The sequence below is a fragment of the Zophobas morio genome, unplaced genomic scaffold (genome assembly GCF_036711695.1).
Source record: "Zophobas morio isolate AGI-343-1 ecotype UQ-CSIRO unplaced genomic scaffold, CSIRO_AGI_Zmor_V1 ptg000046l, whole genome shotgun sequence".
Lineage (NCBI taxonomy): Eukaryota > Metazoa > Arthropoda > Insecta > Coleoptera > Tenebrionidae > Zophobas > Zophobas morio.
Window position 1 is genome coordinate 6,115,469 of NW_026972151.1, and position 72,089 is coordinate 6,187,557.

At 34.5% G+C, this 72,089-nt stretch overlaps 4 protein-coding genes across 4 annotated transcripts; all 4 read right to left on the minus strand.

Annotated features, from left to right (window-relative positions):
- Positions 1-2,805: 2,805 nt before the first annotated feature.
- On the minus strand, positions 2,806-5,952 carry LOC135142309 (arylsulfatase B-like). The gene is made up of 9 exons (XM_064073995.1): positions 5,842-5,952; positions 5,377-5,453; positions 5,255-5,330; positions 4,798-5,199; positions 4,496-4,751; positions 4,151-4,444; positions 3,944-4,105; positions 3,182-3,897; positions 2,806-3,123 (listed from the first exon to the last, which is right to left on the minus strand). The coding sequence occupies exons 1-8, from the start codon at positions 5,842-5,844 to the stop codon at positions 3,440-3,442; spliced, it is 1,728 nt and encodes a 575-aa protein (XP_063930065.1). The 5' UTR covers positions 5,845-5,952; the 3' UTR covers positions 2,806-3,123; positions 3,182-3,439.
- A 7,459-nt stretch (positions 5,953-13,411) lies between these two features.
- On the minus strand, positions 13,412-15,776 carry LOC135142304 (arylsulfatase B-like). Its single transcript, XM_064073991.1, has 8 exons — positions 15,442-15,776; positions 15,322-15,394; positions 14,872-15,273; positions 14,560-14,815; positions 14,352-14,509; positions 14,169-14,304; positions 13,964-14,125; positions 13,412-13,918 (listed from the first exon to the last, which is right to left on the minus strand). The coding sequence occupies exons 1-8, from the start codon at positions 15,471-15,473 to the stop codon at positions 13,452-13,454; spliced, it is 1,686 nt and encodes a 561-aa protein (XP_063930061.1). The 5' UTR covers positions 15,474-15,776; the 3' UTR covers positions 13,412-13,451.
- Positions 15,777-21,708: 5,932 nt separating this feature from the next.
- Positions 21,709-23,847, minus strand: LOC135142021 (arylsulfatase B-like). Its single transcript, XM_064073657.1, has 7 exons — positions 23,693-23,847; positions 23,253-23,645; positions 22,946-23,201; positions 22,741-22,898; positions 22,558-22,693; positions 22,339-22,500; positions 21,709-22,288 (listed from the first exon to the last, which is right to left on the minus strand). The coding sequence occupies exons 1-7, from the start codon at positions 23,810-23,812 to the stop codon at positions 21,807-21,809; spliced, it is 1,707 nt and encodes a 568-aa protein (XP_063929727.1). The 5' UTR covers positions 23,813-23,847; the 3' UTR covers positions 21,709-21,806.
- Positions 23,848-26,616: 2,769 nt separating this feature from the next.
- LOC135142005 (apolipoprotein D-like) lies at positions 26,617-27,707 on the minus strand. Its single transcript, XM_064073634.1, has 4 exons — positions 27,528-27,707; positions 27,276-27,475; positions 27,046-27,220; positions 26,617-26,993 (listed from the first exon to the last, which is right to left on the minus strand). Exons 1-4 carry the CDS (start codon positions 27,645-27,647, stop codon positions 26,706-26,708), a joined length of 783 nt encoding a protein of 260 aa, XP_063929704.1. The 5' UTR covers positions 27,648-27,707; the 3' UTR covers positions 26,617-26,705.
- Between the last annotated feature and the right edge of the window lie 44,382 nt (positions 27,708-72,089).

Here is a 72,089-nt window from a genome sequence, read left to right on the forward strand (position 1 = left end):
TTTTTAAAAAAGGAAGAAACTAGCGATCATTAAGAATTTTTCACACTCCCTAAGAAAGAACTCCAAGGGTCCAAACATTCTTTGACATTCCTTAAAAAAGGATACTCAGAGCTCCCTAGGGTCTTTCACATGCCTATAAAAAACCACCAGGGACATTATTTCACCTTTCCAAAGAAGACACTAAGGATCCCCAAAATTCGTATTCTTAAAGAAAAATAAATGCACTAGAGGTCTCCAATATTCTTTCATATTCTTAAAAAAAAAAAACACTAAGAATCTCTAATACTCATTCACACTCCTAAAACCACTATGTGCCCCAAGGTTCTTTAACATTCCTACAAAAAATAGAATGGACCTACAACATTCTTTCTTAAAAAGACAACATACTCCCAAGAATGTTTCTTATTTTTAAAAAACGAAAGACTCTAGAAACCCTCAAGATTCTTTCACACTTTTAAAATAGACACTAAGTGCTCTCAAGATTGTTTCGTATTCTTTAAAAACGAAGGACACTAGGAATCCTCAAGATTCTTGAAAAAAAGACACCAAAAGCTTCCAAAATTTTTCGCTTTCTTAAAGTGACACTTGGAGTTTCCATGTCTGCAGGATTCTTTTGCTAGGGATCCCCAAGATTTTTTCCTATTCTTGAAAAGAGACCAAAAGTCCCTAAAATTCTTTCCCATTTTTAAAAAGAGATACAATGGGCCCCCAAGATTCTTTCACACTCCTAAAAAAGGTACTAGTGACCCTAACATTCTTTCCTGTTTCTAAAAAATACACTAAACGCTCCTAAGAATGTTTCGTTTTCTTAAAAAACGTAAGATACTAAGTACCCCCAAGATTTTTTCATATTCTGAAAAAAATACATCGAAAGCCTCCAAAAAGACAAACAACAGGGACCCCTAACATTCTTTCTTATTCCTGAAAAAAAAAAAAAAACACTAAATGCTCCCAAGATTCTTCTTATTCGTATTCTTAAAAAAACGAAGAACACTAGGATCTCTCAAGATTATTTCATATTCTTGAAAAAAAAACACCAAAAGTCTTCAAAATTTTTCACTTTCTTAAAAAGACACTAGAGATTTTTTATGTTCTTGGAAGGAGACCAAAAGTCCCTAAAATTCTTTCACATTGTTAAAAAAGATATTAGGGATCCTCAACATTCTTTCTTGTTAAAAAAAAAACACGCTAAGGGCTCTCAAGATTGTTTCGTATTCTTTAAAAACGAAGGACACTAGGAACCCTCAACATTCTTGAAAAAAAGACACCAGAAGCCTCCAAAATTTTTCACTTTCTTAAAGTGACACTTTCACGTTACTAAAAAAGCTACTAGAGATTTCCAAGATTTTTTCATATTCTTGAAAAGAGTCCAAAAGTCCCAAAAATTCTTTTAAATTCTTACAAAGAAATTCCATGGGCCCTCAAGATTTTTTTATATTCCAAAAAAGACACTAGAAACCCCCAACATTCTTTCTTGTTTCTAAGAAAACAGACTAAGCGCCCCTAAGTTGTTTCGTTCTCTTAAAAAACGTAAAACATTAGGTATCCCCAAGGTTCTTTCATATTCTAGAAAAAAAACACTAAAAGCCTTCAACATTCTATCACATTCCCGAAAAGGTCACTAAGGACTCCTAACATTCTTTCTTATTTCCGATAAAAGACTCAAGTGGCCTACCAAGATTGTTTACGTATTCTTAAAAAACGAAAGACACTAGAGACCCCCAAGGTTCTTCCACATTCTTGGAAAAAAGACACTGAAATCCTCCCAAATTCTTTCACAACTTAAAAAGACACCAATGACCCCCAAGATTGTCTCGTATTTTTAAAAAACGAAGGGCACTAGAAAGCCTCAAGATTCTTTTATATTTCTAAAAAAAAGACACCAAAAGCCTCAAAAATCACTTTCTTAAAAAGACACTAGATGTCTCCACATCTGCAGGATCTTTCACGTTACATAAATGGCTGGTTAGAAAAATAAATTTTTACCTCAAAAAGTGTTATTTTAAATAATACAATTTATCTATCGGAGAATTTTTGAAGAAAACGTGTATGAACGGAATTCTGAATTTTTTTGTCGGACTGTCTCAATATGTCGTATATTAAACAATTAATCAGGAATAGAAATTAATACTACTAATATGTTGGCTTTTATTTTCAACGTTGCCGCAACTGAACCCACAAATCATTAAAAACTTTTAATTAAACCCCTTTTTTTCCTTCCTTCTTAATAACGATACCCATGTAATATAAACCGCACTAGTGTAGTAATGATTGTCAACTGTAGATGGTAATGAGACTACATATTTTCCTCTTGGACCAAACCAATAAATTCGCCTACTTTTTACTGCAAATACAAACAAAATAAATTCTAGTATTAAGTGAAAGCTCGAAATTGAAAAACATGTTAATGCAGATTGGGGACGCCGATAGAAGATTTTAAACTGGTTATGTTTATTTCATGGAAATTTAAAAATCGAAAAACCGTCTTCGACAGGTACTAACGAAGCAATGAATGGACGTCGAAAGCTATCTCTAAACAAATTATTTGCAAAAGTGTATGTAAATATGTCGAGTGACGTCTTTACTAAACGTTAAACGAGTTCAAGAACATGCAACTGATTCAATTTCTTCGCGTCAGTTCCCTAATGATGTTGACAAACAATGAATTTAAATTTTATAGTTTGCGTAAGGTCATGACTTTGTAGTTTAAAAAAAATTATTTGTCATCAAGAAACAGAAACAAGCTCTTTTTCTATTATTATAATTAGTTGTCTTGAATTTAATAAAATGTAATAATAAACATATTTCAAAAAAACTCTACATGTCAAAAATCAGATATAACACCATAAACAATAACGACTGTCCCCGATTTTTTTACATTTTCTTCCCATCACGTTTGTCGTCAGTGTCATCACCCAAAAATGTCTTCATGACATCGAACAAGAGGTTGCTTTTAGATATAATTTTTTCGTTGCATACGAGACAATTTTTATTTTTTTTCCCACAATTTTCGCACAGTGTGTGGCCATTTTTGCACATCAAAGTCTTCCCAGTCATCGCTCCACAACACACAAAACATCTCAACTTGTGCACCATTACTTTTTTCTTTAAATTTTCCATATTCTAATAACAACAATAATATATAATTTTATTGTTTAAATAATTTTATTAGTTTACTTACATCTCGTGTACAGTAAGCAACAACACAAACAGAACTTTTTATTAGATTGATAAAAACCACCTGCTTGTGATAATTGATGATATGATAATGTTTTCCTACCTGATACAAAAATAAGACAAGTTTAATGACCTATAGATGTCGTTCTTGTAGCAAAAGTGGATAAACGATGCAGTTTATATTATAAATAATTGAAAACGTGGTCTTTCAACAAACAAGTGTCATATATTTGTACACAAATACTTTATTTAATTTTTACTTTTATTTTTGTAGCTTAGGTGTTTTGAAACACAAGTCATCGTCTAGCCACGTACACCACGTATTATTATAAAAAATGGGATTAGAAGCCTCATCAAACACTTCTTCCGGTTGTGGTACCATTACTTTTTTAAAATCATCAAGTCTTCCTCTTAATTTTCCTTCTATCTCTTTTTCTGTTTCAATAATGTTGGTAATTTCGCACGGGTCTTCATCCAAATTAAATAGGCACCCTTTCCTACAATCCATTGGGTACGTTTCGTTGTCATTTCTACACCAAGACAAATCAGTTTGGGCCCTCAGTTCCTTAACTTTGTCGTTGGTTAAAGGTGCAGCAACTATGCCACGAATTGCCTCATAAGTACTACTTTCCAAAATTGTATTAACAGAGAATGGTGGTACTTCAGGTCCTCGTCCACTATCTCCGTAATGGTGGTCGTAAAAACCCGAATTGTAAGTACCTGTGTGTAAAACTGAGTACTCAATTAAGTAATACCAAAGTAGTACCTTGAAGAAATTTGTAGCGGCCGTTAGTCGTTATAATAGCAGACGCATTTTCAACTTCGTTTATATTCAAAAGTACTTCAGTACGATTGGTTGATAAGTTCTTGGAGAGAGTGTCCCATTGGTTAATGCCATCTATAGTACCAAGCGTTTCAGGATCTCCACCTAGAAAAGTCATTAGAAGAGAAAACTAATTATTAGGTTACGAACCAGCGGCTGCAAAAAAAGTGGGCAGCAAATCCGTCAAATGTATCAATTCTTTATTGACATAGCCACTTTTTTCAAACAGGGGGCTAAATATGGCCGCTGCCGCCCTCACGCCACCTTCAAATTCAGTCAATTTTAACCCTCGTAGAGGCCAGTTGGATCCGGAATTTTCGTAAACACCCACAGTTTGGGCACCATTGTCAGACAGGAACAGGATAATGGAGTTTTGTAACATATTCTTGTCGGATAACTTTTCGACAACTTTGCCTACAGACTCATCCATCAAGTTTACCACATCTGTTATATTCATACATTATTCCCAAAGTACCCAACGATTAGTAGCGTCACCTGCATAGAGTCTTCGCCTCGGATCTTTGATATATTCATATTTAATATCACTCAAGGTACTATTAGGCACCCCCAACTCAGTTCCATCGGTCCCAGTATGTGGTGCCAAATGCGCCAAAAACAAAAACAACGGTTCGTCCCCATCATGCCCATCTATCACCTCTATAGCCTTCTCAGTAAACAACTCAGTCGCATATTTTCCTTGGGCCGACCACACGGGTTGGAACCCATCATGCACATCCAACCCTTTCGCATTCTGTAAAAGTACCATTATGATAAAAGCCACCAAAGGACGCACTTACCGTTTCATTTGTCAATTCATATATAGCCGTGTAGTCAAAATAACCCACAAACCCATGCCAGTACCCAAAATGGGTATCAAACCCTCTTCTCAAAGGGGTGCTCTTCTTGTAAGCAGCCCCTAGATGCCATTTACCCACTAGATGTGTTTTGTAGCCTAGTTTTTTCAAATGTTCGGGCATTATTGTCACGTCTTCGGGTAGAGATCGGTTTTGGCCGGCTCGGATTGGAGAACCGTGAATGCCGTACCTTAGGGGGTAGTTTCCGGTGAGGAGGGCTGCTCTTGAAGGGGTGCAAGCATACTGGGTGTAGAATTTGTCTAAGATGATGCCGTTGTATGCTAGGGCGTCTATGTTAGGGGTTGGGATTTGGTTGGAGCCGTGGAAACCTACGTCGTTGCGGCCCTGAAGTATTGTTACAGTTATTGTCACTATAAATTTAAGGATAGGTTTGTGGTACCAAGTCGTCCGCCATAATGATGATAATGTGAGGTTTCTTTCTCGTGATGGGGGCATCCTCTGGTACTAATACAAAACTGAAATTTTGTTAGTGATAAGGGATGGTACTGTAAGGGTACTTACTATAGGATGATTCCTAGAAGTACTGCCGCGATGGTGATGGTAGCCATAATCCAATAACGTCTTTTGAGAGCTGGCATCTTTTTTAGTTTTAATGTAAGAGATCAAAAACAATGAATGAATTTTTAGATATGGTTTTATGATATGCTATATTATACATGCTAATAAAAGATTAGACGGATTTACAGACTTAGGTCTATTGTGTGTAACTGGGTCAGTGACATTCATTATTTTAATTATTTTAATTTTCTAATATAATAAAAAACACTCAAAACATTTTTGATATTAAACAATTAATTGAAGTGTGTTTTTGTTAAAACATCGCAAAGAAAATACTTGGCGAGCGAAGTTTTAAACACCGTTTTAGTCCACCGAAACTAAAAAACATATACAACTTAATTTGGGCTAATTTAAATGTATCTCTACGTATTTGGTCGGTCGTATAAAAAGCAGTTTCGTTTTATTTACCATTAAATTTTATACGTCAATTTGGTCACTGGCACTAAACGAACGCAACAATTTTTAAAAAAGGAAAAAAAAGCTCGCAAGTGTGGCACCTTCACAAGAACATGTACGGTTCTTTTGCTGTCAGTATTCAGACTGTGGTGTCGCTGAAAAAAACATAAGAATAACTTGCGAAACTTGTTTTAATATTATCTACACATAGGATTAGAAAAAATCAATCAGGGACGGTGTACCTACTGTACTACTTTCTACTTTAAGCTATGACTTCTTCAGTTTTTATTGCACAGATCGTTAAAAAGTTGGAGTTCTTATATGTGTTTATTATAGGACTCACAAAATGACGTTTTTGTTTTATAAATTATTTTTATTTCACTTTATTTCCTGCAAAAACACTATAGGTTAAAATTTTGTTTCCTTTTTTTGTTGTCTATTATTACTCCATTTTATTTTTTCTTAATTAATTATAACTAAACTAAAAATTTATTTTGAGTTTACACTTTCACTTAATTTTTATATTATTACTTAAATTTCCACTTAATAATTCATTTGTTGTGTTTTGTTTACGTATTTATTTCACATCATAAAATTTGTTTGTCAAAACTTGAGCACTTGTTATTATCATTATTTTCCACATACTTTAAATCATTTGGTTTTGACTTTTTATTAACTTAACTCATCGCTAGTTTGCATGCTTTCGTTCTTTTTTGGTTTTACATTTTTTTTACTATTTTTCTTCTGTTCTGTGTCTTTTTAGTCTAGTTAGTTAATTTAAAATCCCCCCACTTCTACACTCTTTCGTTTAAAATAAAACAATAAACGTAAAAGAATTTGCTTTATTCATTAGAAAAATTTAGTGCAGCTGTTGCAAATATAAGATTACGCTGTAATTTTGATGGTATTGCATAAATTATATACAGTTATAATAAAGTAATGAAAAAAATTCTAAAAAAGCGCAGTATTTGTTTTTGAAAAAAATGCAAAACGGGATAAAATGTCCTTCAGCACTAGGTATTAGCAACCTGAAGCTGAAGTATTTATTCGAAAGAATGTCACGTAGAAATTAGTTTGATTTGAATGAGTTTGTCTTCTCAAAACAGGGGACTAAAATGATTAATTAGACCACAGTCGAACAAAATGTTCTAAATATTATCATTATCGAACTCTTAAGATGTGAGCATAGGGAAACAAATGAAGGCCTTTTCTTAGAATCGAATTAAAGATACCAACAGACAAACCAAGTTGTTGTGACAAATGACGGAATAGAAGTACCTGCGATTTTTCCAATTACTTCTATCGCTGCTTCAATAAGTTCTAAAGTTCGCTTCTTTGGACGGCCACTTCCAGGTTTTCGTGCCACAAATCCATTTTCTTCAAAAATTTTTAGACAGACGTTTAAAGTTTTTCGAAACTGCGTATCCTCTACGGTAAAGTCAGATAACTCTTTTTGAACCTCTAGCATACATAATCAACTTGAATATTACTAAACTCAACCTACTTTTATATCATTTCGATAGTAAGACGTTATTACGAATATGTACTTTGTTTTTTCAGAAAAAGCTATTCTTAGTAAAAATACCGTAAACAGAAAAACTCACACATTAGTTGTGAAAAAAACTGATTTTTAACACGCAAACAAAGCAAAAGATGAAATAACAATAAACCGCGAAAAATTGATACATACGTTGAGGCGAAGCAAATTTTCGCTGGCCAGAAACCGGGACGCGTACCGCCGACGCGGTCGAAAAAGGGGATTCTTTCTTGGACTTCGGAGGCGTAGCTGTTTCCCGTTTTTGAATCGCCGCCCCCAAGCGAAAAACTGTACCGTTCTAGGGTCGCCACCAGGAGGAAGAAGAAGGAACTCGCCGTCCAGGAAGGAACGACGTTCCGTAATTATTTAAGAATTAGCCGTAAGATCTATTTTAGCCGTGTAGCTGGTAGCAGGGAATAAACCCGATTTATTGTTTAAAATATTCTTCCGTTTTATTGTATTCTTTTGTTTCCCCCGGAGAGGGAGGTGGTGCTCGAGCGACCGCCGCTCCCGACCGAAGGCGCCACTCTCGGTAGCGAGTAAGCCTAGGTCGGCCAGATGTATTTCTATTTAAGCGGCAGTAGTTGGCACAAGGCATGGCACCGAGGTACGCCATCTCCACGCGTTATCGCCGAAATTCCGCACCGTCACCGTCCGTCCCACCGGAATTTCGTCGCAAAGTCGAAGGAACGCTGTGAAGTCAAATGTCAAATACAATTCAATTTTGAAACATTTTTTGTAATCCAGGCTCAAGTGGAATTGGTATTATGGGTTGTCTATTTTAAAAACACAAATGGGTCATCTTAGCTGAATAACCCTGTATGTATCTCTTACATCTTTCCTCCAAAAACATTCTAAAATTTGTTTTCTCTTTCTTCATGACCGCATTTGACTCGGTATTATATATTCGTCACATTTCTTTGGTTTCTAAGATTTCGCCGTTCGTTACCTCAAAATGTTTCCTAATATATGTTGGACAAGTGGTCAGTTCTTTGTCTTGTTCCTTCTATTTGCCTAATGCCGCTCCATAATATCGAAACACTTTCTCACAACTCTTTTCAACTATATTTCAGTTCATTTCTGGATTCCATTTTCTTAAACAACATCCCCGCGCTATTTCCTGTTCCAGGGTCACCACCCCCAGGATCAGGAGGAACCCGTCCCGAAGGAACTCACCGTCCAGGAGGAAACTACCGTGCTGTCTTATTATTTCTGTTTAATTTGTAAAATCGATTTGTAATTATTTAAGATTATTCTAGTAATAAGATTATTTTAGCCGTGTAGCTGGTGGCGGGGAAAAAAAACCAGACCACCTGGAGATCCGTGTCTCCGCCTTTAATGCCACCCGGTGCTCCGTCGCCAGAGAACGAGCTGGCGTCCGAGCACCGCCGCTCCCGACCGGAGGCGCCACTCCCAGTGGCGTGAAGGTGTCCGCATAAGCCTAGGTCGGCCAGACGTGCTACTTTTTTAGCGGCACTAGTCGGCCCAAGGCTTGGCACCGAGGCACGCCACCCTCACGCGATATCGGAGAAATTCTGGATAGTTACCGGACGCCGTCCATTGACTGGAGTTTCGTCGCACTTTGAAAATAAATGTTGTGAAAACTATACTGTTCAAGTAGTTCCACATAAAAAATACTGTCTGTTAGGTAGAGATTTTTAAAGAATATTTAAATTTAAGCTAGCAAATGAAGGCAGTAGCATTGTAGCATCACTACACATTTCCTCAGATAAGCACTGTTTAAATAATCTTGTAAATGAATTCCCTGGCATTTTTGAGAACAGGTGGTTACAAAAGTCATGTTGCTGCACTCACAATAACGCTTGGTTGTAGAACTCCCATCTTCTTTGTGGCGGCACAATAATAGCTGGGTAAGCGAAGTAAAGATAAGCCGCTCTGTAGTCTAGTGGCAAGCGGGAGAGGTGTGGTTCGATTCCCACCAGGGCAGAAACATTTCTATTCGCTTATCCAAATTCTTCAAACCACGCACCCTCCCATTCTCCTTAAAGACAAAAGTACCAAAACGAATGTTGGGAACAGACATAACAGCCCTTCCTTATTTACTGAAACTTGGAAACCGAAGCTATGCGGAGACCCAAACAGACCACACGCAAAACAGATACCTAAAAGAGGAAGATGGAGTATGGGCAAGAGATTACAGGCAGCCAAGCAAAAAAACTTAGCAAGAGCCACAATAACAAAACTTAGGGCGAAGGAATTATTTCTGCACACTGCCAAATAATACCATATGGAAGCACCATATCGATCAACTAAGGGCCAGAGCTCAACAGGGTGTTCAACAAACCGCTGATATCAACATAAAAATGCGTAAACCGGGAGAAAAACAAATATCCCGCAATTCAGAACTGTGACGAAGAACCGCCCAGAACCTCTTCAGCAACTCCCATTTCTCCTATTCCAAACCCGAAACCTGAACTAAGAAAGTTAGATAATATAAAGCCAGGTAACATAAACTACCGTGTATTATATTTTACTTCTTTTTAACATACGTAGCCTTCTTTTCACAACAAGAAACTTAAAACATATTCAAAATGGTAATTTTCTACAGGGAAGTACGGATTTTGCAATTAAGCTCCGTCTCCCGGCTCACGACCAATAAAAAAAATCATCACAATTGGGATAGGGTGGGTGGGCGGGGCTTATATTTTGCTTCTTTTTTAACATACTTAGCCTTCATTTCATAACAAGAAACTTAAAACATGTCGAAAATAATACACAATAGTTAAAGATCTTTTTAGTTTCTTGTAAGGAAAAGAAGACTACGTATATTAACAAAAAATGGACAAAATATACGCCCCGCCCACCCACCCTTTCTCAAACGCGATGATTTTTTTTATTCATAGTGAGTTGAAGTGGCAGAGCTTTATTGCAAAATCCTCGTCTCTCTAGTAGAAATTATCATGTGAAATATGTGTTTAAAAGGGTAAAATTTTGTGCAGAAATATGGATTTTGCAATTACACTTTGCTTCTAGGTCTGACAATGAATGAAAAATTCACCAAAATTGAGGTCGGAGCGAGTGTAGGTGTTTAACTATGTTTTTTTTTTATTCAGTACAGAAGTATATGTATGTAGTTTTCTGTTAACAATACGATTACTTAAAAACGTATTTAAGATGGTAATTAGTTGTAGGAAAGTAAAAATTTTGCAATTGAGCTCTGCCCCCCGATTGACATAGGGCGGGCGGGCGGGGCTAATATTTAGCCCTTTTTTCTTAGTATACGCAGTTTTATTTTCACAACAAGAAACTTAAAACATATTCAAAAAGGGTACATTTCTATGGGGAAATATGGATTTTGCAATTATGCTCCGCCTCTAGTTCCGACAACCAATAAAAAATTCACGCAATGACATTTAATATTTGGCTCTCTTCTTTACTCAAAACATGGTTTCTTTTTTAAAAAACACGATTACTTAAAAACATGTTTCATATAGCAATTTTCTGTAGAAAAATATAGATTTTGCAGTTAAGCTCCGTCTCCCGGTTCACGACGAATAAAAAAATCATCACAATCGAGATAGGGTGGGTCGGCGGGGCTTATATTTTGCTTATCTTTAACATACGTAGTTTTCTTTTCACAACAATAAACTTAAAACCTGCCCCTGTGAATTTTTGTAATACGGATTTTGTAATTACGCTTCACTTCTCGATGTAACAACGAATGAGAAATTCATCACAATTGAGATCGGGCCTTTTTTTAATATAGTTTGCTTTGAACAACACCATAGTTAAATATGTTTTAGTTTCTTGTAAGGAAAGAAGACCACGTATATTAAGGAAACATGGAGAAAAATATAAGTCCCGCCCACCCACCCTATCTCAAATATGATGATTTTTTTAATTATCGTAAGTCGAGGGGCGGTGCATAGTTGTAAAATCCTCTCTCGCTACAAGAAATTCCCACGTGAAATGTGTTTTTCAAAGGCCAAAATTTTCTACACAAATATGAATTTTGCAATTAAACTCCGTCCCTCGGTCTGATTACGAATGAAAAATTCGTCAGAATTGAGATCGGGGTGGGTGGGTGGGGTTTAATCTTTGTTGTTGTTTCAGAAACCCTACAAAGATTTAATGAAACTGGAAATGTTAAGAAAAGTCCAAAAACTGCTACAAAATAATGAAAATACCCTTAATGTTAGTAGAAAATCAATTCAAACAATAACACTGGTCAACAGCTAAGCTCTAACTTTTATTATAGCAGCCAATTATTATTTAATTAACAATTTTAAATGATATTATAAACGGCTAAACCCAAACTTAGCTCTCATTTAAAAGTAATCTTCAATATTATCCTTTGAAAAATACAAAAATCGTACTATTAAGTAATAGGAAACTTTCTATAAGGTGTATTTTTTTGTGATCAAATTGCTACAAACTTCTTGGGAAACAATAAGAAAACTACGTTTAGTAAGTAGAAAACATGTTATCATCATATAAAAAATTTAAAATTAACATATTCTTAAAAGTGCATTTTATGTATTCGCATCTTGATTTTTTCCCCAAAAATTATGACGACGTGAGTGACGGACATAGAGAACGTTTCCATCTGGGCATTTTGTGGATACAAAAAGGTTACCAAGATCGATGGAACCCCTAAATGCTCGCAAAATACTGCGGGACCATCAAGCGAGAGATCTCCAATGAAATCCATAGTAGGCAACCGAAAAAACGTCGGTCTTAGCTGTTTCTTTTGTTTTTTTCTTTTTTTAATCTACAATCGTTGTTTTTTTCTTAATTATGGTTGTTCTTTTGTTAATACATCACTTTTTGCCGTTAAAGATACAAAAATTAAACTGTTTTACCTGCTTTTTTGTTTTTAACATCAAATATGCATTTTTATTTTTAATTGAGCTAAGTTGTAAGGTTTATGCCCTTTGTTACAAACACAGAGACAAATTAAACGAAAACATTACAATTATGTCAAAGTTAGAGAGAAAAAATTGAATTTTGTTGACCAGTGTAATGAAACAGGAAAAGTTTCACTCATACATAGTCCATTTGGTACAAGAGCTAAACGAAGATGATTTTGATGGTTGAGTCGAATTTACGGAAATTATTATGAACAGAATACAAGACGGAAATTTTATCAACAGGATTTTGTTTTCTAACGAATCTACTTTTTGTTTAAATGGTCATGAGAACAGACACAACTGCAAGTACTAGCCTGGCACAAATCCATACCGTACCATGTAATTGGTCTTTTTTTTATTAATGGGAATTTAATTTCTGACAGATATTTAAGGCTGTTGCTGGAACGTATAGTGCCTAAACTCAGAGAATTGTTTCCCAATTACCCAAACCCGGAGTTACCAGCAGAAACTCTTCGATTTCAACAAGACGGTGCTCCACCACATTTTGGACATCAAGTGCGACAGTATTTAAAATAAATTTTTCCTGGTAGATGGATAGGCCGAACGGATACTATTGAGAAAAATTTTAAATGTAAAAATTATCATGTGGAAAATTTTAAACTAAGGGCGGAGGTATTGTAATGAAAGGTATTGCTGTGCTGCGCGTGAAAAGAGATTTAGTTAAGCGATGAATCACCGCTGCAGGGCGCTTTTTACCTCCAACCTTCATGTAACTACGACTATCTGTATAGAAAAACACAAAAGTGATAATGATAATCATCTGTAGTTTTTTTCACGGAATCGTAACAGTTTTGCATTTAAACAAATAGCTTTGCCTGAATGAATTTCAGACCAGCAAATTTTTTAATTTTAGATTGAAGAAATGTTTCTTCTTCGGAAGTCATGCAATAGAGTGTCCACCGAGAAAAATGATAAAAATCCGGTGTGAAATTACGAGTCGCGATCCGGTTCGAAGGACCAAATGTTCAAGAAGCATCGAGAGAAAGATACTGACCTATGGGTAGTTCTGTTGATTATGCTAAACACTGAGAGAAATAAGGGTCACGCACGTGTACAACGACGATTACGAGAAACATTTACTTTTTTCTTTTCCGGTAGAGAGCGTACCAGGTCGTACTTAAATTAAATGTTTCAAAGTTACTGAAAAACTTAATTTACACAAACTAGAAAATAATTTTATTGTACAAAATTCGCTAATATATACGTTCTATATTGGTAGTCTTAAAACACCAATCATCGTCAAGCCACGTACACCATGTGTTATTATAAAAAATCGGGTCAGAACTCAAATCGAAGTCTTTATTCCTTTGTGGAACTAATACTAATCTGTACTTCTCCAATTTTCGTTTTAACTCTTCTCGTATTTCCACTTCTTTCTCCAGAATATTCGTAGTTTCACATGGATCATCAATCAGATCAAACAAACACCCATCTGTACACTTAAAATCAAATGTTTTGTTAAAATCCCTGCACCAGGATAAGTCAGTCTGGGATCGAAGCTCATCAATTTTTTCTCGTGTCATAGTACCATCAACAACACTTGTGATAGCCTGATTGGTAACACTTTTCAGAACGTTTTCATGATTGTAAGGTGGCGTTCCTGGTGTCTGATGGTCACTACTCCCGAAGTACTTATCAAAATAATCATGTCCAAAAGTACCTAAGTCTCACTTTAACCAAACGTACTGTACATTATCATACTCACCTTGAATCAACTTGTGCCGCCCGTTGTTCCCGATAATAGTAGAAGAATTTTTAACCTCGTCTATATTTATCAAGATTTCGGTACGACTAGACGTTAGATTCTCGGTTAGTACCTTCCACTGGTCGATACCATCTATCATACCTAAGTCCTTCAGGTTGCCACCTATCAAAAATCATTAGTGTTCCTTCTCGTGAAAAATACTCACCAGCTGCTGAATAAAAAGTCGGCAACCAGTCCGTCAAATGGAAGAACTGTGTGTTAACATAACCCCGCTTTTTGAACAAAGGGCTAAAAATAGCAGCCGCTGTTCTCACGCCGCCTTCAAAATCGACAAATTTTGTCTAAAATTGTTGATTATGTCTTGCAAAACCAGTTAAAAGTGTTATACTCCTCTTAGAGGCCAGTTGGAGGCCGAATTCTGGTACAGTCCAACGGGTTGTCCACCGTTATCAGAGAAAAATAGTACGATGGAGTTTTGTAGCATGTTTTTCTGGTTTAATTTCTGGACGATGCGACCGGTGGATTCGTCCATTAAATTAACCATGTCTGTTTGTGGGAAAATAGTACCATTGATGGTGGTATAATGTAGTACTAACCTGCATACCGTCTGCGTCTCGGATCGTTGATGTAAGAGTACTTGAGGTTGGTTAAGGTCGCATTAGGTACTTCTAGTTCTAGACCGTCCTTACCAGCATGAGGTGCCAGGTGTGACAAAATCAGAAATAAAGGTACCTCTACATTGTGATTATCGATGATTTCAAGCGCCCTCTCTGTAAATAAATTGGTTGCGTATTTACCCTGACCGGACCACACTGGTTTTAAATTGTCATGTAGATCTAAACCTCTAGTTAACTAAAACAATACCTAAAAATTAACCAGTTTAGCTAAATTTCTCCTCACCCACTTACGGTGTGATTATGTTCCCGTCTAAAAGACAGATAGTTAAAGTACCCTATCAATCCATGCCAGTACCCAAAATGGGAGTCAAAGCCTCTACCCGTGGGTGTATTGTTTCTAGTCGCTGCCCCCAAGTGCCATTTACCCACAAGATGTGTTTTATAACCTAATTTTTTCATTTGTTCGGGCATGGTAGGCATATCGTGTGGCAATGCCCGGTTTTCTCCAGCTTTCAGTGGGTATCCTTGCATTCCTGATCTTATAGGGTAATTCCCAGTCAGGAAGGCCGTCCGTGAAGGAGTGCAAGAATTCTGGGTGTAGAATCTATTCAAAATTATACCATTGTAAGCTAAAGCGTCTAAATTAGGCGTCGGAATTTGATTAGAACCTTGAAAGCCGACATCGTAGTGACCCTATGAGTTATCAATTAATATTGATAAAAATAGTGATAGAGGACTTACCATATCGTCGGCCATGATCACGATGATGTGGGGTTTGTTGGCATAAACTAGATTTTGGGAATGCAGGATGCAACTACAATGTTTTATTAATTATTTGAAGTGATAAAAATGGAAGCTTACTAGAAAAAAATGGCGATAGTTTTTATTTTCATTTTGCAGCAGGAGTGACCCTAGTTTATTAGAATGAAGTCGACAACTAGTTCACGTGCAGTCACGTATGTTTACCATAATCATCTTACTTATCTAAGTATGGGTCAATTATTAACGTCGAGGTTATTAATATTTATGTATTTATAAACTAGTATTTCAGGTTTTTGTTTATTTACACATTTTTACACTGGTCTGTGAATTATTTTAACTGAGGAATCACATGCAGAAACAAGTATTTGCACCTCTAAAACGGACTCTACACATCCCAAAAAACACAAAATTAACAAAAAGAAACCGTTATACAGATTTTTGAAAGGTTGTCTACGATTGTTGAAACAAAATTGACTCAATTTGAATTTTAGTGCGATATTTAGGTTTAAAATTCAACCTGATAAGTTTGACATTGGAAATGAAATTATACAATGTTGTGTTTCAAAAACAGTAAATTTAGTTTAATTTTTATAAAATAAAATACTCATACACTAGTAGGTTATAAATCCGTCTTGATTTTCTGTTCTGAATCAATGCAAATATTTGAAAATCACAAATTTAATAAAAACAAAGCAAAATTAAAGTAACTGGATGCAATTACACACATTATTACGGGCGCGTGGCGGCAAATTTAAATTATGGCAGTCAACAAGAGCACAAAATTTTAATAAAAAACTATACAGCGGCAGCGGCACTACAGTGCTATAAGAGTGGGGCGCTCGAACTATGTCAGTTTCATTCTAGAGCACAACAACAATACCCATAGGGGGCGTTGTAACACGAGCTGAGTTTGGGCCTCCTGGTCGTGGCTATTCTTCTACCCACGACGGTGATTCTATCTATCGCAAGCACTGTCTCAAAGCACTTCTCCATTTTGGACAAGCCGACAACGTTGCGTCATCTCGACCGCTTCTGACTTCTATTCTAGCCTGCATCCTTTGTGCATTTGGCGCCATTAAGCCCGCAAGCTCGACTAGGAACCCCGCCCTCCACTTCTGCTACGAATTTCTTATTATTTACCTCAATTCCATTTTAAATGTTTAATTTATGACTCTGATATTAAACTGCAACTGAATAAGTGTCAAAGTTTCAAAAAGTGCAATAAACAACATTTAAATTCGCCATACACTCTCCTGAAATTTTTAAACAGCAAAGACTTCTTATCTGAGATTAAGATTGGACATCAGATAATTTATATGATGGAAACATTCATTAACAAAGTATTTACAAAACAAAAACTTAGAAAAGATTTATAAATTATAAAAACAAAAGATCTGGCGTGAAGTAAAACTTGTGCAGACAAAAAAAATATGTGAGGTTAGTAACTGCAGAGCATGAAAATTTATGTTCAATTTAAATTATACAACAAAGAAAATTACTGAAGTTAAAATTGTGAGATAGAGAAAAATTGTATAAAGTGAAAAATTGCAAAGCTAACAAAATTAAGTCAGTATTTTATGTCCATTCGAGTTATTGTTTAATTTTTAAAAGTGAAGTTATTCAGCTGCATAAGTTCAATAAGATTTTACAGTTCAAACATGTGTTCGGCTTAAAAATACCCTTTCAACATGAATAAATGCCGCTGCCAGAATAAAGAATTCCAATGGTGCTAAATTATGCCACACTTTATTAACGATTCCAAGAAAGACTTTACATTATGTTAAAAGTGACTGGTTACTTAAAACAATTAACTTTGAGAGTTTATATCGTGGATTGTTTACCCCAACAAAACACATGATAAATTAACACAAAATGCATCAGCCGTTGCGAGGAAAGCTCCTCAGTGATGTAATTATCCAACGTTGCGAGAAATAAAATGTCTCGGTGATATAATTTGCAACGTTGCGAGGAAAATGCGTCTCGGTTATGTGATGATGATAACGATGATAATAACGATGATAATTGATAACTTTCTAAGAAGAGAAATCTTTAATCCCCCTGCCAGTCCACGATATTATATTATCGCAGTGGGGCAACGTTAGGTTAATTTAACTGCGACACTTAAGTATTAGCATCGTTATTCGTAATTAGACAAACAAAATCAAAGAGCCCTGACTCAGTGAATTTCATGAAATCTCCTAGCAAGTGTTTATCTAAACAAATCTAATGTCTGTTAAATTGTGTTAGAACCAGTTAACGATTAAAATCCTAACATGAACTGTAAATTTACAAACACTAAAACAAATTTACCGCACATGTTAGCGTCGCAAAAGTTAGCTGCGTGTGTTTGGGAAAAATGTGGCGTCGTCGTCGTTACGATTAATTGTCGTTAAACAAAGACTTCCTCTCTTTTATTAACTACCAAGCCAACTAAACTTAACCTACTCACCGCGTCTTTTCACCAGGCTTTTCGCACAGAGACCCAAACCAACAGTGCCAGGGTCGCGACCCCCTTCCTCTACCAAGCAAAGCCAACTTGTCGCTACCAAGCCTCTAACCAAAACTTCAAGTAGAACTACACACTACCCAAAAGCGCTAACGTGCACATGGTTGCCTATGTTTAACGTTTGTTTTGGATTGAGGTTTTTTTTCAAATTCAAATTATTCAAATGTGGTTTTGCGCCGCTGTTAATTTTTCCAGTGCCAAATTTTAATTCAAATTTGGTCACCACAAAAGTTTTATTTTTTATTTAAACTGATTTCCATCTTTAGGAGATTTATATAGAAGACTGACATTTATTGCTTCGTGAATTATACAATACGAAGAAGACAATAATTTTTTGAAAAACTGACGAAATCGTTCTCATAATAATGGCGTGCCTACTTAACACAAACAATTTGCACTGCTGGTCAGACACTAATCCATATTGCGTACGTAAGACGAGGACGAGGAACCAAACTATTTGGGGTATAAATGTATGATGTAGTATTATAAAAAAAAAAAAAAATAAAAAAAGTTAATTAATAGGACCATATGTATTTTTTCGAAAATACACTCACTGGCGCACTTTCTTCAGGAAGAATTAACGCTGTTGTTGGAAAATGTACCTCTAGAGACCAAAACAAACATGTGGTTGCAGCAAGATGGAGCACCACCTCACATTACTATGCGTCGTATTTGCAGTGTACTAAGTTAAGCTTCCCCCTTCAAGCTAAACACAATGGCGTTTACAAAATTTCAGTATCTCTATCCGTTCTGAAGATATTAGGTCGCGGAGTTTTAACTGGGCAAATTTTGTGTATTTGTGGTTTATGAATCCGCCTTGATGTTTTAGTTTTGCGTTCAGATTTTCGCAAATTTAAAAAGATGGCAACGGATCAGTCGTATCGACCACTTTATTTTTCCTTACACTGTAACTGATATTATCTATTTTTTTTTTTAGATAAAAGACTGGATTCCTTTAATTGCACTTCAGGGGCGAGGAAAGACGTGTCTAATAAATAACATAATAAGAGTATAAAGACCATTGTTTTATTATATGATGTGGATAATTACAGTACCTAGTGAGACGTTCCATTTACAGATAGTAGAATAGGTTTTAGTTATTATTAGCAAAACTAATGACCTTAATTCAGGAAAAATCGCAATTAATTTATGATATTTAAAAGCAAGAAGCAAGCAAGCAGCGAAACAAGACTCTCTACGTAGGTAAAGTGAAGCTTAGAAAATATTTTTATAAACTTTGAGATAGGCAACACACAATTCACGTCGTTTGACGTTCGATATAAAAAGAATCGCTATACATGGCACCGTCTTTAGTTGAAAGAAAACCTGTATTCCGAATCAGAGCCTAGTGATATTAAAAATTGTACATTGTCTAGATAGGTACCGATTTCTTTAGTATATTTTCCTCTTCACACTTGAAAGTTGGCCAGATGTTAAGATGATTATAAAATCTGGATAGATTTCATCCCGTAATCCTTCAAAAGCTAGTTCAAATGTTCCTTTTCTTCATTCCAGTTTAACGCAAATAAAAACATGAAAAACTGCAACGAAACCCTAATTCCTGGATATCTAAGGACAACATAATCAATCAGCTACATCCCAGTATGTTAGACATGCTGACGCCACTTTTGGCCTTCAATTTGCTTTGTGATTTAGTTGTCGTTTGCAGTAATTTAGATACAACTTTACCATATGAAAGCAAGAAAAAGATCCCTAGATTATTCTGCGATGACTGATGACTGTGCATAAACTTTTATCCTAGTAAAGATATTTGCATTTCTGGCACTGGTATTTTGGTTTCTCGGAGTGATAGACATATTGGCGTTTTTAGAAATCAATTGAATTAGAACGTTTCTAACTTGACGATAATTCACAATTCCAGTTTTAATCGATTTCTTTCTATTTTATTGGCGTTGAAATTTGTATTGATTTGGACCGTTTCCAACAAAAAATCGGGCTTAGAATGCATCGGAGTTTCTAGTTCTTAGAAACCCGGCTTGATTGTTGGACAGAAAACAGTTTTTTACATTTAGAATAGGTATTCAGTTTTTTCTAGTATAATTTCTTTGTTTATACCTCTTTGTTTTCCCCCAACCTTTATCCAAATGTGTCTTAACTTTCGCGCTGAAAAAATTTAACAACGGCGCGACATCACGTCTGAATAATTTGAATAAAAAAAATCAATCTAAAACAATCGTTACACATAGGTAACCATGTGCACGTTAGCGCTTGTTAGGTAGTTGGTAGTCCTGCTGGGGATTTTAGTTTGCGGGTTGGTAGGGAAAGAAGATGTCTGCTTGGTAGAGAAGTGAAAGCGTCACTTTTGGTGTGTTTGTTGTGAGTGTAACCACGTGATGAGTTAGCTTGGTTAGTTAGTTGATTTGGTAGTTAATAAGAAGGAGAAACCATTTGTTTAACGATAATTAATAGTAACGACGACGACGACACACACACGACTAATCGGAAAAAAGTGATCGAGGCTAGTACGTGTAAATTTGATTCATTGTTTGTAAATTCACAGTTCTTGTTAGGAGTTTAATCGTTAACTGGTGCTAATACAATTTAACAGACATTAGATTTATTTATATAAATCACTTACTAGGAGATTTCATGAAATTCACTTCGTCAGGATTGAGTCTTTTGTTTAACAAAGTTACGAATAACGTTTCTGGATGCATATACTTAAGTGTTACATTATAACACTTCTTAATTCTTCGCACAAGATTGCTATAGTTTATTTACGGTAGTTAAATTAAACTAACGTTGCCCCAGTGTGGAAAAAGACCGTAGAAATACCGTCAAAACATCGTGGACTGACGGGGGGATTACATATTTCTCTCCTTAGACAGTTATCATCGTTATTATCATCGTTATCATCATCACATCACCGAGACGCATGTTCCTCGCAACGTTGGATAATTGCACCACCGAGACGCATTTTCCTAGCAACACAGGACGCATTTGTGTTTATTTATCATGTGTTTTGTTGGGGATAAGCACTCCACGTTATAAACCCTCAAAACAAATTGTTTTAAGTAACCAATCACTTGAATCATGGCATAATGTAACATCATATAAATCCCTTGTTTGAATCGTTGCAATTTTCACCTCAAACAATATTTCTCTATCTCACAATTTTTATGAATCGTTGCAATTTTCACCTCAAACAATATTTTTCTCTCTCATAATTTTTAACTTCAGTAATTCTCTTTGTTGTATAATTTAAATTGAACGTAAACTTTCATGCTCTGCAGTTTCTAACCTCACGTAATATTTTATCCGCACAACTTTATTTCACACCAGATTTTTTGTTTTTATAAATCTTTGCTGGTTTCTTATTTAATATTTTGTTGATGAAGGTTTCCATGATATAAATGAACTGATGTCCAATCTCAAATAAGAATTATTTGTTGTTTACAATTTCACAAGATTGTATGGCAAATTTAAATGGTGTTTATTGACCTTTTTGAAACTTATTTGAGTCATAGAAATTGAACATTTAAACGGAATTGAGGTTAGATAACACAATAACACTTGGCGGCAGCGGAGGGCGCGGTTCCTTTTTGAGCTATCAGGTTTAGAATAGCCGGGGCCCAACTGCGAGTTTGCGACCGTAACGGCCTGCTCGTCGATAGAATAGAATCACCGTCGCAGTGATTTGTGATTTTCAAGTATATGCATTGATTCAGAACGTTTAATTTGATTTCATTTAAATTTTATCCAAAGATGAATACGTTTTTTTTTGGAGCTGAGAAGCGATTGCGATTCGGCATTGAGCAGCCTGAGGGTAAGCCACGAGTCACTCTCGCTCGCAGCTTTTTTTTTTGTCCATGGAGGAATGAATAATTTTGTGTACTAGGTACATAAATTTTGTGTTTATTTAGCGGTACTAAATAGACTTTACTAAAAACCGTACAGTATTCTATCGCCCCATCTTTTATTTACTGAAACAACTAATTCAAATATTTACATTATTTGGTGTCAAATTCGTGTTATTAGGAGTCTTCACACACCACGAATCGTCCAACCAAGTACACCAAGTATTACCAAAACGCTGAGGATTCGAATCCGGATCAACAGTCAGATTCCCCTGAGGCACCAAAAACACCGAAAACTCCTCAATTCTTCTCAAAAGCAGCCGCCCCAAATCTGGCTGTTCGTCTATAATATTCGTAGTCTCACACGGATCCTTTTCCAAATCGAACAAACAAGCATTCGAACAATTCAAAAATGGAGTATAGTTGGCGTTTCTGCACCAAGCCAAGTCCACCTGAGCTCTGGTGTACATAATCTGTTTTTCGCTTATTGGAGCGTTGGTGATTTGTTGTATAGCTTGGTTGGTATCACAGTGGATAACTCTAGTGATGTTGTATGGTGGTACTTCGGTACCTCGGCCACTTTCACCGAAGTAGGAGTCTTTGGTACCACCCAGGAAAGCACCTACAACGTAAAGTGAGTACGAATAGGTTTACTCAAGGTTTGTGAAGTACCTGTAAGTACTTTGTAGCGTCCGTTGTGTGTTATAATCGATGTAGTGTTTTCTACTTCATCGATGTTGACTAGGATTTCGGAACGTGGTGAAGGGGCGTCTTGTGATAGTGTGTTCCATTGGTTAACACCGTCAATGTGACCTAAATCTCTGACATTGCCACCTGTTCACATGGAGAAAAATTATAATTTGTTGAGGTGTTAATTGGTAGTATAAGTACCTGCAGCTGCATACAACGTAGGTAACCAATCACTAACATGTATAAATTTACTGTTAACGTAGCGCCTCTTCTTCAATAAAGGGCTAAAAATAACCCCAGTGCCTCTAATAGCACCCTCAAAGTTAGTCAGTTTTATCTGAAACGAACGGTTAGTACTGAAGGTACTGATTTTATTGAATGTACCCCTCGTAGTGGCCAGTTTGAGCCAGAATTCGCATAGGGACCAACAGTAGGAGCCCCATTATCAGAGAAAAAGAGTACTATGGAGTTTTTCAGCATGTTACGATGTAGCAACCTTTGTACAATTTGTCCAACTGAATCATCTAGTAGGTTTACGACATCTACAAAAATAATTACATTTAAAGAAACTGGTTGGAAAAAGTAGTACCAGCAAAGAGTCTTCGACGGGGATTTTGAATATAGCTATATTTTAAATCAGTTAGAGTCCTATTTGGTACTCCTAACTCAACTCCGTCCCTCCCGGCATGTGCTGCTAGATGCGTGACCATCAAAAACAAAGGATTTCTACTATCGTGTTTATCAATCACTTCTAAGGCTTTCCTAGTGAAAAGATTAGTAGCGTACTGCCCAATGTCTCTCCAAACCGTTTCAAAACCATCATGTAAGTCAAAACCTTCAACCTTCTGTGAAAACATCAACCATTAGAACCATTACATGGTGCAACTAATACTCACCGTATTGTTAAAATCGGTGAAATAATCGAAGTATCCCAGAAACCCATTCCAGTACCCAAAGTGCGTATCGAACCCTCTTTCAGTAGGAGTTCTGCTCCTGTAGTTGGAACCTAAGTGCCATTTACCTACAATATGTGTTTTGTAGCCTATTTTTTTCAAAAACTGGGGCATTGTGGGCATGTCTACAGGCAGCGATCTGTTGGTTCCTGCAACGATGGGTACTCCTTGCATTCCGGATCGGATTGGGTAGTTCCCGGTTAGGAATGCTGCTCTTGATGGTGTACATGAATTTTGGACGTAGTACCGATCCAAAACTATCCCGTTGTAGCCAAGAGCGTCTATATTAGGTGTCGGGATTTGGTTGGAACCATGCAGACTGAAGTCGTTGTGACCCTAGGGTTCTTGATAGACAAAAGGTACGCTGGGTTAATAGATCTTACCACGTCGTCGCCTATGATTACGATTATGTTGGGTTTGCTGCGTCTTTTTCGACAAGAAGGGGTTGTTTTTTGGATTTGCATTAACAATAAACACAAGGTTGCTAGTAACAGACTTTTCATTTTGGTGTGCTATTCATGAATGGTAACACATATTGGTTGATGGGGGTATGGTGGCGTTTATCAAAATGTTATCTGTTTTAAGTAAAAAATGTGTGGAGATAGCGGTGAAATACCTAAGTTACAGAAATTTATCAATTTTGTGTTGTTATTATAATAATTTATGAACAATGGGTGGTGTAAATCAAAGAAATGGATGTTGTTTTCGTGTTATGTAAAATCGTTTTTTTTGAATTTTTATTGCCACTGTTTTATGACTAAAGTATTAAAAAAAACTAATAAATACCACGAAATAATGACAAATGACTCTATTTATAAACAAACATAACAAGTAATAACTGTACTTAATCTAAAGAAAAAAAAAAATAGATAAAAATAAAGAAGTATTTTTTAGAATGTCAACGAGTGACAGATGACTCTGCATGTTCTTGTTTTTTTCAAGTTATCGCAAGCATGGTAAATTTTTAATCAAAATACGTTTGTTTATCCTCTCAAAAAAATGGTGACGTAAGTAGGATAATTCTAATAAATAATGTAGGCAAATTAGCCTTGGGTTGGTAGTTTTAGGGAATTGTATAAGACACAGTAGAAGGAATTCTGAAACGGCGCACGCTTCGTGTTTTATGTTAAAACGGGTGTAATTAGTGTAAGATTAGTTTATTAACGATTTTCTAAGCTTATATATATATATATGTTATATGTATCTAGATTTCTGGATGTTTTTACTTAAGTTATTATATGTACATACTTATACACATTTCATAAACTTTTCACTCGAAATTTGAAATCTTTCATTTATGGTATTTAAGCTAGTCTTAAACATTGATCCATTTTGAAAGAAAGGGCCTTGAAAATTATTAGCCGTTAAATTAATATCATTGTGAACTCGAAAACAGCAGGGCTTAAATCTTTTCCTACAAGGTTAATAACTGTTTAGAGCTTGAATCTGAGTATTTGGTTTTGAAGTACACTAAGTGCCAAGGAATTAATTTACGATAATTCTAGAAATATTCTTTTTGGAAAGGTTCACAGATGTTTTAACTTGAATAAGAACATTTTTAAAGAAGAGAGTTAGTTGATTTGCATCACAGGATAAAAATGCCTCTAGCAGGCCGTGCAATTTGTTTTTAAAATTATGATGTTGGTATTGTAAAATTTAACCCTCTATTTATCAGTATTAGACGATCACATGGTATTTAAGAGGGTTCCAGCAAAAATTTTATTTGGAAACAAAGTCAGAAAGAACATGAATGTCGAAATTTCGACAAGGTTAAAAAAAAATCCCTATTGAGTTAAAATAGTGTACAACTACATAGTTGACCATCAAAAAATAATTTAAAAAAATGGAGACATTTATTGGTATTTTAATACTTTCAAAACTTACAAAAGGAATCTAGAATAATTTTATTTGAAAATAATTAACAACAATGACAATACAAAAAAAATAATTGCGTATGTAAGTGGTTTTGAGGTTAAATAATCTTTTTGGAGGTACAGAGCGATAAAAGTTTTTCCAAAAAAAAACCTTATTAATTTATACCGAGTGACTATTAAAGTTTTTATGATAACAAGTCCCCAGCTGTCATCTTCTCAACACGTTTGTTAGCCGTGCTCAAGTCAAAATTGACAACTGTGAACTGACATAACAGTATTGTTGCCAATAATTCAAACTTGCCAACACAAAAATTTGCTTCAATCATTACTAGTCACCCGGTATTACATTTGAAGCTTCTTATTCTACAAACACTACTGAACATGACTACCACCGACTAGATCTTTTCCTCATTGACTGCTGAAGTTTTTCATAAATTTTCCAGAAATAAAAACCTAAATCAGTGATATATTTCGCACAATTTTCTGTTTTCTTTTGTTTGTTTTTTTTTTTAATTAATCCATTTTAAGCCCTTTTACTCCCCGAATGTAAGCTCCTAGGTTTTTATTGCAATGGAGTCCATCTTGCAAATAGTCACTTTAATGTTTTCTCGACGTTTCCTGACCCTTAAATTATGAAAAAATTGGTCCCCCGTTTCTGTCTGTCCTCTGTCTGTCGTGTGTGCCGATTTTTATTAGACAAGTGTTCTCACCGATTAATTATAGTCAAATTTAACTAATCTAACCAAAATTTTTCTAATCATCCCCACCAAAAATTTTATGACGTCTTTTCAATATTTTGGTTGGTAAATGCCATTGAAATTTAATAAAACAACAAACTTACTAATGTAGTTATGGTTTATGAATCCGCCTTGAGTCAAGCATCCAAATTTTCTCAAAAAAATCCAAATTCGAATAATTGATAAGCGCGAAACACGCGTAGGTCGTCTATTCCGATCTACTCATAAGCTTCTTCTTTTCTTACACTGTAACTGGTATTATTTCTTTGTTTTCTTTTTTAGTTTTATTTACTCGATTCTTTGTGCTTCTGTTTTCTTCTTTTTAATGGCGCTAGTTGCGTCTGTTAAATCCTTTAATTTTATTTTTTGTTTCCAATTGTCTTTCATTTGTTATGTTATTCATTGTTCTGTAATCATTTTTTCTAAATATTATGAAAAAAACTAGAAATTAAAAGAAATATTTCAGAAAAACAAAAAAAAACATTTCGATCAGTAAAAATAAACATTCCCAAATCTACATAAGCATCTGATGAAATTTATGAGACAAAAAACCCAAATATATAGTTTGATACAATCAAAACAAACACAATTTCGATTTCGCAGAAAACAATAAACAAGTTCTTCGTATTTATTTGCATTTTAGAATTCCCCAGCCTATTAAAATTATTGAAAAAACAAAAAAAAAACACTGGTCTTATTACGTATTTATTAAAAATTATACTACATCTGAGCAACTTTCACAGTCTTAAAAAATAATTTGGCACTTGAACACATCACGTGGTAACTTAAGGCAGCCATTCAGCATTAGGATTAACAGTAACTAATTTACCCTTCTCTTCGTCTTCCTCACTATCAGTAACCCTATGATAGATTTTCTTTGCTCCACCAGCAACATACTCAACCCCATCTCCAATTTTTTCTCCGGCTTTTCTAATCACTCCTGCCACCGAGTGTGCCGAGAAGGTCTCACTATCGATGTTAATATTGGTACCATTTTCTTTTGGACAACCTTTCTGACTTATGATGGAGAGGTCAAACGGGTCGATATTGGAAGCCGAGAGCTTTGAACGTATCTACAATACACAGAAATTATAATTTTAGATTGTCGTTGAGTTATAGGCTTACCTTGTCGATGTAGATCTGCTCCAAGGTCTTCTCACGTGACAAAATCGTAGCCGACTGCCTGTGGGCAAAGCCTAGTTTTTGACACGTGAAAATTCCGGCGTAGGTGTCGTAGTCGGTCATGAATACTGTGTAACTAGCGGAACCGGCTGGATTGAGTGGGAATCTTACTATCATTCTATAAAAAAATATTTATGATGTGAAAGTTTTCATAATTTAATTTAATTCATTACCTTCCTGGTACTGCCTCATCCGGAATTGACAACTTCCCGGTGTAGTGGTACTGATGTTTCAACGGCGTCAGTCCTAGTATTAAATGTTGACTATTTTGCTCCAGTAAGTACTCCCCAGGCTCATCAGTTTGGGTAAAATTGTACGTAAGGCAAGTGCTACCAGTACTAGTTTTCTGGACGACGTACCAAATTCCCAACATCTGCAAAAATTATCATCCGATTAGTGCGTACTACTACTACTAAAAAAAGTACCTTTTTCATGTTGAATCCCGGTAAAGGATCTATGTTGGGACAAGTACCCAGATGGTACGAGTGCCCATCGGTGTCCTGCAGCACCCCCAAAACCACCAAACACAGTACTACCTTCAACATCTCGAACTTTTACCAGCGACTTCTCGTTCTTAACTCAACAAAAACTCAATGGCCTCTGCTTTAAATAAAGAGATAATTGGTCAGTGAGGGGATAGCAGACCAAGTACTTTGTGCATATCTCCGTCTAACCGTGATTCATACGATTTAACTGGGTGGTGGTACTGTTTACAACTGCTACGATTTCACAGTTGATTAACTGTGTCCTTTCATTGGTTCTTTGAATTGTTGTTCCGGAGTGTTTATTTGGGTGATTGGACTGTTCTTACGAACATGAGTCACATGAAGTTTGAACCATTTTCTTAATGGTTTTGTGGAAGTGAATTCATAATTTATGACATGGAAGTCGTCGTAATCCGATTAATAAGAGTGACTGAGATTTGCACTCTTGACCATTACGTCGTTTTTTTATCGTTGATGACTCAGTGTTATGGCAGTAGTGGGTTTTATTAAAATTTATAGCTTTTTAAAAAGTTAACGGTTTGTTCCTGTTTTTTGTTCGGAGTTTGAAGAACGGGGTTTTTGTTTAAATTCGGCGAAATATAATTGTGATAGCGTGTTTAATAATAATAAGTGTGAGGTAATAAGAATAATTTTTATTAATTACTGATAATTTTATTGGTCAATGTTTATTTTTAGCGTTTCAACTTTTACGCTTTCATTTACGTCTTTAAACTAAGTAATAAACCATATTATTACTTAAATTGGTTTTAAATTTGGTTGGAATGTGACTCAGAATATTAAAAGAAATTATACTTTTAGATGACAGTTTTTAGTTTCATTTCATGAAAGTTAGTACATTGTTGAGGAAACACGAGAATTCAAACTTTAAACGTTAAGCCTCCACAAAGGATTATTAAGTTTTCGTGATAAGCTCTTTAATTTAAGCTTAACAAAAAAGGGCCCGTGAATGTTTTGTGGGGCCTCTATAAAAAGAAAATCCGGCTCTGATCGCACTCGTGCGGCTACACAACTCGGTTCACGCCTCTTTGTGAATAAACTTCACGCTCGTACGATAATAACGTTTTTATCTCACCTGTAGGGTATGTAATTGTTGTTTAACATTCTGTGACGCTTAAATCAGCTTTACCGTCTTATCAAAAGTTGTGAGAAGCACGAAACTATTTACCTAGCCACTAAACAGCTAAATAGTTAAAAAAATTTCTTTAAATTTCCTTTTACTCTTATAATCTTTAAAATCATCTGCGTGGAAATAAGTTTCGAAACCAATATTAGGTGGAACGTCATTCATTGGAAAATAAATTAAACAATAGAGGACCTAGAATTAACCCCTGCATCACTTAATTCCTATACTGAAATAAATCGGTGTAAAGCAAAATTGAAATTGACCACGATTTTAAAATTTTAATGCCAGCTATTTGGATAATGAACGGGCTTTTATCCGACATTATTGTAAATGATAGCATAAAAGAATTACCATGCTTGGCTGACGTCAAGCGCTATGTCACGGTTGTTATAATGTTAATGTCCATTAAGGTTGTAATTATATGCTTTTGTGTAAACATAACGCCACAATTTATGAGCTCATTTACATATTACTATTATTAGTTGTGGTAGCCACTTTTAAACGTAATATTTTTTTACCAGTATTTTTTTAGTACTTACACAGACATGTTCCTCATGGAATTGATACTTCAGTTTGTTGCACTTACGTTAACTTTTCTAAGTGCAGTAGTGATATGTGTGTTGTTTGCTTTTTACATGTTCTATATGTTGGTGTATTAAAGTTATAAACAAATACATGTTTTACGGTTAAATTATTAATGAAGGTGGTGTACATTTATTTACTTGCTCCTTTATTCTACAAATATCAATAGTAATAGTAATGATTGGTAAGTGTCTGCGTCTACGTTAACTTAGCACGTTTCCAGAGTAATGTAATTTTTCCTACAATTAACTGCGTGTAATGAATGTTGAAAAACTCGAATCAGAGAAAGGACACAAAAAACTTGTTTTCCGTCAACAAATCTGCAAAAATTCCTAAGGTTGCTCTGATAACTATACATTGTTAGACTCTTATCGTTATCACTTTTACTGCACACTGTTTCTTTTAAATTGCTGAAGTTATCAAATGTGAGTTATTGCATACTTTTTGATAAGGCTGTTGATTATTTCTTTCTATGAAATCGCAAGGTAATTACAAATGGAGTATGTGTCAGGCTGTAAAATGTATTTTTGAATATAATAAAAATGCTGTGGTGTCCACATTCGAAAATAAAAAAATCCAATAACGTAGGCAATCACTCTTTAGATTTAGTTAACAATAACATTTCGACTTTTAATAAAAAAACGCACTTTCAGTTTTTCAAAAGACAACCAAAATTAAAAAAAAACCTTTGATTAAACTTATCTTTTAGAGAATGCAGCCAAATAGAGGGTCATCTAATATCCCTAGTCATAGTTTATAAAATGAACATATATTTTTAGAAGCCATGCTATCAGTTAACCTAATGGAACTATTATTTCCGACGGGTACATAAAACCGAGCGATAGCAAATGGGTTAAATTTTAACTAATGTCATAACAACTACAAAAGTGATACGCTGTTCAACTTATTACATACAGCGACCTAGTTAATGTAATCAAACATATTTTTTAACAACAAAAACAAAAAATATATTTTATTAAGGGACTAACAAACTGGATACAAAGTTTATATCACACAACATGAAAATTACTTAAGACAATTCACAAATTATAGGCATAATAATTCTGACAGATGACATATTAACTACATTAATAAAAGTTTTTTGAACATTTTTAAATATACCGCCATCCGTCAAGTACCGATGTTGCCTAATTTCAGCTGAGCATTGTTTAAGTTATACAGGGTTTTCATAAATGATTATAGGGTCGCAGTAGGTTATGGATGTGTGCCGCCTTTCGCTTTATGTGTACTTTACTAAATGTGTCCTTGGGCACGACAAGCACCACATGCATCTGTATAACTGGTTGCCTAAATGCTTCATGATTAAATATCGAAAACGCATGCGTCAATACACATGTGACTAACATAACAAGGCGATACTGGCGATAACAAGTGAAATTTTTGGTTGGCTGTTGATATACACACGCACAAATTCCAATAACTAAATCATCCACGGAAAAAGAAGTTCCACGTTTAGGAGTATATTTGTAATGAAGTGCAGGAGGCGAAGCGCCCGTGTGTCCTTTCAAAAAGTTAGCATGCGTTGGTGACCATAAAAAGTTAGGTTATGTTAGCAACGGCTGCAATGCTGCAATTAAAGAATGCACGAATGCGAAATTTAACAAATTTTTGTGGCAAAAGGAAGCATTTGCATAACATTTGAAGATGAGGAACGTGATCAAAAGATGCTGTAGAAGAGCTTTGCACAAACAGTTTGTGCGAAATCGAGAAGCGCGTGTTCTGCGCGATGTTACGGAGTTAGATAAGCGCAAATGTAGTTCATTTTCAAACTGTTTTTCAGAAGTTGAAGGCGCATTGATGACCAGTGGGACCAAGGGCCTTTGGTGGTTAAATATGCCTTTATATACATGGACACCAGATGCATGTGCTTAGAAAGATGATTTTTGATTAAGAACTCAGAGCAAGAGTATCTTTAATGGTGTATACAAATTTGACAAACAACGCATTTTAATGTCTGATAACTACATTTCCTATCCATCAGTTCTACTTCATGAAAGTTAGTTTTGGTTTGTGAGTGCATTCAAAAATGTTTTACAGCAGATTCTTTAGCTACATTATCAAAACTTGTCTGGGTGGCAAGTTTATCGGACTTACTGATCAAAAGGTCATGGTGAATAGCTGTAAGTCATAAAGTAGATGAAATTCTTGACCAAGATGTATCCTTTAGTAGTTTCTTCAAAGTGTCTAAATATGTTTCCAGCCCTCTATTGGTTTACCACCAAAATATTTGTATTTCAAAGATCTGTGCAAAGATTTGGCGTGCATGTTGGTGTTAATGCCTGCGTTCTTTTGATAACACTGGGCCCATGACTTCATGCGCTCTTTATTTTGAAAGTAGTAAGTGTTTAAATAATTCACAAATTTACTTTTTACCAAAAATTTAATCAGCTCTTGCTTCAGTCTTATAAATTTATTTTCATCTGTTTCTTTTAATACATAATCTAATTTTGTAAGAATCTGATTTATTGTTCCAGGCATTCCAATATGTAGCTGTAACTATCATCTGTCATAAAATAATTGGGTACCAAAACCGATATTAATGATTTTATTTCACCAACCAGAACCTCTTATATGTATGTTGGTGTCCTTTCAGTTGGACAGAATAAATGTTACTGGATAATCAATATTTTTATCATCTAACACGTGGACTTGTGGTCAATTCAATGTCATAGAGGTTTGTCCCATGTGTGCCATCTACACAAATGATTTTGGCGCCATATTTTTTTAACATATACTCCAGCCCACTGTACATGGAAGCTAATGCAGTCATTTTTGTGCAATTTTTCATGTTCTGATGCACAACAAGATTTTCCTTACTTCATTTACCAGATATATTATTTTTTCTGCAATGTGGGGAATGTCTTTCATAGTCAGAAGATTAAATCTGGTACATGAACTGAGTTCTAGATTTTTAACAGTTTCAATTACTTTTTCGTGTGTTAGACCAGTGCGAATTTGTTCAACTATATGTGTCGTTTCTTTTGTAGTTAGGGGTTGACAGCGAAGATCATTGTGATGAACAACATAAATAGCAATAAACTGAACAAGTACCACTGAGGAAGAATGATCAAAGTGAGCTGTAATTCGTGAAGGACAGACTCCTTGCATTTTGATACTGCCACTAATTTTAGGAGCTCGTATATTACATTTACTAACAGAATTTGCTAGATTACTTCTGACATTCATAGTAGAAAATAATAATTCGTCATATAAAAGAATTAGTTTTTAACTCTAAATCTGCTTTTCGTGTAAAAAAAATCTTCCGTTTTCTTAAATTGTAGATCCTTTACTTCCAACTCAATGTTATAAACGATGTTGAAATGATTCGTTAATAAGTGAAAACGCTGAAAGTTTTCAAAGCATAGCGGACAAATTATTCTGCTAGTTTTTAATATTTTTGAAATTGTCGCCGTGAAAATATCTTAGATGTCGATTTGTACTTGAAATTATTTCACACAATAAGCACATTTTGTTAACACTTCAAACTTTTGGATGCTCATACTGAAATATGTTTTGTCATGTCTAGTGCTTGTTTTTACTTAATAAAATAATAGAACTTTATCTGTCCATTGTCCTTTTCATAAAAATTACACGAAATTCTTTAATTAGCCACAAAACAATAGTATATTACAAAATTAATATTTCACTTCCCGCCACAAAAGTACATATTCAACGAAAATGTATAAACGTAAAAGATAAAAATCCAAATATAACTTTGACTGCTGGGTAGCTTCTAAACCCTCATCGTAGAGTCATATAAAATCAAGGACCACCAGATGGGTGAACGGACACGGATAATAATCAGAGTTTTTACGGTTTGAGATTTCATTCAGTTCTATCAGAAATTTTATTGTACATAATAAATAGGTATTTAGAACGTAGTGTGATTTCATTTTAAGTATCAAGCTTCAAAATATACTTTCGTTGCTAATTTTAAAGACTAGTTTTTGATTTTTGTTGTTTTTTTTTTTTGTGTACAGATTCGTTTCAATGCAAAATTAGGTCACCCACATAGAATTTGAACATTTGAAATTACGCGGGCGTAATTTGTTATCCTCATGCGCGGAACTCCAACATTCTTGATAGTCAATTTGTTGTTAAAAATAAAAATAATTCATAATGGAATAAACAAACAAATTTAATGTGGTTAAACATCACAGTAAATGTTGAAAATGTTCACCATTTAGTTCAAGGCACATATTCACTCTCTTTTTCTTACTTTCAAAAATGTTCTGTAACATCCTTCCATCAATGCTTTGAACCCATCGTTCAATTTCATGTTGCAACTCTGCCAAGTTATTCATTTGCCGTTGAAACACTTTGTCTTTCAAATATCCAAATATTGAAAAGTCCAATGGCGTAAGATCTGGGGAACGTGGTGGAAATGCATGCTGCACTCCTAAACTTATTACACGATCGTCATAATGTTGTTGTAAATATTCCAATGTAGCACGTGCAGTGTGTGCAGTCGCGCCGTCCTGTTGAAAGTACCCTAACTGCAGCTCTTCGTCATCAAGTTGTTGAATAAATGGTTCCAAAATCTGTTGCCTATACCTCTCTCCAGTCATAGTATCTTGAAAGAAAATAGGTCCATATATTCGTCTACGAGAAACTGCCAACCATACTCCAATTTTTAAAGGATGAAGAGGCGTCTCTACAAAAACATGTGGATTTTCCGCGGACCAAATTCTAAAATTTTGCGAATTGACATAGCCAGATAAATGAAACCATGCTTCATCACTAAAAAATGTAAGATCCAGTAACCCATCATCATGAAAAGTATTCTGAAACCAATTGCAATATTCTACGCGGCGTGGAGGATCTATTGGTAAAAGTTGTTGCACAGTAGTTATTTTGTAAGGATGCATATGCAATCGTTTTTTCACTACTTTGTGACATGTGGTTACGGGAACTCCTGACTGTTGAGATAATCTTGTCAAAGATGTTTGGGGATTCTGCTCGAGTCTTTCTCTCAAATCATCAACAACTTCCTGAGATACTGCAGGTCTCCCAGAAGATTTCCCTTTGTTGACATTGCCAGTGCGAACAAATCTGTTGATGACATCTCTAATGTGAGCCTCTAATGATGTTTCTTGAATTTCCAAATCAGGGTAATTGGCCAGATATTCTTGCTTACAAGCGGCTACAGAATACAGCCACGCTCCGTCTACGAATGTCCCATTGCGATAATAAGACATAACGATGAAAGTGTTTTGCTCAACCGAATAAACCATTTTCACGGTCTTCGCTTCGAGCACAAAGTTTTCGCACGCAAGCACCAAGAGCCTTGAGAAAGGCTATTTTGTTGTTTTAAAATTGGATCAACGAGAATTACTGTAAATCACACTTGGAAAGTGGTAGAACAATAAAAGCGATGATTTTAAGTGACAGGTTACAAATGACAAGTGAGAACTGTCAAATGAGACAATTTCAGCAAAGCGGCATTTTTGAAATCCATGGCCAACTACGCCCTTAGAATCATTTATGAAAGCCCTGTATTTACTTATAAATAGGCTTCGTATCTTAGGTTTTATGCCTTTTTATATCTACTTCAGGCATTGCAGCGAAATTTATATATTTATCCGAATTTAAAAAATTCTGTTTCTTTAACGCCCATTTATTACTACCTAAAATGCCTAATTTACCGTTAGAGACCTAAAGTGTTAATTAAACGGCCTAATTGCAAATTTTAAAAGACTTAAAATACGATTCCACGACCAACGAAGCGGACGTGCTTGCACAATAGAGATTTTCCCTGAATTCATTGTTTTGGCTGGCAGATTATATAAAAATGGGTTGTAAACAACGCCCTTGATTTTAATGGTACGGATTGGCGTCGCCAACTGACAACGCTGGTCTGCATTTCATTTAGATTATAGCTGGAAGGAGGTGAATCTCTGAAAAAGCATTTTATTTTAGAAGTTTATTGTTAGTGATACTGAGTGTCTTTGCGTGTTAGTGAGTGTGCTAGGGCCGGTTTTGATTTTTGTGCATACAGTAAAGAATCCTCAAAATGCCTAAGGTAAAATCATCCATGAAAGATAAAATCAAATTATGGTTAGAGAATAATTTGGACACTAATTTTCAATTTCCTTCTTCAACCAAAGACAATGAGTTATTCTGCAAAGTGTGCGTAAAAGTTGTAAGTAAACATTTAAAATACTGAAGCTTAAATTATGTTCACATTTTTGTTTCCTAGTTTAAGTGCGAAAAAAAACACACTTTGAACAACACTGCAGTGGCGATGCACATAAAAAGAACGAGAATAAATCCTGTAAACAGACTTTATTAAACATCAGTTCCGACAATGATTTTACGCAATTTTGCACCGATTTATGTAGGGCATTTACCGTAGCAAATATTCCATGGAATAAAGTTAGTTGTCCTGAGTTTAAACATTTTATGCATAAATATACAGGAAGGCATTTACCCTCAGAAAGCACTCTGAGAAAAAAATATTTACCAAAAGATTCCGATATGGTGAGCACTAGAATTTTTATTTAAAAACTTTTTAACATAAATTTTATAATTTACAGGTAATTAAAGAAATTAGAAATTCTATTGGCAATAATAATATATGGATTAGCGTCGATGAGACGACGGACAGATTACGACGATACATAGCCCCTTTAGTAATTGGAAAGTTATCTTCTGAAGAAGCTGGCCGTCCATTTCTACTAGGTTTGAAGCAGCTTGATAAAAATAATAGCAACACAATTTCGAGATTTATAAACGAATCATTGGGTGTGCTATTGATAATTTTAAGGATTGAAATTATTATAATTTATTTAACTGTTAATTTGCAGCTTTATTGTGGCCAAAAGGAACTGAATACAAAAAGTTAAAGGGTTTGTATCAGATGGTGCTTCATACATGATCAAAAATACTAATTTGAAGGTGTTTTATGAAAATATGTAGATCGTTTGTTTATTTAATCATTTTTTTGTTTGTTATACAAAATATTTGTTTCTATAATGTTTTGTTTAATGTTTTTTTCAATATATATATATTTTTGATATATGCTTTTTCCTTGAGCAAATATTTTTTCCTCCAGGTTTTTAATCTAAACTAAGATTTTTATAACCTAGTTCGTCAATTTTGGGACTTAAAAATGTCTCCTTTTATTCATTTTTTAACGACCTAAAATCCGTAGTCTACATAAATTATACCTACTTATTTAAATAGAAAAAAAAAACGCAGGGGCTTTCTTTAAGTAAAAACATATAATCTAAAAATACAGGATATCCCAGCTAACACTGGTTAATCTTGAGAATCGATAGAGATATTGAAATTGTTGCCATTGTTTTTAGTTTGAATGGGGAAGCTTTTTAGATTGTAATACATATTTTCTTAAATGATTTTGATAGATCGTTAAATTACAATTGCAATGATATATAACACTTTGAAATTTATTTCGTTTTCAGTTGATAAAAAAATAAAATATATAGGCATAAAAAATGGAAGATGAGTGAAATAAAGCAGTTGCGTTTATTTTATAATCAACAAGATCTCTTTCAAAAATAGTTGTTTTAGCATATGTTCGAACTCTCGTCAAATAGTGGTATTTCTTTATTTCACTCAATTTTATTTTTACGCTTATAATTTTTCTTTTTATCAACTGCAAATGAAATAGATATCTACGTGTTGTATGTTGCAATTTAAAAAAATATAGGTTGCCGTCGAGACACCGACGCATGTATGTGCCATATTCAAGCTAAAAACAGTACCTAACGTTTAAAAAATTTCAATATCTCTATCCTGCCTCAAGATGTTAGGTCGTGGAGTCTTAGTTGAGACACGCTGTGTATTGAAGACGTTAGAATTTTATTTATTTCTTGCACAAAGCACAAAGAATACGGGTTATAATGAGTAATTATGATTTTTTTTAATTTGACGTAAGCGGAAGGTCTGGAAATAAAAGATGTGACAGACTAGTGCGTAGTTTAATTATTTTTATATAAATCTCACTGTCATTGACACAAGTTGAGTTTAAACTAATTAAACTAAGCACCAAGTCTTTGAAATCTGTTTCCAGGCCTCCCTTTATGTCCGAATCATACGGTATGTATTGAATTTATCAAAGTATCGTTGGTTGCATACGCCTTTTATTTTAAAGCACAAAGCACAGTATAGATATCAATCAGTAGAGACAGCTCGCCGTTTTTCGTGACCCGTTTTCGTGGGTGGTCGTTCGCATTATGACCGAATGAGGGCGCCCAACTGACGTCTAAAATATTTGAAATTTGGCAGTTTTGTTACAATATTTTTGCCGGTTTTGCTTGTTTAAGACTACTTTTCCGGTAGAAATAGTATAAAAATGTAATTTTCACAATAAAAGGTAAAATCTTTTGTCCGATGAATTTTCATACAGGGTCCCTGTTGTGCGCCTTATTCTCTCCATCGTGTTTGAAATTCTTGGAAAAGATAGTAAACATAACACACTTTTTGTTTAAACAGTCGTCGCAAACGGACAACAACGGTGGTTATGAAATAAATAATAAAAATTTATTATATATGATTCCGCTGTTGTGGTAAAATTAAATATAAAAATAATAAGAAACAAACTACACGTAACAAAAAATTATATAAGCAGACCTTCTCTCAATAAACAATTTTTTTATTCATCATGTATATATATATATATTTTTTGACCTACACAATCTTGAGTTTTATTTTGAGACGTTGCTTAACCCATAAGCAGTCGCACGTGGGTAAAAGTGACCCAAGCCGTACATTTTGTCAAACATCCTTTTTCGCTTAATCCCTATGGACTTCCGGTTTCATGAATTCCTTAATTATTCTTACCTGCGTCGACCCATACCAATTACCTGCACTTTATGTGAGCCGACAAATATGCATTTTTCTTGTATTTTTTTTTTAAATAAAAATTTTACTTTATATGATATTACGCTTACGGGTTAAGTTGTTAGGTAAAATGGGTTTGACTATATATTAACAAGACGCCTTTGCCAAGACGCACTAGAAAACTGTTTTGGATGGATTAGGAAACAAAATGGAAATTCTGTTAACCCCACATCTAATCAATTTCAAATGGCTTTTAAAAAATTAATCATACAAGATTATTTTGATGAAACGAACACAGGTAATCAAAACTGCGATCCTGATATGGAAGAAATTTTAAAGTTAAATGTAGGTCGTCGTTTTGATGAAGAAGAATCAGTCACCACGATGCAGAAGACCACCTTAAAAGATTGTGATTATCACTTTCACACAGCTGAACAAAAGGCAATTAGATACATCTGTGGCTACCTAATTCGGAAATGTTTATTAGTACATAGTTGTAATGAATGTGAAAAATATGCAAATGAACATAAAAGTTTAGACAACATAAGCATATATTCACATTTCAGAGCCTACCAAACGAAGAATTGCGAGTTATTTGGTAAATTATATATGCCAAACGATAATTTCTTTTTTTTACATTTGTGAATTAGAGCAAATTTTTAGTGAAAATTTTGAAAATATAATTTTACAAACAACTACTTTGTTGAAATTTTTAAATTTATATAAGCAAGCTACATTTGTTCATCCATGTCAAAACTTTCCATACGATTATTTGCTTGCTTTGTATGCTAGGATGAGATTATTTTATGCACTAAAATTTGTAAATGCTAGCTTTAAATTTACAAATGCCAAAGGTGAAAAAATTAATAGAAAGAAAATAATTTGGCAGCATTAACTTGTTTCCTTTTTGTAATTTAATTTTTATTTTATTTATTTTTTCTTAAATAAACTTCTTTCTTTTTAGATGAATTTATTACATTATTTTTACAATGATAATTAAACCTCAAGTATTCGGGGAACGAATGTGTGAATTGTTAAATTGTATAAGTAATAAAATAAAAACTGTAACAAATCATCGTGTTTATAAATTAAATATCGACTTTTCTTTTTTCTTATTGCGATTCACGATTATACGATTTGAGCAAACTACACAGTTTGCAGTAAATTGCGTACACGAATCAATTTTTGAAATTGTAAATGAAGTGATACTTTTTAAATTGGGTGGCGACATCTAGGAATAGTTTAGGCAACGACCACCCATGACGGCTTAAAATTCGGGTCAGAAAGAACAAAGGCGCCGACACGAGCTGTCTCTACTGATTGATATCTATACTGTGGCACAGATTACGGATATCCGTGATCTGTGTTTTAAAGTGTGTGGCGTACAACTCGGAACGTCTCCCATTAAACCATTATTAAGAAGTAGCAAATCTGCCATTTTTTTTATTTCAAGATCACTGGATGTATATAAAAAAATGATTATGTTATGTGAAGCTGTAATTGACCCTTTTCCTGTAAGATCGTAAAACTTCCATAGTGACTTTCCGTGCGCACGCATCTTCAACACCACGTTGGAAATAGTATCCGGCACTTCGGCAGCAGAGCAAAGGCCTGTGACAACAAACCGCTTTGACAGAATGCAAGCGGCTACACATGCGTAATCGGTCGCTCATTGGTTAATTTTAACTTGGCGCTCTAAAAATCTGACTTCGCCTGCGCGATGTTGTCTCACTCTGTATCATTGGAATTTATATAATGTCTACTCACTTTGCTTACAGGAAAAGGGTCAATTGTGGTTTATATTGTGATCATAAAGTGTTAATTAATTTTGTTATATAGACCACACATTAAACGCTAAAAATAATTTTGTGTTGCTCACATAAGCCATATATTGTAACAGTAATAAAACGTTTTTTTTTTTTAAACCGAGTTGTGCGATCTCTTGCCATTATTCAGCAAAAGTTAAAATCTCCTGAATTTTGACGATAGCAAAATCAGTATTATAATAACAAGAAAGAAGAACAAACAAAATTAAATTATGGCACACTGTGTCAACAAATCTTAACAACAATTTACAGGGAGTCGAATTATATCTTAATTTAGGTCATCAGTTAAATTAAAATCAATTTTAGATTATCCCGTCACCGAAAGCCCCTATCACATACAAACAAAGCACATGAAATACGATTAAAATTAAAACAAAGTGATCTCCGGAACGCATCGCTTTAAAGCAGCTACTTTTGGAATAAGTGTTCAAAATCAAGAGGCAAAATTTTATTAAAATCTGCTTGAACTGACCTGAAAGAAAATATTAAAACCCACCCATTTTTCGAGTCCACGAGGATATAAACTTAACAGGTGGAAATTGAATAGATCAACGTTCAGTTTAAATTCCACAAATAAATAATAAGAATCCAAGTATGAACGAGAATTTAGAAAATAACGACGGTCACGATAAACAACGACACCAACTGATTTTTTTCAAGTAACTTTAATAATTGCTAGTGACCAAAATAACGAAGGTGAAAATAAATAAGACATGGCCCCAACTTCAACATTCTGTTCTAAATCTAACCTGATTAATTTGAAACGTCAAGTAAATTTCTGTGTCTTGACAAACTTGATAACTTTTAAGATTGGAAGATTGTTAATAAACGGATCTTATATTAATTACACTAGGTTGTGGCGTAGCCGTGGTTTATGTAACAATTTTTTTTTTTTGATAAAATTAATCAAACAAAATTTAAGATAACCTTTCAACAAGTAACGCACGAAATCAAGAAGTAACAATATTTCTTGGCGCGAAATTTACTGTTCAAATCGGGACACCACAATGTATTAATTTTCCGAAAGAAATCGTTACAAAAATTATAGATTCAAGTTTGAAGAAGACGTGCTATAAACTGACATTACTGACATCTGTAGTCGTTATCCGTAAGTTTCGTTCTGTGTTTTAGAACTTAAATATAGATTCCATTGTCTGCTTTTGTCGCTTCATTGATTAAATATTTTCACTTGTTGATCAACGTACATAATACTTACAACGAATATGTAAAAATTTCGTTACGTGTTCTCTTTTATTTAACGTTACAAATATTAAATTTATTTGATGTACGTAATCTAAAAAATGAAACAATAGAATTTTTTTATTCATGATCTTAATGAAAAGATCAAGTCACATAATGTTACATGTTATAGAGAGCTGACACAAACACTAAAAAAACTATTGGCTAAAACTTAATACTAGCATATCCGGATTATGGCCAAATAAACCTCAACGTGTTTATTTCTGTGCTTATAAAACGATTTATTTTTAATTTTGTACTGACAGTGTTCGCAGTTGTACTATTTAGATTCAGTTTCATCCAAATGACGCTGATTTATATGGCACTTTAAAGTTGCCCTGAATTTCGCCTTATATGGACAATAGTGACATTGATGCCACTGGATTTTTTCTTCATCTAAATGTCTATAAACCATATGACTTTTTAAACTCGACCCCCGTTTAGCTTTGTAGGGGCAATTTTCACATTTGTACCATTTAATTTTTTCTTCGTGTAGATGTTTAGAAGTTACGTGGTTTTTTAAAGATTGTATATACTTACTTTTAAAAGAACACTCATTGCATTTGTACCATTTAGCGTTTTCGTCGTTCAAGTGTATGGTATTTATGTGCCTAGTTAAATGACGTTTTACTTTGGCCTTGAACGGACATTTTCCACACTTGTGCCATCCAACATCTTGTTCATCTAAGTGGATTCGATTTATGTGTATCCTTAAATCTGACTTACATGCACTTTTAAATGGACACTTTTCGCATGCATATCCTTTAGGCAAATGGCAATTTATTATATGACGTCTAAAATTACGTCTGACTGTAGTTTTGTAGGAACATTCGACACAGTAATACCAACGTATTTCATCAGCTTGCTTGAAATCGGAACTGCATGTGGCATTCTGTTTCAGTGGACTCACACTTTCTTTCTTGCCTGCGCATGCTGAAGTATGCTTAAACCACTTTAACGAGAAATTTGTTGCAAAGTCGCATTTTTTACACTCATAGCATTGAATACTGAAGTCCTCGCTTGATAAATCATCTCTAGATTCTCTTTTAAGACCATGATATTTAGCGATGTGTTGTTTAAACAGAATCGTTAGTTCCGTTTTAAAATCGCAGTCTTTACAGTAATAAGCTTCAATTTTGGCGTTGTCGCAAGTAAATTGTTCCTGGGGGAAACGGTGTCGTCGCACGTGGTTCGTCATAAGAAAAAGCGAAGAGGAAGAATAAGGGCATAGTTTACAGGTGTGCACGTTTTTCCGTGAGTACCTCCCACCTGTTGCCAATGCCTCACAGTATTCCAAAGTTGACATTTTGGCCACCTAAAATGGTTTTATTACATTGTGATACAGTATTGGCGATTTTCTTACCAAAATCTCGTTGGAGCACAGTTAAAACCAAAAAGGATTAAAAATTTCTTCACACACACACGTGCAACTACACTCCTAACCTGAAAAAGTAAATCCGCTAGTGCAACTTCCGGTACATAACCTTAAAAATAGATTAAAATAAGTTAAGTGTTACGACGAAGTGATCCCTGTCCATCGGCTTGATGCCACAATATCTTTCAAAGAATAAAAAGACGTCGAATACTTTAAATATATTGAGAGCTCCCTAAAAAAACAAAATGAATTTGGAGGACAGTGGTAGCATTATTGATCAGTCAAATGTATGCCAATATTTTTAAATTACTTATTAATGGTTTACGTTCGGTATACAGCAACAAATCATGGAAAATTTATTTGATACACTAACTAACCAAAATATTTTGAACGTACCATCAAAATCGTGGGCTATACATTTTATTTCTGGTCAGGAAAAAGAAAACAAAAAATCTAAATTTCTGTGGCCTCAAGTGTTTTATTTTTGGATCACCATACAAGCACTTCAGACGTTTTTAGACCATTTCGATAATTTAGAAGTTTATTAGGAGGAACAAAATTAAATAAATGTCCTTCCTTGATTGACACTGTAGCGTTTGGAGACATATATATTGCAGTTACATAATAAATAGCAGTGTTTTTACTGCAAGAAAATAATACGGGCCCTATATGATTTTCAGCGAAAGAAGAAACATTAATTACTACAGAACTATCATCTTTACAGAAAAAAACTATGAAACAGGCCATAAAACCGATTGGGCTCCCGGGTTGTGGCTGTTCTCCCGCCACGACGGTGATTCTATTCTATCGGCAAGCATTGCCAGCCAGCACCTCTCTATTACCAAGAAATGTGCCGCGCGGAAACAGGTCGTTACTGTCGCAAACTCGTGGTTGGGAATCCCGACTATTGGGCCAAGCCGCGAGCATCACGTCGTCCCGACCGCTCCCCTGACTTCTACGCTAGAGCTGCAACTTTTGTGCAGATGGCGCGACCTCCAGCTCGACCAGGAACCGCGCACTCCGCTTCCCCACGTGTTTCGGTGTTATTTACCACAATTCCATTTAGTAAATATTCAACTTCTATAACTCTGATTACTAAACTACAACTGAACAATTGTTAGAGTTTCAAAAGGGGCAATAAACAACATTTAAATTCGATATACACTCTCGTGAAATTTTAAACAGCAAAGAATTCTTATCTGAGATTAAGATTGGACATCAGACAATTTATATGATGGAAACATTACAGAATTTGGAGAAATCTGAGAGATTCTGAAAAAAATTGGGAGATTCGAAAAGAATCTCAAGGAACCTAAAGGAATATGGGAGAATCTGACAAAATATTTACATGAGAACAAAACTAGCAAAGATTCATAACAAAAATAATTTGATATGAAGTAAAATTTGGGCAGACAAAAAATTTACGTGTGTTAGAGACTTCAGAGCATTAAAATTTACGTTCAATTTGAATTATACAACAAAGAAAATTACTGAAGTTAAAATTGTGAGAAGTGAAAAATTGCAAAGCTAACAAAGTTACATGAGGTCAATATTTTTTGTCCATTCGAGCTATTGGTTAATTTTTAAAAGAGAAGTTATTCAGCTGCATTGTGGGCCATAGTTTTACATTCCCCAAACAAACACACAAAAAAAACATATCAAGTAATCTGGAGGTTCAAAATGCGTCCTTCAAAAAAATGCGTCAAAAATATGTTTCCCAGAAATGCGATCAATCCTGTGGCGCTATGCAAATAATGACCTAAATCAAAGGAATAAAATGCACGTCACCCATGACCCACAATGTTGATTTTACAGTTCAAACATGTGCTCGGTTTGAAAATACCTTTTCAACATGGTCACTGCTAGAATAATGAATTTACCTGATGTTAAATTATGCCATACTTTAGCAACGATTCAAACAAAGAATTTACATTATGTTCAATGATGCCTTGATCTAAGTGACTGGTTACTTAAAACCATTAGCTTTGAGAGTTTATATCGTGGACTGCCTCCAGCTTACTCCAAACAAAACACATGATAAATAAATTGAAATGATTTTTGTTTTCCAGTGCTTTTGTCATTTCATTGAAAAGGTTTTTTAAATCGTTAATCAACGTAGATAATGCGAGGCATATTCAAAAATTTTGTTACAAATCTGTGACACTACACAACCTCAAAAATTCCAGTAACCAATGACAGAACAATAGAAGTAGAAGATCAACCGGGAAACAAAGCGTGCTCATTCGCTCTTTCACTTCACTGTCATGCTGTGACGTCATGTATTAAACCTTCCTTTGCGTCTATGTCTGTTAACATATTTTTATTTTTTAACAACGTGCTAATTATTTAATATATGTAATGTAAAAAAATAAATATGAAATTATTTGTTTATTTATAATCTTAATGAAAACATAGTCACAAAATATTGCACGTTGTAAAGTGCTGACAAAAAAAATACACTAGCTAAAAAAATATACTTATATATATTCACATAAAACTGTCATCCAGTTAAATATGAACTAAATCTGATACGTGTTTTTTTCTATGTGCATAAAAAGATGATGAACTTTTAATTTTGTAAGGACAGTGTTCGCAAATGTATCATTTAGATTCAGTTTTATTCAAATGATGTTTGTTTATATGACGTTTTAAGTGCTCCATGCGTTTCCCTGCATATGAACAATAATCACACTGATATGATTTGATTCCCGAATGGACTTTTTCATGCTGTGATAAGTGATTTTTTCTTTTAGTTTTAAACGGGCATACCTCACATTCGTACAACTTAATATTTTCGTTGGCCAAATGTTGTTCAATTACGTGTCGTTTTAAATTTGGTCTATACTTAGTTTTCAAAGGACACTCGTTGCATTTGTACCATTTGAGGTTTTCATCGTTCTGGTGTAAGGTGCTTATGTGCATTTTTAAATTTGATTTATATTTACTTTTATATGGACACTTGTCGCATGCATACAGCTTCTCAGAATCATGGCTTCTTATATGACGATTAAAATAATGTTTGAAATTATCTTTGTAGGAACATTTCGCGCAGTAATACCAACGTATTTCACTAGTTTGCTTGAAATCGGAATTGTGTGTTAAATTTTCTTTTGGTGAAGGGACAATTTGAAGATTTTCTTTCTTTCCTGTGCATTTTGAAGTATGCTGAATCCACTTTAAAGAGAGATTTGTTTCAAAGTTGCACTTTTCGCAAACGTAGTATTGTATGCGGAAGTCCTCATTTAATAAACTGTCTGCAGATTCTCTCTTAAAGCTATGATATTTATGAATGTGTTGTTTGAACAAAACTGTTAGTTTTGTTTTAAAATCGCAGTCTTTGCAGTTATACAGTTCAATTTTGGCGTTTTCACACGTAAATTCTTCCAAAACTGAATAGTGTTGCCTTAATCTGTGACTCGTCATTGATAACAGTGATGTTGTAAAATACTGGCAAAATTTACAATTGTACACGTTTTTCCCTGAAGACCTCCTATGTGATGTGATTGCTTGAGAGTATTCTACAGTTGACATTTTGGTCACCTAAAATGATTTTATCACACTGTGTAAAAGTGCTGCCATTTTTCTTACACAAACTTTGTACTAATTCCACAAATTAAAACCGTCAGTGCGACTTCTGGTACATAACCTTAAAATTAAAACTAACAACTATAAAACACTGGACATGGAAGGGCAAACATGGGACGACGAATCAGGTAGGCTCCTCGGGTATTCCATTTCCCACTCCAAGTGTGGTTATGACGTTACCGTTGTATTATCATCCTAATAAACGATAGTGGCCGGTAATGTCCAAATTAATGTCAACGAACTTCAAACAAAACCAGAAACTATAATATGAACCTGAAATTTCAGTTATGGGATAAAGGTGCTTAGCCAAACTTTTTCCACACTACGTCACGCAATGCACAAGCTTTAACACAAAACCACATCTCAACGGACGAGACCTGCCGCATGCCAACCTCAACATCCGCATCATCCTAAAATGTTATAAAAGGGAACGGAAACCAGAAAATGACAAAAGATTATGACAGTAGTACCAACTGGAAAACTTGTAACGATGCGTTTTATTCTAATTTAAAACAGGATAATTCACGAGAATATCCACAGCCTAAAAAGTCCAAGATGCAACGAGAAATACAATTTCAAAACCTTCTTTGATATTTAATAGGAGTATCATTTTTGTAAAGTAAAACATAGTTATCTGTTTTGTGTAACAAAACCGACGTAAGTACTCGTACAGATGATCATGTCACAACTAATATTTTATCAAAATTGTTGCAGAGTGTGTTCAAACGACGAAAAGACTGATGTGATTATATAAATATGGAAAGTGATTCATGGTTTTGTGTTAAAATGGATCAATGTTTAAAGTTAGTTTTTAGTGCTGTTGTAAATTTCGAGTGAGAAGTTATGAAATGTGAAAAATAACTTAGGAAAAATCATCCAGAATTTTGGATATCGTTACTAGAATAAGTTAAACCTGAATAAGTAATATTTACATCATTGCTAACAAATTGTTTTAAAATCATGAGTAAATCTTAAGTTTCACAAACACTGAAACAAAATACAAGTGTTGACGAACTTGTCAAAACTTGAGAGTGTTTAAAACCAGAACATTTTTAATAAACTGATCTTATATTAATTACACGAGGTAAAGGTGTCGTCGCCGTGGTTTATGTTCCTTTATGATCAAATTAAACAAACAAAATTTAACATACCCTTTTAACTCATGGCCACATTGTAAGAAAACAAAAAGTAATAATATTTCTTGGCGCGAAATTTAATTTTCAAGTTGGGACACCACAATATAATTTTCTTGAAGGAGTCGTTACAAAAACTATAAATGCTTCTTCAAAGTACGGGGCTATAATTATAAGCTTATTGTCGTCGTTATCCGTAAGCTCTGTAGTCAGTTTTAGAACTTTAAATATAGAAAGGCAAACTAGGCAATGTTTTTGTTAATCAAGGTACACAATACGAGGAATATTTAAAAATATGTGTAATGTAGTGTCCCAATTCAAATTTGAATTCTAATAAGAAGAAGCTGCTCAATGGACAATGGGCAAGAAAACGTTGCATGAGGTAGGAGGTAAAGGAACTGGTCACGTGGACGCGAGAAGAGCCGTTGGCTACCGAAAGTATTTCCAACACCAGTAACACCAAAGGTTGTATTAAACCTCGAATTTGAGTGCTTCTTTGCTGTTGTGTTCTGAATTGTTTCAATGTTGTACTCTTGTACTTCCCCTGCTGAGATTCCCCTTCAGTGTTGTCTTGGACTCCATATAATCTTCCGGCTCGACACTGCCAATTTGTATGATAGAATGCTTTCCCCCATTTCAAAACACAACGTAGGGTTTCATTTTGTTGTCGGTTACAGTTCATGGTCAAGTTTTAAACTCTTAGCGGGTTTTTGAATTTTGTGCCATGTCTTAATTTTTTTTCATGAATTTATAACGACAACTGACTGAATGAACAAGTAATAAAGCAAGCAATAACTCGCGGACCGAAACCGATCACATATAAAGAAAAAAGAAAGACAATCAAAATCAAAATAAGGTGGTAACGGGAAACGCTTGGCATATTTCGGAACTAAATGTTCAAATTAAAGTTTACTTCCTTAGCTTACGCTAGGGAAGTAAAATGAAAAATGAACGATTTTAATAACTATCGCTCTTTTCCTTGTAATTACCAGTTTCAAAAATGTTCGAACAAAATTTATTGAAACAATTAGTAATACATTTAGAAAGAAATACATATATCGTTATTATCTAGCCTATTGAGTTTCTCAAAGGATTCTGCATTACCTTCGCTGTTTCTCTTAAAAAAGTCACAAAATTGTGAAAAAAGTACCTTTACAGCTTCCTTGAAAATCCTACAGAAACCTTTACTCGTGCATAACATATTTTGGTGTGTAATAAGAACTGCATTAGTGTATTTCAACAGACTAGTACCAAAGGAGTTTTGTATAGACCACAGAGTCCCCAAGGATCAATCTTTAGTGCTCTCTTGTTTTTGTTGTATATATTTGTTGAACGGAGATGCGAGCAGTTGACACTTCTGAAGGTAATGCGGCAGTATTTACTAATCTACTTTGTTATGCAAAAAACGAAAACTTAATACTATGATATCTCATGCAGGCGAATTGATTATTATCAGTTAATCGACAATGTTGAAATAAAAATAAAACAATTACAATGATTTTTAGCTCAAACACAATCCCCACCGAAAATTGCGAAGTACCTAAGTCTGACAATAGATTCATGGCTGAACTGAAAAAATTGCGGCGACCAGTCAGTAAAATATCAAAAAACGTATATTTAAATACTTCGTAATTTAACCACCAAGCTCTCGTTAAAATGTCCTGGAATTGCTTATTTCTGATTATTCTATTGTCGTTTTGATTTTGCAGTTCCCGTGTGAAGAATTAGGTTTCCTAACATTCAGATTGAGTAAGTTATAAAGTTTTTCAGTGTCATATCGAACAACATTAAGGACCATTCACGAAAAGTATTCTTAGTAAAGTGAAACAATATTTACTTGTTGGCGCCTTTTGTTCATTTGAAGAATATCTTCGTGGCAAATTGATTGTGAAACAAATGTTGTTTCATTTAAGTAATTTTATTGCGGTGCAAATTTATGAGATATTATTATAGGAGTATAAGTTACAACGTGTAATACGTTTAACATTTGAAAGTGTTGTGTTCGTATTATTTTAAATGTAACTACTATTCTAGAGTACAGAAAACCGAGAACTCTTGTTTTCTGTTATTCTTTACGATTGTTCATATAATTTATAAATTGTAAAAAGACGGATAACATTGAAAACGCTGCTTTTAAAATCTGAAAATAAAATACGATTCAATAAAATTCATTATACCTGAAATATAACATACATCCACCCCTAGCTCATAATTTATGGAAACTTTTTCACTGAAACGAACTCTATAAGGCTTTTTCATTATCTCCGTAAATATTATATAGGTGCGAGTGTTTTCACGGTTGAGTACGTACCAAGGGAACGAGCACCATCGGTAATAAATCTCGTCACTCTAAAAAAATCATAAAATATAAACTCCAATACAACACCTATCTGTTCTTTTACAATATCTTCGGATTTTTGACCAGACATGATCACTGCAGAAAAGGTAGATAAGCCTCCCACTACCATAGTAGTCATATAAAAATAATCATTTAATTCAAAGACAAAATTTAATTTCAACGAGAGCAAAAGAAACAGCAAACAACTCATTCCCAACAAACATCCAGTCACAGCAAACAGTATCACATAAATACTTATTTCCCTGTTAAGCTTCGTACACAGTCTAAAAAATAAACGAGTTTGAGAATTTTCTTTAAGCAAAGGGTAGGTAGTTACTCAAAAATCCGGAATGTTCTCTTGATAATAAAATTCATTTTAGTTTTCACATCTTGCTGAAATTCTTTTGCACGTACTAAATCGTAAATGTCTTTTTCGTTCTTAATTTTGACCGATAATAACTTCTTCATGGCACTTAGTACAAGGTAAGCCTGAATTCTAAAGTGACAAGTCGTGTAAACGACTTGATTACAGCTTCCTACCGTCGCCATTGACACTATAACGTAACTCGACATATACAAAACAGATAGCTCATTCTTCCAGGATGGTAAATAGTACTCGATAATTGACAGTGGAAAACACATTTTCTTAAAATTTTTCGTTGGCATTGTCATGATAAAGCCACCAGTAAAAGCAAGAATTCCACTCAGGATTACATACATGTTTACTATTTTGATTTCCAATTCGATGCGTTTAGCAATTTTTGCATCGACATTTTGAACTTTCCAGAGTTGTAGGTTATTCAAGGTGTCACTGACAAGGTGAGTGGCCAGCACAATTTCTAGGAGAGATACTACTAGCTAAAAACGTTTAAAATATATTTATGTTGAAAAATTTGTTCTGGATATATACTTACGAAGAAATATCCAAAGTAAAATGGAGCGTACATAGCAAAGTATTTTATTTCAAATGTGATGATGAAAAAATACGTTTGAATAAGAATGAGTATAACATTCAAGATCAGAAAGAAAACCACATATAGTTTTATAAACTTCAGTCGAAAAAAATCTATGCAGAGGAAACGCAATAACCAAAGACTATCATCTGGAAAAAAGATTATTGTATTGCATATTAGATAATTCATTGATATAATGTAAAACATACTGAACACTTTTTTAATAAAACTTATTACGAAGAGTGTAAAGAAGCGAATTTTCGCGGGCCGGAAACCGGGACAGGTACCAAGAGCCGGGATGAACTCACGACCACCGCTCCGGAGCGGTCGCAAAACGTTATTCAAGAAGTGGTTTTTCTAGGGAGAAGAGCCCTCAAAAGGTCTTTTGAGGGAGTTTTGGAGATTACCGTTTGAACTGTTAAATTAATAATAACTTAGTGTAAGTCCAGACCGACCACCGGAGTACCGTAAGTACCGTCGTGTCTTGCGGTACTGTTCCCAGGCAAATTACGTTACAGTGGTGCTACCCCGGCGACCAGGAGGAGCCCAGTCAGAGGGAAGGGAAGCCGAAGCCAGCGAGATCGGAACAACTGTGCCGGAGAGTTTGTTTTGTTATTTCTGTCCTTTGAAATTGTACATTATTTTAATTTAGCCGTAAGATTTAACCCCTTCGTGCCGGGCCCGGAATAGCCAGACCCGGCGTATATACGGATTGAGCGCGCATTCTCAACTCAAATTTTCACCAATAATACTCGCATTTTTAATTTTTTTGTTAACTGCATAGATTAGTGTTTTTGCAAAAAATGAAGAAAAAAACACTAATGTCAAAAAAGTACAATATTTTATTTTTGAAAACAAAACTAAAAATGTGTCCTCTCAAAGAACTAATTTTTTTAAAGCAAAACAAACCGTTAATTTTTAAAATGTAATCATTTTTTACTTCGAAAAACATCATGGAACGATCATTGCTCCAATCACACAGATGTTTTACAATTTTTCTTGTAAGAAACATTTTCAAGCACCCCACCCGAGATTTCTCTGAATCCATATCCATTGCAGGATGAAAATTAACGAATGGGGTCACATGTATGCAAATCGGGGTGTCTTTGATTGTCAAATGGATCAGAAATTACTGTCCAATCTCCAAACTGAAGAGGCTCATCTCTCATCTTCTTCTTCCTCGTCTGTTGTGGAGAATTGCTTCGCCTGAGTCAATGTCATCTGATATATCATAATCGTAATTGTCGTCTAAACTTTCATCGTCGGAATTTTGGGACATTATTCATCAAATAATAAAGCCAAACTGATTCTTATGCAAGTTTGTTTTTATGCACCGTAAGAATTGCATGTTGAAATATCCAATCAACTCTTGACCAAATACAAGTATATGTGGGTGTGGCTTACCCCCATTCGAAACCTCGGAAACAATATACGGACGCACTAAAATGCATTTGAAATGATGCTTATGAAAATATCACCGGTTGTAAGGATGATGCCTATGTGAGCAACACCGTACTCAGCGGACAGTTACGCGCGATGCATATGGGTGCATCACCGGCATGAAGGGGTTAATTTAGCCGTGAAGCAGGTGGTCGAGAATAAAATGTGATTTATTCTTAGTACTCCCGGAGCACTATTTCTTGATTCCGCGAACGGGTGCTCCTGAGACCATCTCGAGATCCGTGTCCCCGGCTTAAGAGTCACTCCGGTGCTGCATGGATAGCGTATCCTATAAATATACATTAATGACATATTTAATTTTGTGAGGTCAGGCCCCTTTTACACCACGATACTATTCGTTACAATCAAAGTAAGTAAGTACGTAATAAGTAGAGAGCGGATTTCTAGGTTTAATGCTTTTTGTGAAAAATGTAAGCACTTCAAAACTTTTTTATATCTGTAACTATGATACAATTTGGAGTCATTTGACACATTTTTTTATGCTTATTTGCTTTTTTTTCATTTTTATGCATATTAAAACTTATATGCTTATTTAATGCTTTTTAGTTAGCCGTATCGTATCGTATGCATTTTACCTGGACCTGACCGTTGAAGTACACTTACTCAAGACCCTTTCTGTGAATAGGTTCCGGTCGTTTGGGTAATAAAATTTTATTATAGGATTGGAAAAATAGTCCATAGATTTTATGACTTTAAATCCTTACTTCCGTTGTTAATGAATTACAGCTTTTAACCAGATGTTCTTTTTCGGCATTTTGCAGCAAGACCGTTGAATATTTTCTAGAAAAAAGGATTATTGTACCCAACTACCTACCTTAAAATTTTTCTAATGGAAACTTTTAAGTAAATGAACCGTTTATTTCACAACCATCAGTCTATCTCATCTGTCGTAGTACAGTGTTATACGTGGTTCTCCCTTGTTACATGCTGAGTTCTTTTTGGTAATATTACTACTATTTTAAAAGAATGCCGAAAGTAAAATCGACGCCGGATGAGTGGATAAGGGATTTTCCAGAATTAAAATTAGACAACAACAAAATATTCTGCAGAGCTTGTGTGAAAACCGTAAGCCCACTAATTTTTTTTTATCTATTTTCCTTTGTTAATCCTGTATATGTAGGTTGTTTTATATTCAAAGTGATAAAAAATATAACGTGACGCAACATGTCAGAACGACTCTTCATGTAGAAAGGAAGAAAATGTTTGAAGTTTCTAAAATTAAGCAGCAGACCATACATGAATCTGTTGCATCTACTTCCACAAAAGATGAGCAGTTTCAGTTTAATTTCGATTTATGTAAAATGATGATCCAGTCCAATGTACCTTTAAAAAAATTGGAGAAAGGTCCTCTTCAAGAATTCCTTGAAAAACACAGCAATCGACATATTCCGGTTGAAAGTACTCTCCGAAAAAATTATGTAGGCCCAGTGTTTCAGCAAGTTTACAACGAAATTAAACATCGCATTGGAGATAATTATTTATGGTTCGCTGTCGACGAAACAACCGATAGTTGTGGAAGATACGTGGCAAGTTTAATTGTTGGAATCTTAAATGAAAATTTCCCTAGTCAAGGGTATGTAGTAAGTTTGAAAGTGTTAGATAAAACAAATGGCAATACGATTATCAGATTTGTAAATGACAGTCTTACGTCACTATTTTTGCCAAATGCCGTACCGGCGAATAAAATTTTATTGATGATCTCGGATGCAGCTTGTTATATGTTGAAAGCGGGGAATAATCTAAAAATATTGTACCCCAATTTAATTCACTCTACTTGCATTGCCCACGGTTTAAACAGAGTGGCTGAAGGAATACGTTTGCAGTTTCCTACTGTTAATAAATTAGTGGCAAATGGTAAAAAGATTTTTGTTAAAGCCCCACTAAGAGTGCAACATTTTAAGGAAAAATTTCCAAACATACCATTGCCCCCAGAGCCGATTATGACGAGGTGGGGAACATGGTTACAGGCCACATTTAATTATGACAAATATATCAAAGAATTTGAGGAAGTAGTTACGGAGTTTAGCGAAGATTCTTCTCAATCGGTTAAAGATTGCATAAATATTTTGGATAACAAAGATTTGCGACAAGATCTAGCTTTTCTAAGAAGCAATTATCAATTCCTATGTGAGGTAATAGAAAAGTTAGAAAAACCCAACATGTTGTTGGTAGTTGCCATAAACTTAGTGAAAGAATTTAAACAACAAGCAAACGCAGTAAGGGGTGATAATGGTACTAGAGTATTTCAAAAACTTGCCGAAGTGTTAAATAAAAATGCAGGTTTCGGTGTTCTTTCCCACGTTGCTCCTGTTTTACAAGGCCAGAAGGTGGAAAATTTGGAGTTATATTCAACATTAGTTGCAAAATTCAAATTTGCGCCAACAACGAGTGTGGATGTTGAACGCACATTCTCCAATTTTAAACACATTTTAAATGATCGGCGAAAATATTTTACAGTGGACAACTTGGAACATATTACAATCATAATAGTATATTAAAGAACGAGTTTCATAAGGCAAATATTGAGGCACGAATCCAAGTTTATAGAACGAGCGGCGAAGCCGCGAGTTATATAAAGGATGGGTGCCTCAATGGCCTTATGAACGAGTTATTTATACTATTTTTTCTACCGCACACGTTTTTTCCCAAAATTTAATTGAAATTTGCATTTTTTTTAATCTGGGGACTTTTGTCGTGGTTGGTGATGGGTTGGTCTGACACTAACCACGAAATATTTGAGGTTCGAATTTTCACAACAACAATTGTAATTCGAATCAATTCGAGTTTTTGTAATTTAAAATTGGTTAAAATGTCTTGCGAAGAAGTTACGCGTCCGGAAACGTGGGAAATTTTAAGTTTAGATTTGCCACTGACATTCACCTGACATTTCTCGTCATTGCTACCAATCTTACCGATCTAAATTACACCAGATCTATTAAAGAACGCCTTTCCGCTATTAACGAACTGCTGTGACGTCATTTGCGTGCGTTAATAGCTCTATTAGAAAACCAAAAAACATGGGCGGTAGAAAAAACAATTTTTCTACCGTCCACGTGGCAAATCTAAACTTAAAATTTCCCACGTTTTCGGACGCGTAATTTATTCGCAAGACATTTTAACTAATTTTAAATTACGAAAACTCGAATTGATTCGAATTACAATTGTTGATGTGAAAATTCGAACCTCAAATATTTCGTGGTTAGTGTCAGACCAACCCATCACCAACCACGACAAAAGTCCCCAGATTAAAAAAAATGCAAATTTTAATTAAATTTTGGGAAAAAAACGTGTGCGGTAGAAAAAATAGTATAAATAACTCGTTCATAAGGCCATTGAGGCACTCATCCTTTATATAACTCGCGGCTTCGCCGCTCGTTATATAAACTTGGATTCGTGCCTCAATATTTGCCTTATGAAAGTCGTTCTTTAATATACTATTAAAGAAAACTGAAATACGTGTGTAAAATATAAAGTCTAGGATTATTGTAATAATATTTTATCCAAAGTTCTAAGAAGTGTTCTTTGATTTGTAATATGATTATATTTTTAATGCTTTTTTGCTTAAAATAAAACTTTTTTAATGAAAGTGTTATGCTTATTTAATGCTTTTCTGCTTAAAATAAAACTGTTTTATTGAAAATGTTGTGCTTATTTAAGCGCTTATTCTTAATTTTTTTGTGCTTATAAATCCGCTCTCTAGTAACAAGTATAATATACTTCAGTGTAAATTTCTAAATTAAAAGCCACTTCACATAACAGTCATTACCTTTTGGATATGCTGCTAGCTCAATATCCATCTTTATAATAAATGTTTCTCAATTAACTGCAAAATCGTAAAGAAAACTCTACTTTTAGGTTTATCAGTAATATCAAATTTTCTGATTTATATTTGCTTAATTCTTTGTCTTTCTGGAAGTTTCACCATCAAATTCGATCTGACAACACACGCCAATACACCAAAGGATACATGTATGAATAAATTAGAACGGTTTTTATTTATAATTTATATTATTATTAAAAATTCGATTATTAGCACAATGCGAGCGATTAAGGTCAGGTATAAACGGAAACCGTTAATAGACAAAACATTTGTGTAATTAATTGAATATATCAGCACTCGAATCCCAATAATTAACAAAGAAAACAGCTTTCTTCTTCAAAGGGATGGATTCGAATATTGTATGATCATTTTAATTAATAGTAATAAGTAGCTGTTTATTCTGATGATGCCGTTCATTGTTTATTTTCCAAAAACTTTCCACCGGACTTTTCACTCGCCTTTATTTAAACTTTCATTTGAGTCGAAGCTATTTATGTTCAGCCTGTGTTGCGAAAAACTCAAGAATGAATATTTCCTTTACTAAATAAATACAGTTTTAGACTGTTCTTAGATTTTGTAATAAAAACTCATAACGAATTTTTAAATTTATGAGAAATAAAAACTATTTGTGTTTAAAATGAATTAATGTTGTTAAATTTCCACGTATTTTACTTTTAACTTCATATAATAGTGATATACTCTAACACTAAATAGCCTTTCAAAATAATACAGGGTTTTTAATAAGGTAGTTTGCCATGGATTTTAAAAATTCCGCTTCGCTGAAATTATGCCTCATTATGACAGTTCTCATTTGTCATTAATGTCATCTGTTATTTAAAGTCATCGTTTTTATTGTTTTAACATTTTTCAAATGTGAATTACAGTAATTCTCGTTGATCCAAGCTCAAAATTCTTGGTGGTTGCATATGAAAATTTTGTTTTTGTGCTAGGAAGCGAATACTACAACACACTTTCATCGTTATGTCTTGTTATCACAATGGGACTTCGTAAACGAAGAGTATCTCTATTCTGTAACCGCTTTTAAGCAAGAATATCTGGCCAAATACCGTGATTTAATAATTTAAAAAACATCGTTAGAGGTTCATGCTAGAGATTTGCTCGAACTGGCAGCGTCAACAAAGAGAAATCTCGTGGAAGACCTTCGGTATCTGAGGAAGTTGTTGATGATTTGAGAAGAATCCGCAAACAACTTTGACAAAATTTTCTCAGCAGTCAGAAGTTACTGTTGCAGCAGAAATCGAACAATGGGCATTGACGAAAGGATTACAGAACATTTTTGAAATTCAAAATTGAGTGAACATGTGCCTTGAACAAAATGGTAAACCTTTTCAATATTTACTGTAATGTTTAACCGCGATAAATTTGTTTCTTTTCATTGTAATGAATTAGTTTCATTTTTAAAAAAATATGGTCTTTGTCATGCGTCCTTGGGTATTTAGTAAGGTTCAAATCTGAGAGGCGGCACGTTTACATGACCTACTGCGACCCTATAATCAGTTATAGAAACCCTATATAAGACTACTACTGTACAATAAATTCTGAAAAATCGTGATTTCGAAATTAGAGAATATTTTATCGATAAAGCGGATTATCATTAATTGTCTCTAAGAGATTTAAATCTACTTCGAGAATCGACCCCCAGAGATGATCAAGTATGCGGGAGAAAAGGGGGAAAACTACTTGTATACAATCGTACGATACTATTATTTACAATCAAAGTAAGTGCGTAATAAATTTAACATATTTCAGTAGAAATTTCTAAATTAAAAACACTTGACATTACAAGCATTATTACCTTTTGGATATGCCGATAACTCAATATTCATCTTTCTAATAATTATTTCTCAAAGCGTAAAGAAAACTTTACTTTTTGGGTTATCAGTAATACCAGATTTTCTGAATTATGTTTGCTCCACCCCTTGTCTCTCAGGGAGTTTCACCATCAACCTCGATCTAATAACACACGCTAATACACCAAAACATACCTACACGTATGAATAAAGTAGATAGGTTTTTATACATTATTTATATTATTATTAAAAATCGTGTGGTCCACTTTTAGTACAGTCAGGCATAAACAGAATTCATTAATAAGTATTTGTGTAATTAATAAATTAAATATATGAGCACTTGAATCGCAGTAAATAACAAAGAGAACAACCTTCTGGTTCAAAGCGATAGATTATAATGAATGATCATTAAATTAATAGTGATAAGTAGCTATTTATTCTGATGATGCCATGCATTTTTTATGACCCGAAACCTTTCCACCGGACTTTTAACTCACCCTTTATTTCAACATTCATTTGAATCGAAGCTATTTTATGTTCACCAGCACTGCGTAAAATTCAAAAATGAATATTTACTTTACTAAATAAATAAAATTTTGCAATATTTAACTTAGATTTCGTATAAAAACTCTATCGAGCGAAAACTCGGAGAGGGATTTTTCAGCTCCGACGAAAAAGAAGAAGCAGATAGATGATGAAGCATTGAGGTTCCCCAATCTCCACCTCCCAGAAGCTGGAAGCCCCTTTCGATCTGTCCCCTCCAGGGCAGGCACTAAGTGACCTGGCAGCCCCACGACAGCCCTCGATTTCTAATTGCCGAATCGTTACGACGTCCTCAGCGACGATGAAGAGTGGCTACACCACACGCCAGCCCCGGCATCCAAGGCCTCGACCCCCCAGGTCGTCCCCCTACCCTTCCGACAAAAAAAATCCATGATGGGGCGACCACCATCGCATCGGGGGACTGCTAGGGCAAAACTCCTCGCCAATTCCGATCGCATCTTGGCAGACCCAGACAGACACAGAGACATCAGTTGATCATCTTGAAATGACTGCTTAAAGCAGCTTTCAATGAAAAAAAAAATGTTAAAATCAGTTCATCCGTTTGGGAGCTACGGTGCTACAGACAGGCTTGGAGAGAACAAGGGGGTCAAAGTTACAACATTCCTCTTTTGGTGGGAGAATAATAAAGATATGTATGTAATCTTAAAGTAAACATAAAGAAGCGTGCTACGCGTTATGTTTAAAGTGAGTTCTTCTGTAAAAAATCTGTGATGACGTCGTCAAAGTTTTATATGAATTTGAATAGACGCATTGTAATACTAATAATAATAGTATTGTATTCTCAAATTTTCCGTACCCTAGGGGTCACGGGACGTCGAGAAAACATGAAAGCATCCATTCGTCGGATGGACCTTATTACAGCTTATTAGCTTACGCTAAGGAACGATTTTAATAACTGTCGGTTTTTTCCTTGTAATCAACAGATTAAAAAATGTTCAAACAAAATTTATTCAATCAAATAGTAATACATTTAGAAAGAAAAGTTGAGTTTCTCAAAGGCTTCTGCATTACTTTCGCAGTTATCATTTTTCTCAAAAAAGCCACAACATTGTGAAAAAAGTACTTCTAGAGCTCTCTTGAGAATCTTACAGAAACCCTTATTTGTGCATAATATATTTTGAAGCATAAGCTATACTCCTATAACTGTGTTCGTCATAATAGTGCAGAATGTATTTCATTAGATCAAAGGATTAATCTTTGGTCCTGTCTTGCTTTTGTTGTAAATGATTATACGGTAGCAGTAGGTCATGTAAACGTGCCGCCTCTCAGATTTGAACTTTACTAATTGCCAAGAACGCATGACGACCACACGGCTCTGTATAATTGGTTGCCTAAATGCTTAATATCTTTTTAAAAAATGAAACTAATTCATTACAATAAAAAGAAACAAATTTATCACAGTAAATGTTGAAAATATTCACCATTTTGTTCAACGCACATGTTCACTCTCTGTTTGGTTTCAAAAATTTTCTGTCATCCTTAGGTCAATGCCCATGTTCAATTTTATGTTGCAACATGAACTCCTGACTGCTGAGGAAATTTTGTCAAAGATGTTTGCGGATTCTGCTCAAGTCGTCTGCAATCATCAACAAATTTCTCACATATTTAGGGTCTTCCACGAGATTTCTCTTTGTTGACACGGCCTGTTCGAACAAATCTCTTGATTAAGCCTCTAACGATGTTTCTTGAATTATTAAGTCACGATATTCGGCCAGATATTCTTTCTTTAAGCGGTTACAGAATACACAACTGTTCGTTTAGGAAGTCCCATTGCGAAGTGAGAACTGTTATAGTGAGGCATAATTGCAGCGAACCGGATTTTTGAAATTCATGGCCAATTACAATCCCCACCGAAAACTTCAAAGTACGTAAGTCTGACAATAGATTCATAACTGAACTGAAAAAATTACAGTGACCAGTTACAGTTTTGGAAATTTCATTCTACCCTATAAAATTTTATTGGCAATAACGAAACGTACAAGAAAATAAATATTTCTTACCATTGTACTACTGTCCGTGTCGTTATTGTCAATAAAATTGTATACGGTAGAATGAAATTTTCAAAATTATAATAAAATATCAAAAAAACCATATTTAAATACTTCGTAATTTAAGCACCAAGCTCTCGTTAAAATGTCTTGGAATTGCTCATTTCTGATTATTCTATTGTCATTTTGATTTTGCTGTTCCAGTGTGAAGAATTATGTTTGTTTCCTAACATTCAGATTAAGTAAGTTATAAAATTTTTCATCATATCGAACAGCATTAAGGACCATTCACGAAAAGTATTCTTAGTAAAATGAAACAATATTTAAAACTGGCGCCTTTTTGTTCATTTGAATAATATCTTCGTGGCAAATTGATTGTGAAATAAATGTTGTTTCATTTAAGTAGAACCTACCCTGTATAAGGACAGGAATGTATATAATATAGATTATTATATCGGCGGCCGGGTTTAATACTCTCCCTTGCACAGTGACTAATAAATTCGGAAAAACCATCCAGAACTTTAGATATTGTTACGAGAATAAGTTAAGTCCAATTAAGAAAATTATTGCCATGTGTTTCTACATTAATCGTCACATAGCTGCCACCAAATTGTGTTAGAATTAGAACCATAAACAGTTAAAAATCCTAACGTGATCTGGGAATTTACAAACAGTGAAACAAAATACATGTGTTGACGAATTTGCCAAATTTTGTCAATGTTTAAAACTAGAATATTTTTAATAAACTGATCTTGTATTAATTACACGATGTAAAGGTGTCGTCGCCGTGGTTTATGTAGGTTTGTAAGTTATAAGTTTTGGTTTTAATAAAATTAAACTAGCAAAATTTAACATACCTTTTTAATACATGACTACACTGCACCGAAAACAAGAAGTAACAATATTTCTTGGCGCGAAATTTAATTTTCAAATCGGGACACCACAATATAATAATTTTCTTTAAGAAATCATTACAAAAACTATAAATGTTTCTTCAAAGTACGGTGTCATTAATGACATATGTAGACGTTATCCGTAAGTTCTGTAGTCTGGCAAATTAGGCAGTGTTTTTGTTAATTAAAGTACACAATCCGAGGAATATCTAAATAGTATATTAAAGAACGAGATTCATAAGACAAATATTAAAGCACGAATCCAAGTTTATAGAACGAGCGACAAAGCCGCGAGTTATATAAAGGATGAGTGCCACAATGGCCTTATGAACGAGTTATTTATACTATTTTTTCTACCGCGCACTTTTTTTCGCAAAATTTCTTTGAAATTTACCTTTTTTAAAATCTGAGGAATTTTGTCGTGGTTGATGATGGGTTGATCTGACATTAACCACGAAATATTTGAGGTTCGCATTTTCACAACAACAACTGTAGTTCGAATCAATTCGAGCTTTTATAAGTTAAAATTGGTTAAAATATCTTGTGAAGAAGTTAATGAAGTCCTTACGCCTCCGGAGATACGGGAAATTTTAATTTGACATTTGCCACTGACATTCACTTGACACTTGTCGTCATGGTTAGCAATTTTATCGATCTAAATTACACCAGATCTATTAAAGAACGCCTTTCCGCTATCAACGAATTGCTGTGACGTCATTTGCGTACTTTAATAGCCCTATTAGAAAACTAAAATCGTGCGCGATAGAAAAAATTTCTTTTCAATTCTGTGACACTTTCGTCGGACATAACCTCAAGAATTGAACAACCAATGATAGAGTAGAATTGGAAAGCCAATCGTGCTCATTCTGTATTTCAACTTTTACTTTATTTGTGTAAAAGGTAGGTTTTAATATGGGAATTACCTAATATTAAGTTATTTTCTGGAATTGGGTGATAACACCTGTAGAAAATAAATATCATTATTAATATTATTATTATTATTATTATTAATATTATTATTAAGAGTCGTTGGCTGAAGAGACTATTTCCAATACCAGTGGCACAAAAGGTTGTATTAAACTTCGAATTTTATTGATTCTTTGCTGTGTTGTTCTGAATTCTTTCAGTGTTGTACTCTTGTGCTTCCCCAGCTGCTTGAGCCGCAACCAACGTTGTGTTTTATTCCTGAGACTCGAGGGTATTTTTCTTCGTGGTTCTCTATCTCTCACTCTCTCTCTCTCTCTCTCTCTCAATATTGCTTAAGCTCTTCATTACTATGATGTTAACACTATTTGTAGTTAATAACACACTTTTTCGTTTTGTGAAAAACAATTAAATATTATAATGAATCCAAAACTCAAAATTATGTTTGGTTCGATTAAAAATTAAAATCTGTTTTTTTTTTTTAACTGATTGTAAAATGTATAGTACCTTCAGTTCTAAACAACTATGCTTATAATGATGTGGTGAATAATAATAATTTAACAAAAAATACATCGTGAAGCTTTAATTATGTTAATAATAAACTATAAGTATTATAAATACAAGGTCAAATATTTTTTCTAATAAATATACCTATAAGCAACATTGATATCCAACTCCAAAAAATTGATCGAGGGTTATTTCCATAGATCTTCCTTCTCGCCTAAGTATAATAAAACTTATACAGCTTTTTCTAAAAAAAATTATGAGGTTTGATTTTTCGAATTTTAATTTTTGTGATAACCTTTAAGAGTTAAAACGTGTTAATACTAAAAAACCCTCGACCCAGACAGACAGATAAAGGCTTCAAAGTTATAACACCCATTTTTTTGCATCGAGAGTTAGTAAAATAAGCTTTCTCGGTTCAAGTGCCTCTAGATTCAGGTAACACACGCAATTTCATTCGTCTATCGGTCAAAACCACATAATGAATTTATTCTTTCTGGTACGACGCCAATTTTTCGACCTCTAGAACGTAGTGCCTCTTCAATGGGTGTCCTCTCGCGTTGAAACTCACTAACCCAAAGGCGAATGGCTTCATCAGAAAAATATGAATCGCTCAATGTAGAAAAAACTCTTTCGTGGATTTCTTTCGCGATATTCCCTTTCAAAAAACAAAAGAACTGAATCCCACCACGAACTATTCAGTTACTTCCTAAACGACAAATCACTGTCAGAATGACTTGACATTATGTGGGAGGCTACTATATATAAGCAGTTATTGCTTTTTTCTTTTTGTAGGAACACCTGTTCCCCTAAACACACGTGATCTACCTGAATGCATTTATAATAATTTATGTAAATTTCAAATACCCTTCTTTCTTCTCCTTCGAGCTCTCAAACCGTAAGCATCTAATAAAAACCTGAAAACCGTAAGCGTCGCTAATTCTCAAAATCACCAACGATAGCCCCACTTTTACTCTCCAAGACCATGCGAACTAAGTATTCATCAAACCACCCTCCGAAGAACCTTCCCGGTTAAACTAGGTTTGAAACAAATAATAAAAACATGGAAATCGCTTCATCTGTTTGGGAACTACGGTGCAACAGACACACACACAGACATCAACTGATGATCTTGAAATGACTGAAGCAATTACTTACAGTCAAACATAGCTAAGAACCATCCCGATTAAAGCAGTCTTCAATGCAAAAAGAGCATTGAAATCAGTTCATCCGTTTGGCAACTACGGAGCTATAAAGAGACATATAAAGAGGCAAAGGTGTCAAAGTTAAAATACTCCTCTGTTTGGTCGGGGGCGAAGTATTCTATTTCAAATGTGATGATGAAAGAATAGATTTGAATAAGAGCGAATATAACATCCAAGATCAGAAACAAAACCACAGTTACTTTTACAAACTTGAGTTGAAAAAAATCTATGCAGAGCAAACGCAATAACTAAAGAATACCATCTGGAACAATACTGTATTGTAAGACAGATAATTCAGTGATATAATGTAAAACATACTAAATACTTTTTGAATAAAATTTGCTATGAAGGGTGTAACGAAGCGAATTGCGCCGGAAATCGAGACACATACCGAAAGCCGGGGTGAATTCACGACCACAGACCCTAGGCGGCCGGAAAACCGGTATTCAAGGAGTGATTGTTGGAGGGAGAAGAGCGCTGAAAAGGTGTTTTTGAGGTCTTCGTTTTTTGTCAATAATAAGTTAGTGCAAGTCTAGACCACCGTAGTAGTACTGAAAGCTGTAAGTACCGTTTGTATATTGGCACGTTTTGTTGTTGCGAACCAGCGAGATCGGAACAGCCGCGTCGGAGAACTTGTGTTATTTCTGTTCTTTGAAATTGTACTTTATTTTAATTTAGAAGTAAGATGTAACTTAGCCGTGTAGCTGATGGTAGGGAATAAAAGGCGATATTGTCAATACTCCCCGAGTATTATTTCTTGTTTCCGCGGATGGGCGTTTACGAGACCACCTGGAGATCCGCGACTTCGGCTTTAGAGCCACTCTCTGGCGAGTACAGCCGCTCTTGACTAAAGGCGCCATCCCCGGTATTCAAGTCGCTTAGGCCGGCCAAATATGTTCGTTTTCAGCGGCACTAATGGGCCCTGGGCGGGACACTGACGTACGTCGCACCCGCACGCGAGATCGGTAGCGAGCGATTATTGTCTGATTGTAAAGGGAAAATATTGTCACAGGGGACCTATGGATACCGAATAATACCATATGATCCAGAAAATTTTTAATTAGGGTACGTTGTGATCAGCACACATCAGACATTATAGAGGGTGGTAATGTTGATTGAAAAGAAGTAGGATAAGTTTGTATATATTAATCACAGCCCCCCTATTTAAAGATTTTGTGCATCATATCGTATTTTGATAATTTTTGAAAAAACAATGCGCTTAAAATTGCGGTTACTTTGAAACCACGTCTATCATATATAACGTAATAAAGTTGTGAAAACAAATCAATTGGTTGATAACCTCAATAATTATATTCACGCCAATATGAGATCGAACATGCAAACATTTTTCGGTCTCAATAAATTCAAGTATGGTTTCATAGACACCAATAAACTTTAATAATTATTTTTATGTCAAATAATACCCGTGGTACTTACAAAATTGTATGTCTTACCGTTTTATTATTTGTCCACAATAGCGTGGGTCTGAGGTTGTTTATAGGCCACATACTACCCTTGGGCATTAAGATTAATTGCTATTGTAACGTTAACAGATAAAGTAATCGGCTGGAAGTCAACCATTATTTATTGTAGTGTTGATTGTGTTGATACCACGACAGCTCCAAAAGTCTCAAAAAATCCCCAAAAGTCCCAAAAGTCCTATAAAGTTACAAAAAGCTGCAAAAACCCCAAAAGTTTGTCCTTAGGCAACTAATCCAGACAAAGGGCAGGAAACAGAAAGATAATAGAAAAACTGATATCGGAAACTTCCTCTCCAGAGGTAGAGAAGGAAGGGAAGTACTACCTGACGAAGAGGGAACGACGTCATAACCAGAAACCACAAAGAGAGCAAGAAACCAATAAAGACTGTACCCCAAAGGGGACCTTGAAGGCAAAAGAAAGAAGAAGTCACAATGAGTGATACTGACAAGATAAACCAAATAAGTGGGGTACTAAATGAACTTCTAAAAGATTAGACTCATAAGGAAGAACCAAGAAGAATACAAGGAAGAAATAAAACATGTAAAAAGAGAAAATGAACGAATGGCCGATAGGCTTGAACAAGTGGAAAGTAGACTGATAAAAATGGAAAAGAAGGATAGAAGAAATAACGCAGTAATAAAAGGAGTAAATTTCGGAGAGCAAAACATCAAGGAAGGCGTAGCAGAGTTTCTACATATCGCGATAACAGCTAACGCGAACATAATAGAAGCTGCTGAGATCAAAACGAAAGCAGAACAAAAGACAATATTGATAAAATTGGAAAATGGAGAAGTTAAAAAAGATATCGAAGAGGATATGACCAAAGAAGAGAGAAAAATACAAGCAAGACTCAAGGAAAAGTGGTACATATAAGTAGGAAATCAGAAGTTAACGATAAACGGAAAGATTTTGTTGTGGGACGGAAAAACAGGTTAATTACTCCCAAAAGGAAAGAGCGGACTGAATTCGGGGAAAATGGAGAGAAATAAGACGAGCAATCAAAAACTATTTTTTTGCTTCCCGGAAGAAAATGAGGGAAGGAAAAGAAAAGCAGAAAGACCATTTGAAAGAGAAACATACTAACAAACCACAGACAGATTATGAGAAGATGGAAAGAACACTTGATGAATTTAATGGAAGGAAACGATGACATAGATGAAGCTATATGAATCGAAACGGGCAACATAACAGAACAGCGAAGCATATAGCACTCTGAGCAAGTCATCCAGATAGAAGAAGACATAGAAACTATAAAGTCGTTGAAAATGGGAAGGCGGTGGGGCCGATATGATAAGACCAGAGATGATCAACTGTGTGGGAGAGAATAGGGAAAACTACTTGCACAGAATCATACGAAAAGCATGAAAATGGTACCGGAAGACTGGAAAACACAAAGAATGCAAAAATTACAAAAAAAAGAAGCAAAACCGAAGACAGATTAAATGACGTACAGAGCGGCTTTAGATCGGATCATAGCGTGCAGGATCACATCTTTAAGTTAAGACAGTACTTGTAAAAATGCAATAGAAACAAAAAAGAACTACATTTGTATTTCATAGTCTCCAGAATGTTTTTGATTGTTCCGATCACGGCACTCTGTATAAGTAATTCTAAAATCTATGCATAGATAAACCACAAGTAAAGAGTCATAATATTTTGCACATTTCAGATGGGTTCTATTAAACGGATCAATTTTGATTAACGATTTACCATGTTTACAATAACTTTAAAACGTTTGCAAGGCTTCAGAGTATTCGATTTTGCAGTTTCAGAATCAAAGTGCAAAATTGAATGCAATTTTGATTTTATTTCCAAAAATCTGTACGTCTGTGGTAAAAACTCAACATAAATTCATAAACTACGAGTGCATAGTATCTTGTTTTATAAAATTTAAATAACATTTACTATTGTAAATTTTGGAGATGACGACATCCCATTGTTGAAGAATATAACTAACCAAATTTTGGTTAGCATGATGTATCTACATGATATTCCTATTACACTTACAAAATTTGACACTGACTACAGACTACAGACGGTAGACAAACGGAAACGGGGGACCAATTTTTCGGACCCTAGGGGTCACGAGACGTCGAGAAAACAGGAAAGTATCCATTCGTTGGATGGACCTTATTACAGCTTATTAGCTTACGCTAAGGAACGATTTTAATAACTATGTATCGGTCTTTTCCTTGTCATTAACAGTTTCAAAAATGTTCAAACAAAATTTATTCAATCAAATAGTAATACATTTAGAATGATATAAATCGCTATCATCTAGGCCAGTGGTTCGCAAAATGGGTGCCGCGGCACACTAGGGTGCCGCGGATCCCCCAAGAGGGTGCCGCGAAAATTTTATAATGATGTTTGTAAATATAAGCACAGAACCAACTTTAAAAAATAATAATTGATGATCTGATTTTATTAATGTGGTACAACTGTTCAGTAATGGAAAATGTGTTCTGAACATGTTAATTTTCTTCATACTGAAGTAAGATGGCTATCTAAAGGTCGTGTTTTTTCCCGATTTTGGGAATTAAGAAAACAGATATAAACGTTTTTTGAATCAGGAAATATTGAACAATTTTTTGACCTATTAAACTAATATTTTTGAACACTTAAATAAAATATGTACATTCAAGTATGCAAGGTAGAAATGAAAATATTTTAACCTGCAGTGAAAAAATTTTGGCATTAAAAGACAAGCTTAAATTATGAAAAACAAATATTTATAAAACAATCTTAACATCAATTACATATTATACAAACATGTGATAAAGTGTTTTTGATAATAAATTAGTTACAATTAAAACTGTTCTTGGTGGGGTGCCGCCAAATTTTGTTTAAAATTTTAGGGTGTCATCAATAATAAAAGTTTGCGAACCACTGATCTAGGCTATTAAGTTTCTCAAAGGGTTCTGTAGTACTTTCTCTGTTATCATATTTCTCAAAAAACTCACAAAATTGTGAAATAAGTATCTTTACAGCTTTCTTGAAAATCTTACAGAAACCTTTATTTGAGCATAACATATGTTGATGCGTAAGCTATAATTGTACAAATTTTCATCATAATAATGTAGATCTCATTTTTTTGTTTGAATTAAGTATATAACTGCTAGAATTTAATTAGTGTATGTATTTCAACAGACTAGTATCAAAAGTCTTGTATAGACCATAGAGTTCCCAAGGATGAATCTTCGGTTCTTCGGTCCTGTCTTGTTTTTGTTGTATATACTTGTCGAACGGGGATGCGCGCAGATGACACATCTGTAGGCAATGCGGCAGTATCTTCTAATCTACTTTGCTCTGCAACAAACAAAAACTTCTACTGTCATTTCCTTTTTGTTGTACCCATGTGAAGACTAAGTAAGTGATTCTATAAAATTTTTTAATGTCATATCGAACAACATTTAGGACCATTCACAAAAAGTGTTCTCAGGTAACATGAAACAATATTTACTTACTGGCGCTTTTTTGTTCACTTGAAGGACATCTTTGTGTCGAATTTATTGTGAAATAAATGTTGTTTCATTTAGGTAATTATATTGTGGTGAAAGTTTATGATATGTTATTATATAATTAACAACGGGTAATTACGTTTAACATTTGAAAGTGTAGTCTTCGTATTGTTTTAAACATAGCTACTGCTATAGACTGCAGGAAATAGAGATGCTCTTGTTTTCTGTTATTCTTTACGATTGTTCATAAAATTTATAAACTGTAAAAAGACGGACAACATGGAAAACAATGCTTTTGCAATCTGAAAATAGAATTACGATGATATATTCATTATACCTGAAATATAGCATACAGCAACACCTAGTTCATAATTTAACGAAATTTTTTCACTGAAACGAATTGTATAAGGCTTCTTCATAATTTCCGCAAATATTATATAGGTTCGAATGTTTTCACGGTTCAGTGTATACCAAGGAATCGAGGACCATCGGTAATAAATCTCTTCACTCTAAAAAATCATTAAAATGTAAACTCCGATACTGGGTTTATCTGTCAATTCTTTTACAATATCTTCGGATTTTTGACCAGAAATGATCACTGCAGAAAAGGTAGAGAAGCCTGATATTACCATAGTAGTCATATAAAAATAATCATTGTGTTCAAACACGAAATTTAATTTCAACGATAGCAAAAAAAACAGCAAACAGCTCATTGCCAACAAACATCCAGACACAGCAAACAGCATCACGTAAATACTGATTTTCTTCTTCTCTAAAAAATAAACGACTTCGAGAATTTCTTTAAGCAACGAGTAAGTGCTTACTCATAGATCCGGAATGTTCTCTTGATAATAAAAATCACTTTAACTTTCAGATCTTGCTGAAATTCTTTTGCACGTACTAAATCATAAATATCTTTCTCTTTCTTAATTTTAATCGATAATAACTTCTTCATGGCACTTATTATAAGGTAAGCCTGAACTCTAAAGTGACAAGTCGTGTAAACGGCTTGATTGCAGCATGCCACCGTCGCCATTGACGTTAAAACGTAACTTGACATATACAAAACAGAGAGCTCATTCTTCCAGGATGGTAAATAGTACTCGATAATTGCTAGCGGAAAACACATTTTCCTAACATTTTTCGTTGGCATTGCCATGATAAAGCCACCAAGAAAAGCAACAATTCCATTCACTATAGTATAAATGTATATTATTTTCATTTCAAATTCGATGCGTTTAGCAACTTTTGGGTCGACATTTTGAACTTTCCAGTGTTGTAGGGCGTTCACGGTGTCACCGTTAAAGTGAGTGACCAATATACTCTTAACTGCTAGTAGAGATAATATTACCTAAAACATTTAAAATATATTTGTGTTGAAAAATTGTCCTGGATTTATTCTTACGAAAAAATATCCAAAGTAAAAGGGAGCGTACATAGCAAAGTATTTTATTTCAAATGTGATGATGAAAAAATACGTTTGAATAAGAACGAACATAATATTCAAAATCAGAAAGAAAACCACATATATGCTTTTACAAACTTGAGTTGAAAAAAATCTATGCAGATTAAACGCAATAACCAAAGAATATCATCTGGAAAAAAAATTGTATTGCAAAGGAGATAATTCATTGATATAATGTAAAACATACTGAACACTTTTTGAATAAAACTTATTAAAAAGGGTGTAATGAAGCCTAATTTCGCGGGCCGGAAACCGGGACACGTACCAAGAGCCGGGATGAACTCACGACCACCGCGCCGGCGCGGTCTCAAAACGGTATTCAAGAAGTAGTTCTTTAAGGAAGAAGAGCGCTCAAAAGGTCTTTTGAGGAAGTTTTGGAGATCTCCGTTTGAAGTGTTAAAATAATAATAAGTTAGTGTAAGTCCAGACCGACCACCGTAGTACTGTAAGTACCGTCGTGTCTCGCGGTACCGTTCCCGCGCAATTTACGTTACAGAGGTGCTGCCCCCAGTACCAGGAGAAGCCTAGCCAGAGGGGAGGGAAGCTGACCCCAGTGAGATCGAAACGACTGTGCCGGAGAGCTTGTTGTGTTATTTCTGTTCCTTGACATTGTACATTATTTTAATTTAGCCGTGTAGCATGTGGTAGGGAATATAAGGTGATTTATTGTTAGTACTCCCGGAGTATTATTTCTTATTTCCGCGGACGGGCGCTCCCGAGACCACCTAGAGATCCACGTCACCGAATAACGACAATAATGACACGTCTAATTTTGTGGAGCCAGGGCCCATTTTACACGACGATACTATTCGTTACAATCAAAGCAAGTAAGTACGTAATAAGTTTAACATATTTCAGTGGGAATTTCTAAATTAAAAACCACTTCACATAACAGTCATTACCTTTTGGATATGCCGCTAGCTCAATATCCATCTTTCTAATAAATATTTCCCAAATAAATGCAAGAGCGTAAAGAAAACTCTACTTGAAGTTTATCTTCTGGACGTTTCACTATCAAACTCGATCCGACAACACACGCTAATACACCAAAGGATACATGTATAAATAAATTAGATTGGTTTTTATTTATTATTTATACTGTTATTAAAAATACCATGGTCCTAGTACAACGCGAGCGATTAAGGTCAGGTATAAACGGAAACCGTTAATAGGCAAATCATTTACTTAATTAGTTGAATATATGGGCACTCGAATCTCACTAATTAACAGAGAAAACAGCCTTCTTCCTCAAAAGGATGGATTTTAATACTGTATGATTATTTTAATTAATAGTAATAAGTAGCTGTTTATTCTGATGATCCCGTTCATTGTTTATTTTCCAAAAACTTTTCACCGAACTTTTCACTCTTTAAACTTTCATTTGAGTCGAAGATATTTATGTTCAGCCTGTCCCAGGCAACATGATGTCGTCTTTTTCACGTGAATAAATGGTCATCATTTACGTCATAGTGACCAAAGATTTCACGTGATATTGACGTACCAATGACGGTCAAATGTCTCGTCCAGATGACGTCATTTTCTAACGAACTATTGACGTGATGTACTGACGTCTTAAAGTCGTCATTTTGTAACGAACTATTGACATGATTTACTGACGTCCTAGAGACGGCATTTATTGTCCATTTTAAGACGTTTTTTATATTTTGAATTTTAGAAAAAAATATGCATTAAATAAAACGCTGAAATAATTTTATTTTTTATATTGTTTACCTTAAATTAAATTTTTTGCATTAAATAAAACGCTGAAATAATTTTATTTTTTATATTGTTTACCTTAAATTAAATTTTTTGCATTAAATAAAACGCTGAAATAATTTTATTTTTTATATTGTTTACCTTAAATAGAATATTATAATTCGTTATAATCACCAGGTAAAGCCCAAAACAAAGTATATATTAATTAAA

What these genes read in the sequence shown, in the direction of transcription:
- LOC135142309 (XM_064073995.1), bottom strand. An exon ending in CTTCTAGGAATCATCCTATA is followed by an intron (nt 5,331 to 5,376) that starts GTAAGTACCCTT and finishes ACAAAATTTCAG; the next exon opens with TTTTGTATTAGTACCAGAGG. An exon ending in CCGCTACAAATTTCTTCAAG is followed by an intron (nt 3,898 to 3,943) that starts GTACTACTTTGG and finishes TTTTACACACAG; the next exon opens with GTACTTACAATTCGGGTTTT.
- LOC135142304 (XM_064073991.1), bottom strand. Translation starts at nt 15,473, where the DNA reads ATGAAAATAAAAACTATCGCCATTTTTTTCTA. An exon ending in GACGGGAACATAATCACACC is followed by an intron (nt 14,816 to 14,871) that starts GTAAGTGGGTGA and finishes GTATTGTTTTAG; the next exon opens with TTAACTAGAGGTTTAGATCT. An exon ending in CCAACTGGCCTCTAAGAGGA is followed by an intron (nt 14,305 to 14,351) that starts GTATAACACTTT and finishes CAACAATTTTAG; the next exon opens with ACAAAATTTGTCGATTTTGA.
- LOC135142021 (XM_064073657.1), bottom strand. Translation starts at nt 23,812, where the DNA reads ATGAAAAGTCTGTTACTAGCAACCTTGTGTTTATTGTTAATGCAAATC. An exon ending in TAATCATAGGCGACGACGTG is followed by an intron (nt 23,646 to 23,692) that starts GTAAGATCTATT and finishes CAAGAACCCTAG; the next exon opens with GGTCACAACGACTTCAGTCT. An exon ending in CAAACTGGCCACTACGAGGG is followed by an intron (nt 22,694 to 22,740) that starts GTACATTCAATA and finishes CGTTCGTTTCAG; the next exon opens with ATAAAACTGACTAACTTTGA.
- LOC135142005 (XM_064073634.1), bottom strand. Translation starts at nt 27,647, where the DNA reads ATGTTGAAGGTAGTACTGTGTTTGGTGGTTTTGGGGGTGCTGCAGGAC. An exon ending in CGGGATTCAACATGAAAAAG is followed by an intron (nt 27,476 to 27,527) that starts GTACTTTTTTTA and finishes TAATTTTTGCAG; the next exon opens with ATGTTGGGAATTTGGTACGT. An exon ending in GATGAGGCAGTACCAGGAAG is followed by an intron (nt 27,221 to 27,275) that starts GTAATGAATTAA and finishes ATTTTTTTATAG; the next exon opens with AATGATAGTAAGATTCCCAC.